This window comes from Gossypium arboreum, chromosome 1 (genome assembly GCF_025698485.1).
Source record: "Gossypium arboreum isolate Shixiya-1 chromosome 1, ASM2569848v2, whole genome shotgun sequence".
Lineage (NCBI taxonomy): Eukaryota > Viridiplantae > Streptophyta > Magnoliopsida > Malvales > Malvaceae > Gossypium > Gossypium arboreum.
The window spans coordinates 109380658-109452746 of NC_069070.1; the positions used below are offsets into that span (position 1 = coordinate 109380658).

The 72089-nt window shown below is 32.9% G+C and overlaps 3 protein-coding genes, 1 long non-coding RNA gene and 1 pseudogene across 4 annotated transcripts; 3 read left to right on the forward strand and 2 right to left on the reverse strand.

Annotated features, from left to right (window-relative positions):
- The first annotated feature begins 1095 nt into the window (after nucleotides 1-1095).
- On the forward strand, nucleotides 1096-3058 carry LOC108481218 (receptor-like protein 41). Its single transcript, XM_017784379.1, has 3 exons — nucleotides 1096-1571; nucleotides 1627-2086; nucleotides 2237-3058. Exons 1-3 carry the CDS (start codon nucleotides 1096-1098, stop codon nucleotides 3056-3058), a joined length of 1758 nt encoding a protein of 585 aa, XP_017639868.1.
- Nucleotides 3059-3064: 6 nt separating this feature from the next.
- LOC108481217 (receptor-like protein 9DC3) lies at nucleotides 3065-3529 on the forward strand. The gene is made up of 2 exons (XM_017784378.1): nucleotides 3065-3456; nucleotides 3526-3529. Exons 1-2 carry the CDS (start codon nucleotides 3065-3067, stop codon nucleotides 3527-3529), a joined length of 396 nt encoding a protein of 131 aa, XP_017639867.1.
- A 16234-nt stretch (nucleotides 3530-19763) lies between these two features.
- On the reverse strand, nucleotides 19764-26898 carry LOC108483250 (protein transport protein Sec24-like At3g07100; annotated as a pseudogene).
- Nucleotides 26899-30288: 3390 nt separating this feature from the next.
- Nucleotides 30289-30952, reverse strand: LOC128285614 (uncharacterized). Its single transcript, XR_008276127.1, has 2 exons — nucleotides 30781-30952; nucleotides 30289-30690 (listed from the first exon to the last, which is right to left on the reverse strand). It is a non-coding gene; the product is annotated as an uncharacterized LOC128285614 (long non-coding RNA).
- Nucleotides 30953-40146: 9194 nt separating this feature from the next.
- LOC108483248 (zinc finger CCCH domain-containing protein 18-like) lies at nucleotides 40147-44088 on the forward strand. Its single transcript, XM_017786537.2, has 8 exons — nucleotides 40147-40567; nucleotides 41238-42156; nucleotides 42237-42404; nucleotides 42496-42675; nucleotides 42759-42835; nucleotides 43016-43186; nucleotides 43266-43380; nucleotides 43468-44088. The coding sequence occupies exons 2-8, from the start codon at nucleotides 41249-41251 to the stop codon at nucleotides 43535-43537; spliced, it is 1689 nt and encodes a 562-aa protein (XP_017642026.2). The 5' UTR covers nucleotides 40147-40567; nucleotides 41238-41248; the 3' UTR covers nucleotides 43538-44088.
- Nucleotides 44089-72089: the final 28001 nt, after the last annotated feature.

The following is a 72089-nucleotide window of genomic DNA, read 5'->3' on the forward strand; positions in this document are numbered from 1 at the left end:
ATGAAAAAGCATGGACTGATCCTCACCTTATACATAGCATGGGTCCAATAGTAGGGCCAAAAGTTTTCGTCCATTTGCTTTTGGAAAAGAAGGCCTGTTAGTATAAAGCACTTGGGTCAAATTTAAGGTCATATGTTTGGGCTCCCCAGCAATAAGAGCTAACCCATTCCTTTGTTTTTTGTTTCCCTTTAGAAATGGTTTTCATACTGTTGATAATGATTTGCAAAGACTCAACTAACCAGGGAAAATATATAATCATATGTCAATTTTCAGAGAAGAAAATGTAATTGTTTACCATTATTTCTAAAGGGAATCAAAATAAAGCCTCCTTAAAGAAGAAAAAGATATACTATTTAGACATGCAATTATATCCTAGTTTTACCAGAAAAATGTTGTTTAGAAGTAAAACATGGTTTCATTTAGATGTAACCTACTTTGGATTGTTGAATTTGCTCTATAAATATATCTATATATATATTGATGTCAATTGATTGCAACTCATTCGCAAAGTAGTGTTTGTGTCGCGCAGGTAACAATGTGCTTGAGAATTTCTTACTTGTGAAAGACGAGAATTTTCCACAGACGAGAAGCTTCGTTGAAAGTGAAATCGAGGACCAGTCAAAATGTCTTTTTCTTCTTCTTTTTCTGTGAAACTGATGGGTATCTTAAGGCAAAGGTAGTTTTAATGGAGTTTCCAAATCAAGCCATTCCAACTCCATATATAGCTCACAACTTGTTTCCAGACATGGAGAAGATGTGAAAGAAAGGAGGTAAATCAAACCCAGTTTTGTTCATGCTCACCTTATCTTTATTACTACCACCTTTTAGCCTGTCTCAAGGTGATCATGAACTTGGCTGCTCTTATCATTCAAATCTTCAGTCAATGATACATTGGGCTTCCTCTCCAACTGGAACGCCTCCGTCCCTTTCTGCACGTGGCAGGGAATCACTTGCAACAGTTTTTCTCACGTAAAAGCAATTGAACTCGCTCACGAAAACATTATTGGGACCATCTCCTCATCAATCTTTCATCTCCCAAGTATTGAGATTATAAATCTTTCCATCAATTGGTTATCTGGTGAAATTCCCAACGATATGGCTTCTTCACCTTCACTTCGATATCTCAATTTTAGCAACAACAATTTCATTGGTCCAATTCCAAACTGTTCAGTTTCACTTGAATCATTGGATCTTTCAAACAATATGATTTCGGAGGAAATTTCAGCGGAAATTGGACTCTGTTGGAGTCTGAAAACACTTGATCTTAGTGGCAATTATTTGGTTGGGAAAATCCCAACCTCTATATCAAATATCAGCAGTTCGCAGTTCTTGACTCTGGCTTCAAACGACTTAAGTGGTCAAATTCCAAGTGAAATAGGCCGATTGAAGAGCTTGAATTGGATTTACATTGACCGTAATCATTTTTCCGGAAAAATCCCAGAAGAAGTAGGCAACTTAGTTTCTCTTAATCACCTTGATCTTGCGTGGAACAATCTCAGTGGTCAAATCCCATCCTCACTTGGGAACCTGCGACCTTCATTACCTCTACCTGTGGGGAAACAAGCTTACAGGTTAGCTTCCTACACCCCTTTTTCGCCTCAAAATGCTGACTGAACTTGATCTTAGCGAAAATCATCTATCTGGGGAGTTCCCACAACTCATAATTGAGTTGCAGAACTTGAAGCTTCTTCAGCTTATGCTCAACAGCTTCACTGATAAAATTCCAAACGCTGTAGCATCTTTGCCTCGTCTTCAAGTCCTTCAACTTTGGTCCAACCAACTATCTGTTGAAATCCCAAATTATCTTGGAACACAAAGTGATCTCATGATTTTAGACCTTTCAATGAACAACGTGAGTGGAAAAATACCCGATGAACTTTGCCATTCAGGCCATCTAGTTACACTGGGTCTTTTCTCAAATTCTCTTCAAGGGCAAATGCCGATGAGTCTAAATACTTGCAAGAGTTTAGAGGATATTCACCTTTGGCAGAACCGTTTAGGAAACGATGAAGGAATTGTAGAATTGGACATGTTTTTAAACCTTCCAAATCTTAGATTCCTTGATCTTTCATATAATGGTGTATCAGTGAGCAGTAGCATCAATTCCAGCTATACTTGGCCTAATCTTCAGTATTTGTCCTTGGCTTATTGTAGCCTGAAGGAATTTCCCAGATTCCTAAAAGGCTCAAAACATTTAATGAGTTAAGACCTTTCTGACAACAAGATCCATGGCCAGATTCCCAAGTGGATGCTGAACAAAGGGCTGGATACTTTGAGCTATTTGAATCTTTCTCACGACTTCCAAACACACATAGAGCGACTTCCGTGGAAAAATATGAAAACACTGGATCTTCATTCAAACTTCATTCAGGGTGCTCTCCCACTTCCACCCTTAACTGTCTCATTCTTTTCCATTTCAAACAACAGTCTGATTGGAGAGCTTTCTTCTTTGATTTGTAATCGAACTTCCGTTGAAATTCTCGACTTGTCTTATAACAACTTGAATGGAACAATTCCACCATGTTTGGGGAACTTCAGCAAACGTTTGTCAGTGTTGGATCTACGAATGAATCGGTTTCAAGGAACCATCCCTGACACATTTGATAAGAAATGCGGGTTGAACAATATTAACTTCAATGGCAATGAATTGGAAGGGTCAATACCATCATCTCTGGTTCATTGTAGAAACATGCAAGTGTTGGATCTTGGTAACAACAAGATTAAAGATACATTCCCTCGCTGGCTAGAAACACTGCCTGAATTGCAAGTTCTTGTTTTGCGGTCCAACAAATTGCACTGTTTCTTACCAAGTCCTACGACAAATCATTCTTTACCCGAGTTAAGAACTTTAGACTTTGCTAACAATGACTTGGCCGGGCCTTTACCAAAAGGGTACGTTGAGAACATGAAGGGCATGTGGAATCTCGATGAACAAGGAACTTCTTCATATATGGGAACAAGAAATTTCTCTTACCATTATTCTGTGAGTTTGACCATCAAAGGATTTGAGATTAAACTTGAGAAAATCTTGACAATATTCGCAAGTATTGATCTCTGAAACAATATGTTTGTCGGAGAAATTTCAAGTTTTGTTGGACAGCGTAATTCACTCAGAGGGCTCAACCTGTCTCATAATAGCTTCAGTGGTCAAATCCCTGAATCCATTGGAAATTTGACCCAACTTGAATGGTTAGAGCTCTCTTCAAACAAGCTCAATGGCCAGATTCCTCACAAACTCGCTGATCTAACATTTCTTGCCTTCTTAAACCTTTCGGATAACCGACTCACAGGACCGATTCCTCAAGGCAGACAGTTCAATACATTTGAAAATGCTTCATACCATGGAAACATTGGTCTATGCGGGTTTCCATTAGCCAGAGGTTGCAACGCAGATGGGGGGACAAGCACAAAGAGGCACATGATAGCTGCAGACTGTAACAAGTTTTGTCCTGAAAGGTACGTTGATCGGGTACGGATGTGGGTTGCTAGTTGGAGCTGTTATTGGATATGTTGCTGTCAAAACAGGTAGAGCAAAATGGCTTCTGAAATTAGCTCAAAGCAAATGTCATTATGTTGCGCGGAAGCGTGTAAAAGAGTAAAATTATTATACTGAAAAATCACACTAAGTTCAATTCCCAGGAAAGAAAGGTGGATCATGAGGATCACTTAAGTACCAAGTCTTTCCTAACCAGAATATCCCTCTATCGTAATTTAATAGCACAATAAATCACTACAATCACACTCACAAAATATGCAAAAATAAATAATAAAGAACACTAGAATTTTAACGAGGTTCAGCAAATTTTGCCTACGTCCTCGGGCACTATCAAATATATTTCACTGTAAAAATACAAGTGAAATTTACAAATAGGGAGAGAGAGAACAATGCCTTAAGTAGAGAATGACAAATATGGGATGGATAAAGTGAGAAATGGTTAGGCGTATTTATAGTTGAGATTCAGGGATCAACTTGTAAAGTCCTTATACAATTAGGGACCAAAATTGAAATTATCCCATGCTAAATTTCAAACCAAATTTCAGTGCCATAAATGGGCAAATTACCAATAAAAGCCCCTTTTTTTTAAATTTACCGAAATGGGCCAAGTCAAAAATTATTTACCGGAATGAGCCAGTTTTTACAAAACGCGTCCACGTCAGCGCGTTGTCAGGGGAAAAAGCAGGAAAACGCTTCCTCAAGGAAGCGCTTTGTTTCGATGATGACGCTTCTCGAGGAAGCTTTGCCTACGTGAAAAACGCTTCTTTGAGGGCGCTTTCATCATCGAGGCAAAGCGCTTCCTTGAGGAAGCGTTTTTCCCGTGTTTGAACAGTAGCAACGGCTACTTTTTTTACCATTGGTAATCCCTCTAACAGTCGAAAAAAAAACTATAAAACCCCTCACCCCTTTCATTTTTTTCACACTTAAATCATTTCAATCTACAATCTTTCAATATTCTCTCAAATTTCTCTCAAATCTCTCAAATTTCTCTTAAATTCCTCTCAAAACTCTCGTTAATTTTTTCAAAAAAGCTCTAATTTTATTTTTTCTAAATTTATTTTTTTAAATAAAAAAATTTTGATCGTGTTAGCAATGGCCGGAGAATTAATTCGCTTCGATAATAAACACATATCCGTCGAACAAATGCAAATGGTAAGTGTTAAATTTAATATTTAAATATTATTTAAGATTTCTGTCATTTATACAAATTTAAATAATTTTTATTTTATTATTTCTTATAAAAGTCTGTAGATCGGATATTGCAATGCTATATCTGTAACATGACTGGTCCTCCATCACCGTTGATAGAGGATTACCTACGGGAAGCGGGTTTTTGGCACGTGGCGATGATAGGCCGGGGGTGTAAGTTGGACCCGAAACTTATTAGTGCGTTGATAGAAAGGTGAAAACCCGAGACGCACACATTTCATCTTCCATGTGGAGAGTGCACTATCACTTTGGAAGACATTGCAATTAGGATTGCCGGTGGACGGGGACGCAGTCACTGGGTCCGTTCATTCTGCTGATTGGGGAGCGGTATGCTACGAGCTTTTGGGTGCTATTCTGGATAATATTAACGGAGGTCGGATCGAGATGGGCTGGTTACGAGACATATTTCTGGAGCTGGATGATGATTCTACCAAACTAGAAAAAATTCGATATGCTCGAGCATATATTCTTCAGATAATTAGAGGTTATCTGATGCCGGACTTGTCACGAAACCTTTTACATCTGAGATGGTTGCTGAAACTCGTTGATTTTAGAGCAGCTGGTAAATTTAGTTGGGGGTCTGCCGTGTTGGCAACACTGTACCTGGAGATGTGCGAGGCTATGCGACCGAATAAAGCAAAAATCGGAGGTTGCCTATCACTACTGCAATCATGGGCACGGTTTCGTTTTCCATTTTGACGTCCTCGAGTGGACCACCCATATACATTCCCACTCATAACGAGGTAAATTTTATATTAGATTTTACAATTATTACGTAGAGTTAAAATATAATCGTAAGCTAAAAATTTATTTAATTAAGTGGAACCATTCGACAAGTTATGCTCGATTACCTACCTGTCTTGAAGATATACAGCTTCTATTAGAGCAACGGTCGGAAGCACAAGTAAGTATTAAAAATATATATATACATACATAATAAAATAGTGGATTCGTATTTAGTATTTAGTATTTAGTATTTAGTATTTTTTATTTAACTAATATTTCCATCATTTTTATATAGTTTCAATGGACACCATACGAGGATCCGGCAATTCGGGCAGTAATTCCGAATGAATACTTGCAAAATCCGAACGCTTGGTACGTGAAAGTCCCATTGGTTAACTTTGCTATTGTGGAGATGCACCAATTAGAGAGGGTATTACGACAATTTGGATTCCGACAACCGATTCCTGTGGCACCTGAGGTGTTGGATGATCATCACAAAATCGACTTACGGCAATTGCATACGGATTGGCCGAGATTCTGGTCACACTATATCCAAATGTGGGAAGATCGGTATGATTATATACCTACTCGGGAACCAATCATCGTTCCAGAGTTGGCGTGCGTGCCGAAATACATGCCATGGTTTAGGATCCATGGCAAGCCATATTTACTGTCAAAAGAGGAGAGGCAGCAGCAATTGCGTGTTCAAAGAGAACGACGTGGCCCTTTAAATCCTAGAAGAACGGACGAGAATGCAGGCCCATCAACAGCGCCCACACAATCACCCGGCCCAGTAACAGGACCTACACAGTCACCGGGCCCAATAGTTCAACCGTCGACACCCACAGCACAGCCTCTTCAGACGATGGGTATATTTACCGTACATAAAGGTACCGTCAATTTGTACCAATGGCTTACAATATGCAAATGCGTCTCGGCATTGCTGAAAGCTCCAGAAGAGACGCTTAAATACTTGGCATCCATGGAGCAATCGGTCGTTGTAGTATGCGGGTTCTGTTTGAAGGTCTGTTATGCAACCTGGGACGTATATCTCTAGCACTTAACACCACTGCCATATTTCATTATATGAAGCGTCCCACCCACTATGCATCTTCTCCAAAGCCTTCTGCTTAGTTATCCAAGCCTTGCGGTAAAAGGGCGTGTACCTCATTTGGTTACGAATATTGGCAATTAAGACTGGCACTGAAGTCCTAGGATCTGCCTTCACCATGGGTAGTATTAAGCTAGCTAACATAGCTGAATCCATCTTGGGATGATCTTGTAAAATACCTGTCAACGAAGTACGATAAATAATGTAACATTACATAATAACAGTATTATTCAAAAACCTTAAATACTGTACCTACAGTGTAACACTCCTTACCCGAGACTGTTTCCAGAATCGAGCACGAGGCATTACTAAACTTATTCTATCCCTTAAATAGGTTTAAATTGTTTATTTAAGCATTTGAATGTGTTGCCATTCTGCGTCAGTAGTCGCCTAAAATTCATATCTTGAGTTCCGAAACTCGAAATTAAGATCCGTAAATTTTTCCTGAAACTAGACTCATATATCTATCTACTAATTTTTTTCATAGATTTTTTTTTACCCTAAATTTGTGGTTTCGCAACCACTATTCCGTTTAGGCCCTATTTCGGAATGTTACATTTCTCCCCCCTTTAGGGATTTTCGTCTCGAAAATCTTACCTGTGAAGAAATATGGGTACTGTTTTCGCATAGCCTCTTCGGGTTCCCATGTAGCCTCGTCTACCCCATGTCTATTCCATAGTACTTTCACAAGTACAATACTTTTGTTCCTTAATTGCTTTACCTCTCGAGCTAGAATCTTTCTGGGTTCTTCACCGTAAGTCATGTCCGGTGAATCTCAACCTCTGTTTGAGAAATCACATGTGACGGATCTGAACGATAATGACGTAGCATAGACACATGAAATACATTATGAATCTTCTCTAACTCAATCGGTAAAGCTAACCGATATGCTAATGGTCCGACTCTCTCAATCACTTCAAACGGTCCAATAAAACGTGGACTTAGTTTGCCTTTCTTGCCAAATTTGAGAACTTTCTTCCACGGGGATACTTTCAAAAAAACTTTGTCACCAACTTGATATTCGATCTCTTTTCTTTTTAAATCTGCATACGACTTCGATCGTCTGAGTCGCTTTTAAACAATTTCGATAACTTTCACTTTTCTTCCGTTTCTTTAACTAGATCAACCCGTAAATCGGCTTTCTTTAAGCTCATCCAATATAAAGGTGTGCGGCATTTACGTCCATACAAAGCTTCATAAGGTGCCATCTTCAAACTTGACTGATAACTATTATTGTAGGCAAACTCTACCAATGGTAAGTATTTTTCCCAACTACCTTGAAATTCTAATACACAACATCTAAGCATATCTTCAAGTACTGAATAACTCTCTCGTGACCGACCATCGATTCGAGGGTGAAAAGCAGTACTAAAACTCAACTGCACCTAAAGCCTCTTGTAACTTCTTCCGAACCGTGAAGTAAATCTTGGATCTCATGTCGAAATGATCGATAATGGCACTCCATGTAGTCTAACTATCTCGAAATGTATAACTCGCCAACTTGTCAAGTGAATAATCCATACGGATTGGGATAAAATGAGCCGACTTAGTTAGCTTATCAATCACAACCCAAATTGCATCTTTCTTTTTCAGTGTTAACGGTAATCCTGTCACAAAATCCATAGTAACTCTGTCCCATTTCCATTCCGGAACTAGCACAGGTTGCAATAATCCTGAGGGTACCTGATGTTCGGCCTTTACCTGTTGATAAATCAAGCATCTAGAAACAAACTCTGAAATATCTCTTTTCATTCCTACCCACCAATACAATTTCTTCAAATCATTATACATTTTTGTACTGCCTGGATGAATAGATAAAGAACTGCTATGTGCTTCCTGTAAAATCTTCCGAATAAGCTCATCATTCTTTGGTACACAAATTCTGTCTCTAAACATCAAACAACCATCAGAACCAATCCAGAAATCTGATTCTATGCCTGACTCACATTGAACTCTTTTAGCTTGTAACTCATTATCATCTTTTTGAGTTTCACAAATCTCTTCAAGAAATACCGGTTTAGCTCTAAATTCAGCTAAAATAGAACCATCATCTGACATGGCTAAATTGGTATTCAAAGCTCGCAATGTAAATAAAAGTTTCCTGCTTAAAGCGTCAGCAACTACATTTGCCTTACCTGGGTGATAATCAATCACTAACTCATAATCTTTAAGCAATTCCAACCATCTTCTTTGCCTCAAATTTAAATCTTTTTGAGTCATCAAGTATTTCAAGCTTTTATGATCGGTAAATATCCGCACCTTTCACCATACAAATAATGTCTCCAAATCTTCAATGCAAATACAATAGCAGCTAGCTCTAAATCATGTGTCGGATAATTCTTCTCATGTGGCTTCAATTGTCTAGAGGCATAAGCAATTACCTTTCCTTCCTGCATGAGTACACAACCGAGCCCATTCAAGGATGCATCATCAGTAAATCACAAATTCTTTACCCGGTTCCTACTGTACTAAGATAGGAGCTTCGTCAACAATGCCTTTAACTTGTCAAAACTTTGTTGGCACTTCTCATCCATTCAAACTTAACATCCTTCCGTAGCAGTCTAAATCAGCGGGTAGCTATCATGGAAAATCCTCCACAAATCGCCTATAATATCCGACAAGACCAAGAAAACTTCTAACTTCGATACATTTCTAGGAGGCTTCCAATCAACAATGGTTGAAATCTTACTCAGATCAACCTTAATACCTTCACCGAGACAATATGTCCAAGAAAACCAACTTCTCGTAACGAACTCACTTTTCTTGAACTTGGCATACAACCGATTATCTCTCGAATTTGTAAAGCTGTTCTCAAATGCTCGCATGCTCGGTCTTATCATGAGAATAAATCAAAATATCATCAATGAACACAACTACAAACTTATCTAAGTATGGTCTAAAATTCGGTTCATTAAGTCCATAAAATGGCAGGAGCATTAGTCAAGCCAAATGGCATCACAAGGAACTCATAATGACCATACCTAGTCCGAGCGATCTTCAGACATCGACTCTTTAACTCGCAATCGATAGCATCCGGATCTCAAATCTATCTTGGAAAACACAGAGCTCCTTCAGTTGATCAAACAAATCATCAATTCTAGGCAATGGATACTTGTTCTTTCTGTTACCTTGTTAAGTTGCCGATAATCTATGCACAATCTCATCGATCCGTCTTTTTTTTTCACAAATAGCACTGGTGCACCCATGGTGAACTCTGGGTCTTACAAAGCCTTTATCTGTTAATTCTCAGAATCGAGCTTTCAATTCTTTCAATTCCAATAGAGCCATTCTATAAGGAGCAATAGAAATGGGCGTGGTACCGGAATCAACTCAATACCAAACTCAACTTCTCTAATAGGAGGCAAACCGGTAGTTTTCCGAAACACATCGGAAACTCACATACCACGAGCACTCGATTCAATTTTAATTCGGATCTTTAGTGTTCAACACAAAAGCAAGATAAGCTTCATACCCTTTTCTCAAGTATTTACGAGCGGACATAATGAAATTATAGGAAATGAACTATCGACTCTTCCGAATTAACCCAAGAATTTCACCATTTTCACACTTCAACTCAATGAATTTCTTTCCACAATTCACTATCACATCATGTGTAGTCAACCAATCCATACCAAGAATCACATCAAACTCATCAAATGGCAATAGCATGAGATCGGTAGGAAAACAAGAGCCTCTAATCATTAAAGGACAATTTCTACATACCTTATCTACTAATACATGCTTGCCTAATGGATTCGATACTTTAATCACAAATTCAGAGATTCTATAGGCACACTTATACTAGGCATCAATTTCATACAAACATAAGAATGAGTTGAACCGGATCAATCGAGCAATGACATTAATATCATGTAGAGAAAATGTACCCGTAATCACATCGGAGAGGATGCCTCTTGGCGTGCACGAATAGCATAAGTCCTTGCAGGGCTCTAACATCCGGTCTCATAGTCGAATCTCTAGAGGTACCTCACATTTGCTCCTACTCCCGGTTGCCTCGGTGATCGCCTCTAGTAGGAGCATTTCCGGATCTAGCACTCTGTGTTACCTCTCGGCTAGCCACACGGACATTCTCGTACAAAATGATCTGAGCACCACATTTATAGCAAACATTTTCACCGCCCGACAAAGACCATAATGAAGTCTACCACACCGTGGACACCACGATCTACCTGTCGACATTACCTACACTCGTAGTCGAGGTGGTCCGAGCCTTCGGATCCTTAAATCTGCTACCTCTATTCTCGACTAGATTGCCTCGCCGAAAAGCTAGATCCGTAGAAAACTCTCTGGGCCTCTTGGATGTAGCTTGAAATGATCCGCTCATCATCTCTTCTTTGTATCTTGTGTCTCTGTCTCAACTTTGCCTTTTCTTTTTAATAGCTACTCGCTTTACGTGCTCTCTCAACTAAAATAACGAACTCTTTTATTTCTAGGACACCCCCGACGATCGGATATCATCATTTAACCCATCCTCAAACCTTTTACAGGATAGCCTCTGTGGATACACATTCTTGAGCATATTTATGAGCACGACAAATTCACGCTCATAATCGGTCACCATCATATTGCCTTGTTTCAATTCCAGAATTCCTTTCTCTTACGGTCAATAAACCTCGATGATGTACTTTTTACGAAATTCTTCCGAAAGAAATCCCAAGTGACCCTCTCTTTCGGTACAACCGATACAAGTGTCTTCCACCAATAGTAGGTGAGTCTCTAAGAAGTGATACTACACATTTCATACATTCCTCGGTGTACAAGATAATTCGTCAAAGACTCGATAGTATTTTCTAACCAAAATTCTACTCTTTCGCATCATCATCTTTTGTTGCTCGGAACTCTTTCGCCCTTGTTTCTGATTCTATCAACTGGTGGTTTTTCTCTTACCACTGCATTCGTACTGTATTTGGGAAGCTTGAGCTACATGGGTAGCTTGAGAATCATGAGGGGTGGAGGTCTAGCTCGCCGGATTCGCACGAACGAACTCGGTAAATAAATCATTCAAAGCTCGGAAGAGAGCTTTCGAGTCACTCCTCCCGATCAACTATTACCGCCTATTCTCGGATGGCGCGCCTTACGTGGAAGCAGTAGCATTACTTTCTACATCATCATCACGGGCTCGCCGGATCCATTACTATAAAACAAAATATTTAAAAAAATCGTCAGAGTCGTCACACTATCAAAATACAAGTATGGCATGTATAGCTAGACTTTTCTCACACTAACTGCTCCGAGAACCGACTAAACTCGCTCGATACCAATAAATGTAACACTCTTTACCCGAGACTGTTTCGAGAATCGAGCACGAGGCATTACTAAACTTATTCTATCCCTTAAATAGGTTTAAATTGTTTATTTAAGCATTTGAATGTGTTGCCATTCTGCGTCAGAAGTCGCCTAAAAATTCATATCTTGAGTTCCGAAACTCGAAATTAAGATCTGTAAATTTTTCCTGAAACTAGACTCATATATCTATCTACTAATTTTTTTCTTAGATTTTTTTTTTTACCCTAAATTTGTGGTTTCGCAACCACTGTTCCGTTTAGGCCCTATTTTGGAATGTTACATGCAGCACATGTATATGGACCTTTATACTTTTTTATCTCCCACAACCCTGTCCTTTTCCTCAACGAGACGTAGATTTTCTATGAACAACTTTCGTCTTGCATTGCACACTTTGCCTCAAACTTATCGGATTTAGATTTAACCACGTGGTAGTTAACACCGTTATTGATGCTATGTTGTTTCAATGCACCAAGAAAACTATCCTTATTGGAAAACTCCTTACCAACTTCAAATTCACTCGAATCCAATAACGAACTTGTATGATCACGCGTTTTGTATGGTAGATCTGGAAACTCCAATGCATCATCTACAGATAGATCAACATTATGCATGTGAGCTGGAGGCGAGTATGCCTGAATCGTGAATCTTCTTCTTCATCTGAACCCCTTTCAACATCTTCAGGTTCAGTTGAAATAGACTTCGGTTCAGAAAATAATCCAATTTATGTACCATTGCGGCAGGGCTCTCAAGGTGGATCCACATCGGACTTATCATCTAACCCACCATAATCTGCGACTTATGAGGTCCCCTCATCGGTGGATGTCATGGGGAGTACATCATCCCTTCTTCTGGGCGTTTCATAACGTCCTTAATTGGATGTAGATTACCAAGCACTATAAGTTGATGTCGTTCCCCAGTACGTATTTCCAGCATCAAATATCGACCCACCTAGATGCATGTCCCATCCATTAACAGAGTGTCGTGCAGGGATTGTGTATTCCATACCGCTACCAAAAATCGGCGGTTCCGTGTTATGTAACCCACTAACAGAGTGTCGGGCAGGGGTCGTGTATTCCACTCGAACAGTAGCCGCAAATGTATCATTTGGCGATACAAATTGTACATATAACCCAATATATGGTGCTCCACTAGCAAGATGAGTCTGCACCATTGCCTCCAAGCTACGAGCACCTTTGATGTCGAACGAGTCATATGTTATTGGATCAATAAAAGCACAAAATCGATACCTAATAAACAACACTTTCATTGGCGTCGTTCCGAATATTTTACGCCTAATCCTTTTACAAAGTTCTGTCAAATCTATGTTCTGGTTAAAACCGTCAGTATTGTATTCTCGAAAAAAACAACACCGTTCTCGGTGTGACGAACCTCACCATCATAGTAAATAACAGCACTAATGCGTTCACTCATCTTTAATTTTTATCCTTCTTAGCTTCTCTATTTTTTTTTTTTTGCTGTAAGTCATGCAACCTGAGAACAAATTTTGGCTCATTTATAGCCCAAGTTATTTCAGAAACCACTGTAGCAAAAGAGCGTCCACGTGGGAGCTTCTTTCAGTACTTTTGCTGAAAATGCATCTTGCTTGAAGCGTTTTTGACACTATTTATGCAGACATGTCTTTTCAAAATTATTTTTTCAGAGACCACTATAGCAAAAGAGCATCCACGTGGGAGCTTCTTCCAGTAATTTTGCTGAAAATGCATCCTGCTTGAAGCGTTTTTACCACTATTTACGCAGACATGTCTTCTCAAAATTATTTTTTCAGAGACTACTGTAGCAAAAGAGCGTCCACGTGGAAGCTTCTTTCAGTACTTTTGCTGACAATGCATCCTGCTTGAAGCGTTTTTTACACTATTTGCACAGTCACGTCTTCTCAAAATTATTTTTCAGATACTATTGTAGCAAAAGAGCGTCCACGTGGGAGCTTCTTTTAGTACTTTTGCTGACAATGCATCCTGCTTGAAGCGTTTTTGACACTATTTGCGCAGACACGTATTCTCAAATTTATTTTTTCAGATACTACTGTAGCAAAAGAGCATCCACGTAGAAGCTTTTTTAGATTAACAAATAATTTAATTAAGTTACCTCAAACCCTAATTTATTTGATTTTTTTCTTAAATACCCTAAAACCCTAAACCCTAAAATCCTAATCTAATTTTTTTTAAAAATTTATAATTAATTTACTCAAGTAACCCTAAACCCTAATTTATTTTATTTTTCCTTAAAACCATAAACACTAAACCATAATCTAATTTTTAAAATTAGTAATTAATTTAATTAACAAACACTAAACCCTAATTTATTTAATTTTTTTTCTTAAAACCCTAAAATTTAAAACCCAAAATTCCCAAAATCCTAACCCTAATTGTAGAAAACCCTAATAAAAACACGGGAAAAATGCTTCCTCAAGAAAGCGCTTTGCCTCTACGTGATGAAAAGCGCCTCAAGGAAGTTTTCATCATCGTAAAAAGCGCTCCTTGAAGCGCTTCCTACTTTTTTCCCGACAACGCTACCGACGTGGACGCTTTTGTAAAACCGCCCATTCCGGTAAATAATTTCTGACCTGGCCCATTTCGGTAAATTTAAAAAAAAAAGGCTTTTATTGGTAATTTGCCCGCCATAAATACTCTTATTTTTTGTTCCAACTTTCTGACACTCATATCTTTGACTTTTCAAAGATATGGGTAGTTGCTAATTCATTAAAAAGCTTAAAGTCATATGAGATCATAGATTTAAGCAACGCAGACATTACTATCAAAGGTATTCGTAACATGTATTTCTTTCTGCTCATGGACATCCTTTTGTCTTTGCTATAAATATTAGTAACATGCAATTCTAATTTTTATGTATTGATATAAGAAAAATATTTGGTACATATCCGATTCAATTTTTAAACTAAACAAGCAAGGTCGGGAATTAACAAGTGTCATGTAATAAATGTTTTTTTTTTTTAAAAGAAACGCATAACAATTTTTAATGTTGCTTGTAAAATAAAAAAGAATATAATGTTATGAATATCTTATTAAGTGGATATCCATCATGATCAAGATAAAGTTTTGATGTACTTTAAATTCTAATAGTTATTAGAATTAGATCTCTACTTCTTTTATACTTTTTATGCCTATAAATAGAGACTCTGATAGAACATTGTAAATGACCCATTTTTGATCAATAAAGTACATTTTATATTGCTTTCATATTTTATTTATTCTTTATTCTCCCCTTCTCTCTTTATTGCTCAAAGTGATAGTTCCTTTTATCAATGATCAAATTTATCCTCCATGATTTTTAATTTCTTTGACGGCAAGATGTAAAGTTTTTATAGGAAGTTTCTTTTATTTAATATTTCATATCTAATTATTATTTTTCATTCTTCTTTCATTATATGTTATCATTGTTTTGATTAACTTATTTTACTTTTTGTTCTTAAGGATGGTAAAAGATTTGATATCGTTATCCATATGAAATCAAGAATATTTTGAACTATCTCATACCTTCTAGTGATGACAATGATGTTAAAGATCTTCAAGTATATTTTACTATATTTTATTTATTTTTATTATAATTGGAGACTAATCATGACAACATACATAAATAGATTTTGATTTGAAATCTCACGCATGTTTACGATCGTAGTTATGAAATAAAGAATCTATTGGGATGTTTATAAGTCCGTTCTACTAGATTTGTTACATTCCTCGAAATGAATGCAAACATAAAGAAAATAAAAGGTATACTCATGGACCACTAAAAGTGAGAACATATTAATAAATAAGAGAACAATGAGAGTTCTCAAGATAACTTTTCAAAAGGTAAAGATAACTTATTTTATCAATGTAATATGAAAATTATTGGCCACATATGTGGCGTATGCCCAATATTTTGTTTCATTAATATTCTTTAAGGAATGATATAAAATGTAGTAATGAATTCTATCATTACAAATAGAAAATATTTATCTCATTTGGTACTGAAACAAACAAATATTATTTCAATATTTGATAATACAAAATTAGTTAAAAGCTCCGAAGAGCTAATATATCACTATCTAAAAAGCATAAAATTTGTGATGGTTAATGCATTACTTTTAAAAGTTATTTGTAATGGATCTCATATTGAGATTGTGAATGAGGAAGATATTATATTTCATATAAATAAAAAAGGAATTGAATTATTAATTTATAATATTTATGATATTTTTTGTCATCATCCATATTAAATGGTTGAAAGTAAAATATTTGACTGTGAAAGATCTACTCATGAGCGATAGAATATGATAATTCTATCTAAAGCTTATTATGGTTGGATGCACCTAAAGTTGCAAGTTTTTTAAGAAAAACTGTGAGTATAACTCTACAGTATTTAGAATAAGTTCTCAATTAAAATTACATGGTAAAATATTACAGTTGAGAACTTACAAGAGAGAAAACTTATGTATGAAAAGTCATTGGTTATATACCTGTTGTACACTTGGAAAATAAGATTCACTCTCAAAGTTTGCTACTAATAGATTTGTGGGCATTTGAAGATTTTGGAATATTCCTTGAAACGATTATTGCATACAATTATTCGAAAATTATATTTATTGACTTGGAGGCATTATAGACTTCATATTGATTTAGACATTTCCAGTAGTAAACGTCACAATAGTACTTATATGTGGATACAAATTAAAAGGAATGATAATAAAATTATCAATTTGTTATAATTTAGTACAATTGAAACACATATTAAAGTAAACCAGAAGTTTACTAATACAAATATATTTACTACTTGGCATGACCAGTTAGACTATTCTGAATCGTATATGATGCGAAAATTAATTGAAAATTCATATGGACATCCATTAAAGAACCAGAAGATTTTTTAATTTAAAGAATTCTCATTTGTTGCTTGTTCTCAATAAAAATTGGTTATTAGAAACTTACTAGCTAAAGTTGAGATTTAATGTCTTGCATTTCTAAAATGAATATGGGCTCATTCATCCACCATGTGGATGGTTTTGATATTTTATGACTTTGGTAGATGCATCTACAAAATAATCACATGTGGTATCAAGTTGTAACTTGTCGTTTGCGAATTGCTTATTTGAATGATTAATTTCAGATTATGCAATTAAAACAATTTATCTTGCTAATGTTGGTGAGTTTACATCCCAAGTTTTCAATGATTATTGCATGTCAATTGAGATAAAAGTTGAACATCCTGTACCTCATGTTCACACACAAAATGATTTAGCTGAATTGTTTATCAAATGCCTCCAACTAATAGCTAAACCATTACTTATGAGAACAAAACTTTCTATTTCAGCATGAGATTCATGCTTGTATTGATTTACATGTTGTACGCATCAAGCTAATAAATTATAAATACTCATCATTATAATTGATTTTTGGTCAAGAGCCAAATATTTCCCATCTTACAATTTTTGGATGTGCGGTATATGTTTCAACTGTTCCACCACAACGCACAAGTCATAATAAGAGATTGGGAATGTATATTTATATGAGTAGAGGTATGCATGAGCTGGGTCGGGTCGAGTTTGGGCCGAACCCAACTAAAAATTTAAGCCTGTTTGCTAGGCCCAAGCTCGGCCCGGCCCGAAAAATGAGCCTAAAATTTAGCCCAAGTCCGGCCCGAATAAAAATGTTAAAACCCAAGCCTGATCCGGCCCACCCATATTAATTTTATATTATTTTTATATAATTTTAAAATATATATAAACCATCAAAAATACTAAAAACATCAAAATAAATATTTCTCAACAAATTGAAAATAAATTTTAAAAAATATGTATACTTAAATAACACTAAAATAGATGTAATTTAGCAAGCAAATGCATCTAAAATAATAACAAAATTAGCAAATGTCTTTAAAATAATAAAAAATTAACAATAAAATAAGTTTTATATAATATCCAAACAATAACAATAAAATAGTAGCAATATAGTAGTAAAATAGTAGCAAAATAGAGAGAAAATAATAAGAAAATAATATTAAAAAAATAGTTTTTTTTCATTTAGTAAATTCGGGCTGGGCTGGGCTCGGGCCAAAAATGCCTTACCCTAAGCCCGGCCTATTTTTTAAACGGGCCTTATTTTTTTGCCCAAGCCCATTTTTTGGGCCTATATTTTTTCCCAAACCCTCCCACATTTCGGGCGGGTCTTCGGGCCTGGCCGAGTGGCCCGGCCCATGCACACCTCTATATATGAGTCTCCTTATAATATTTTTAAGTAATTAATTCGAGATTTAATTGTGACATGAGTTGTCAGTTTTCTCAACATTAGGGGGAGAGAAACAATAACTTGTAATGAGCTAGGGGGAGAGTAATTGAACCAGAAGTTCAATAAGGATAACTCATTACAAGTTAACTGTTAGATGTATTTACAACATTAATCAAAATAACCAAATGTTATATACCATCTAATATTTTAATTTGAATCAAAGTCCCAGTAAGACAATCAGTTAGAATAAATAATTGATTGATCGGTTCAAAGATGAAAATTATTTTAGATGGTTATATAGTAGACACGGGTGCTCCAGAAGATATCCAAGACATAACTAATAAGTAAAAGTTCAAAAGAGATTTATGTACCTGAAACTGAATTTTAAAATAATGAAAATAAGAGATCTCAATAAGTTATGTCAATTCGAGAAAATATGGAACCGAATAATCAAAGTGGTCGACAATGGTTTTGCATGCAATATTATTATTGAAATAATGAAATAAAATGAGGATCTTGAATAAATCTATTGAGAAATATAGATATGGAATAAATTGATCAAAATAGAAAGATGCAACTCAAGTACAAATGAAGTAGTCTAAATACAAGTTTTTCGCTAAGTATTGGTATTGGTTATGAAAAGATATAATATTCTTTTGTGGTGGATTAATAACTTTTAGATATATTATTAAATTGACAATTCATAAAAGATCTAACTTGCATCTAATGGTTATTGTTATAACCTTTATGAATCACTATATAGTAAAGTTTATATTAAAATTCTCGAAGCATTTAGGATGCTAGAAGCATATTGAAATTCTAGAAATTTTTCATTTATATGAATTGAAATAATTTGAACATATGTGGTAAATTTGTGTAGTTGAAGGAGGATTATAAAATAATCTAAAATACCTATTTGTATATAAGAATTATGATTAAAGTTTGTTATGATTATTGTTGAATCTCCTGAAGAGATCAAAATATATTTCCCTAAATTTCCCCCACTCATGACTTTTAAAAGAATGGTAATATAAATGCTTAGCAAGTACATTCAAATAGCCATTTGAAAAACTAGTATTCAAGATTGAATATGTAGAATATGATAAAATATGTGATGTTTTCATAAGGGGGAGTAAATACACGTTGTACTCTTTGTCCTTTAACCGAGGTTTTGTCCCATTGAGTTTTCCTAGTAAGGTTTTTAATGAGGCAGCATATTATATGTATTATAGATTGTGTACTCTTTTTCCTTCATTAGGTTTTTATCCCACAGGGTTTTTCCTTTAAATTCTAATAGTTATTAGAATCAGATCTCTACTTCTTTTATACTTCTTATGCTTATAAATAGAGACTCTGATGAAACATTGTAAATCACCCCTTTTTGATCAATAAAGTACATTTTATATTGTTTTCATATTTTATTTGTTCTTTATTCTCTTCATCTCTCTTTATTTTATAACATATACAACCAATGTACCAAATACTAACTTATTGTTATACCCTATATCTTTAACCTATTTGTGAAGTCTAAAAAGCTTCGGGATAAATTTCCTTAATAAATATAACATTTAAAATCCCAACGTACATTGAATATGGCCAACGTTTTAACAATTGGTTATATACCATTTTCTAAACAAAACTTAGGGAGAGAAAAAATATAGAACAAAAGTAAAATTTGAATGTCATATGAAAAATTCATTTCATGGAAATTAATAGACCCATGCGATGATCAACTCCTGCGGAATTGAAGTAGACAGAAACAAAAGTAAAACCATGAAGTATTTCGTGTAATGTTTTCTGAGAAAAGAAGCTCCTAACTAAGACTTCCTTAGCTCAGAGATTGAATGGGACACCATGTATGGGACCAAAACTAAAAAGTGTTGTGGATGAAGAAACCTATCGTCTTCTGCTTACTCAAACTGCTAATCTCCAACAAAAAACTATATTGAAAATGCCCCCAAATAAAAGGAGTAATAATTGTAATTAAAGCACAATAAGACTTGAAGAAATCTAGAAAACTCTAGAACAATTCATCATGCATTTTGCTGGACTTGTCTATGTATTTGCATTATCCAATCGATATAACCACCCGTCCTGCCCATCTGATCCTCATGAAGATTTACAAGCAGCAACAAACCTTCCTTGGGCTGCTCACCTTGTCTTACAAGATAAGAAAGTTGATAATATGAATGATCACTTTCTTTTAGTTTCTTCAATATCCCCATAAGCCTTCTTGACATTTCATTATCGTGCCTGCTAAGCATAACCTGAAGTTTAAGAGAAAACAATGAAGAATCAGGTGAGTAACGTGAGCAAAGTAACATTATTGTGGAAAAAAGTGAGCATGCAAGTGAAGGTTCCAAGACAAAACAAATAAAGATTTATTGACATTCATATCTAAATATTTAGAAACCATACGATAAGACCAATCCAAATTTTTACCTAATAATCATATCAAACGGTCTACTCAAGTCAGAGTGGATATGACAATACAGACCAGCATTTAAAGCAAATCTTATATATAGCAAATGCAATTACAATATTAGTTTCCTTATGCATAAAATGGTCACAAAAACAGATGAAACATAAATACTCCACAATCTAATCATCATTAGAATACGTTCATCAACAAGAGATCGTAAGCATGTAATATTCAAAAATCTTATCACCATAAGAATATTCATACCCTTGATAATTCTGCTGCAAAGTCTGGCCCAATTAAATTCCTAGCAATATCAGGTGAAAGCATCCTACCAAACCATACGACAAAACGGAAACCATCATCGTATATATAAAGGCCTCTTGAATCTAAGCTTTCTGCAACCAATGGCAGTCTCTTCACAATGTTTTTGAAATCATTAGTTTGAGCAAATGGCAGCAAATATGAAACAGAAGGAATGTTATGTTTGCAAACTCTACATCTTTATCAAAATATATTTAAAGGGCCAAAGCCTTTACCTTTAGAAGAAACTCATCAATTCGAATCAAGCTAGGATATAAAAGCTTCAACAACTTTTTAACAGGTAATGCCATCATGGTGAAACCTGCTGCGCAGCGTTCATCAAGTTGAGCATCTGCATATCCACCTTTCAGAGGTACAGATTTAGAGAGTGCTAATCCATACAAACACAAGAACTTTAGAGACTCGGGATAAATCATCCTAGCTCCCAACTGATGCTGCACAGCATAGAGATTGCGGTATTCTCTGAGTGCTTTTACAATCCTTAGTTGCAAATAATTTCTGGCATCTTCAAGTTTATTGGTCAAAGTTTTCTCAATGGCTGCAAAACCTCGGTTGATTAGAAAAAGTAAGGACCCTCTGAAACTAAGATCCAGCAAAACAAATAGCAAATTACCTAGTCTACAAAGCAAAGAAACAATGGCAGACATGTCAGCCACGCAATACATCGCCCCCAGATCTGCAACAACAGGGGCAGCTGCCGTATGTACTCTGATACGCCTCTCTCCACAAGATGCAGTGTATCTTTAAATCGTTAAAGAGACATCAGTGACCCATCTCCTTTTCCACTTATAAAAGTAACCCGGGCAGTTTCAGCAAACAAGGGAATAACCCAAGAAATTAAAATTTATACAGTAAGCCACTTAAAGGATACAGTAAAGCAACTTGGAAATATACTGTCTGATTTGTCAGCAGTGTCTCCTCAAAAGGATAACTGCATTGCATATGCCTTGTCACAATCTAAGGCTGGAAGTGCTAATAAATCTGTGGACCTTAGCATAAAGTTTCCATGATAAGATGTAAACCGAATCCCTGGTGCAAGTACCAAATGGCATGTATCAACGGCTTTGTTATCACAAAATCATAAGGAAACCAAACAACAAACGATAATAGCATTTTCCATAAACATTAGCCCACATCAGCATCCAGATTGAAGGAAAAAAAATTCATGTAGCTAACCCAACTACATTGGGATTATGGCTTCATAACAATAAGTTACAAGAGCAATAATGAATAAAAAGAATTAACAGACCTTTTCCACATCTTATGCGCATAACTGCTTCCCAGGCTGTTTCCCTAGTCAGATCCTTGGCTAATTCATGCCTCAACTTCTCCCCATGAATGCTTGACTGAAAGCTTGGATAATAATATACTTGACCACCAGTATATTTTTCTAGGGTACCTACATTGAAATGCATGACATCAAGTGTCATTAAAAGCTCTTCTTAACTTCGATATCAATTTTAAACTGATAGTAAAAAAGGGCAGTGATTTTTGTACCTAAGGAAGCTATGTCGGTGTATTTGTCACTAAAGGCATAAATATTAACCCCTATCTGAAACTTCGTAAGATCAGCAGCCATTTGCTTGTAGAAGGTATCTTCTGGTAATCTCAATGTATGTTCCTTATCAGTTCCATACACATGAAGATCATGTCCACGCAACTTCAAGCGACCAACTCCATGGAAGGCAATGTATTTTGGAAAATTAGTAACTTTCCCCCAAGTTTACTCTGCAGTAAATAGGTTGTCAAACAACCAATAGACAATATTATCATCAGCAAGAAACTAAAAGGAATTTTATCGTTAGTAATAGCTATGGTAGAGAAAACAACATACCATAACCATGAATGCTGCCTTAAGTGCAGAACCAAAAGCAGATTCCACATTCACATTGTCCTGAAACATAGAGGGCAAGCTATCCAGGAATTTTTCAACCACATTTCTAGATTCAGACAAGTTGACAAGGAGATCATCTGGCAATGGAACAAATATATCATCCAGATCTGAAACAACCATCATTTGAGGCTGCGTAAGAGATGACTGCAAAGACAGAAGCCAAAAAATTATTTCATATGTACTTTAGCAGAATGGAGAAATTTTAAGGCATCCCAAAAAGACTTTTCCCCTGATCTCATACGTCACTTGCCTTCATATTGTAAAAACAAATTGTGCTATCAAAAGTAATGAAACCAATCTGAGTTCTGGGGAAGCCAGGCAGCTCATCCAAACATGAACGTATAGTTTGAGCAACAACCTAACAAATATGTTGCAAGTCAGCATAAACCATCACGTGCTTATACAATATGGAGAAATAAAGGAAAGAGAAACAAGCAGCATGGCCTCCAGAGGTAATTGTTAGTGTTATGACCAAAAGGCCAGAGCAAAAGCATGCAGACCTAACACTTATGTATTAAAACTATAATCAAACAATGCATACAACAACCTGGATAAAAAATCAGCTAAACAAGTTTTCCAGCATCCAAAAAGCCTTTAGTAATAGAAGCAGGGCTAACATGTATTTCTTTCCTACCTATCAATTCCATAGTAAGGCAACAATCTTGCAGGACATACTTTATAGACACGTTTTAGACCAAGGCAAAGCATTTCAACGGAAAATCTGAAGAGCTCTAATATTGAGCTTAGAGAACTAACAGGTGAACAGGAAAAGAGAAACCAGCTCAAGTGTAATTCAGATTTTCTTGATTCACGTTACTATTAGACAACTTTGCCATTATGACCCTTATTAGAATAACACAAGGATTTATTAAACACAATATGAGACTATAGACAATCAAATGCTTTAGAGGAAGTGCTTACCTCAATCATACCACTTCTTACTGCAGATATTGATACATCAATGAGAAAGAAGTACGGTGGCGGCATCGGAGGCTGCACCATGTATTCCATTGGTGGAACAAATTCCACACTGCCTTTTATAAGCTCAGGTCGCTGGTCCAAATCAATTCTTTTGCCAGTGGCATCCAAGTTTGCAAAATACTCACCTGGAACTGAATATGGAATTTGAATCAGATTAATATATATGCTTTCTAATTCCAACTATTAAAGTGACTTACCAGGGAAAAGAAAACCTATCTGCCACAAAATATAACCAATAAGATACGACTGAAAAATAAACAAAAATTATAATGCCAATAAAGAAGAGACTGTGAAATGTCATACCACCACCCACCATTAACTCAATTTTAAAAAATATATATATATATAAAAAATTGCACTTTGCATTTACCAATGACTTGAGATAGCAAAAAGTAAAGGAAAGATTCACTTGACAAGCAAGCTTGCAGAAAGTTGATACATATGTTGATTCAAGTCTCTATTAATGAGCAATTAGCTCATGGCCTTCAAATGGTATTTGACATTCCAAAGACGAAAGATATAGCAGATAGTAGATAAAAGTATGCACAGCATAAAAAAAGCACCCCAAACACATCAGTTACAACAAAAAACACTTGATGAAACTAACTGAACATTTAACCATTGAATTATATCATTGTTTCCTAAGTGAAATGAGTTTACCATCATTTAGTAAAGAACAGATGTTGCAACGCCACTTCCTTCCAGCATCTGTAAATGTGACATAGGGATTCACGTAAGTGCGACATCTTCTACAACGAATAATACCAGTTGAAGCGAAATTAATTACTGGCACTTCCTCCTGAATAGGAAAAATCCGTAATTGACAGGAAAAACATATGTGACTTCAACAAAATACAGTTATTGTTTTGTAGACCTAAACATAAAATATTATTGATTCTCAAGACACTTACTCCTTCAGGAGCCTCGCAAACAACTGCATCTAGAGGCAAATGCCATCTTGAAGCCAAGGACTGCGAATTTGGTATAGCACTTGTAGTAAGCCGTAGGTATCTAGGATTGCAATTCATAGGATACATCTCAAGAAAAGAACTTGGCTCCACATCACCATCCAATAGCCTAGGAAGTGTTCTATAATCAAGCCCTGGCTCAATTGATCCAGGTGTAGATGCAAGAGAGAGTGAACTAAAATCTTCTGCTAAGCTTTGGGCGCTGCCAATAGGAGGTGCAGAGCCTGGATGTTGCATTTGGTCTCTTAATTGGTAGCCTAAGGGAGTTGCTACTGGTGGAGAAGGACCATAACTTCCTTGCTGACTAGGAAAGGGAGAAGATGATACCGGTGGAGGAGGCATATAACTTCCTTGCTGAGATGGAAAAGGTGATGCTTGTGAACCTGCAGGCTGCTTGCTTGGATATCCACCAAAAGGTGGCTGAAAATTGGAGTTTGTAGCAGTATAAGATGAATCTGGACAGGGAAAAGTCTGCTGAAAATTGGGTCTGGGGCCTAAAAATGATGAATCTGATGAGGGTTGATGAACATTCCCGCTAGATGGAGGAAATTTTACAGTTGCGGCAGAGATCTCGTTGGCACTGGCAGTACTTGTGTTTGTGGTCGAAAAGAAACTGGCGGTGTTGATACTTGACTTGTAGGAGGTTGAAAAGGTGGCTGCCCAACAGGTGGTGCATGAGTAGGGGGAGTTTGAGATGTTGAAGGAAATGATGGTGTTGGAAATCGCTGGTGAGGACCCCTGGATGGTGGGACAGATGATATGGAAGGAGATGGAACTGATGGATCACTAAATCGAGGAGGCAGGCTCGGACTGGCTGATGAAGAAGGCATCATAGTTGGTAAAGCAACTGGTGGAGTAGGTCTAAAATTGCTGGCGTCTGATCCCACCACAAGACCTGACGATGAAAAAGGTCTCATAATTAGAGGAGCAGAAGCAAAAGGGGTAGAGGAAGGTCTCATGGGAAAATTTGGACGACCAGGGTTCTCAGTCCCCATGGTTTTCAGCAATACAACTACGTCTGCTACCTAGTATGTGATCTCTAAAAACTACGCCTGCCAAGAGTAGTAATATCGCAGTAGTAAGCATTCATAAAAGAAATGAACACCAGTACATTTTAATCAAATCAAGCCCCACAAAAAGAAAGAATTCTCCAGACATTACCAATGATTCTTATCAGGAATCGAACCCCAGCAAATTCACCAACAAAGAGCAAATTAAATATATCAAATTTTCACTTTGTCTTCATCTTTATAATGCTCATTAGTTCCATGCACCCTTGCAACTCAAAGGCTAAGGCTAAGGGGAGAAAAAAAAGTACAACCTCCTCCATGAATCTACAATTTAATAACAATATTCATTGGCTCAACCTCTACCCCCGATGATTAACTTCCATGCTATCCCTAATTTACAGTAAATAAATAATAAATTGCAACATCATATTTGCATCTAAGGTCTTATATAAAAGCAAAATCGACATTGACGAGAAAACTTCCAAACCTGAAACAGTTAAAAATATGATGATTTATACATAACATTTTACATAACTAAAATCGAAAAGACTCTGATTTCTTTGTTTTATCAAATTTTATACAGTTTAAAGCATTGCATCATAACTATGATAATCAGTTAAACAATCAACAGAAGCTTCAATCAATATTCGATTCAATTCCAACTAATCTCAATAAAATTCAGCTCATTTAATTCAAAACTAACCCAAATTCCAACTGAAATAGTTCACATTCAAATTTCCAATCATCCACTAACTGAATTTCAATCAACTAATCCAAAACTCAATTCACCTGCACTAGCTTATTAGGCTCAACTTTGACTAAAAGTTATTCTTGAAAAAAAAAAAAAAAGGACTAACTGGTGTCGTATACAGCAGCGTAGAGATTCAGTGACAGGCCATGAAAATTATAACGGAGATGATATTTCAAGAAACCGCGAGTCAAATAAAACGACGACGTTGTAGACGAATATTTTCCGAAAGCGAGATCTAAAGCAAGAAGATGATTTTGTTAGAAATTACAGATCGAGAGAATGACGTTTAAAACAATGTAGAACAAAATCCTTACGTCGTTTTCTTTCATTTTTCTCCTTCTAATTAAGTCATTTTGGACAATCCGCGTTTCTTATTTTAATTTTCAAGCCTTTGGCTGCCCCCTCTGCTGCAAAAGACGGTTCATAATATTACTCGAATTTCTCTCCTTTTTTTCTTTTCTCTTTTGCCATTTTTTATAATCTATTTATATTTATATCTATCATAAATATTTTTTAAAATTGAGAATATTCTCTATCATATTATTAAATTAATTTTAAATTATTATAATTTAATTTATAATCATAAAATTTAAAATAGATTTATTACTTAAATAGAACTCTAAATATAAAATATAAAAATATGATTATTATAATTTAATTTATAATTATTAGTTAAAATTTTGATGTAAAAAATTGTGTTAATTTTAATTTTTTAAAACAATTGTACTAATTTTATTAATGTAAAATAAAATAAATTATTTGAATAAAATTCTAATCATCTTAATTATCACTTTATTAATTATTTATAATATAATATTATAATATTAGTTTTAAATTTTTTTATAAATTTATATTGTGTTAAGCCAACACAACACACTTAAAATCTATTCTTTTTTTATTCATTTATTATTTGTTTTGGTGCATGTGAAAAATGTCTTGTGGGTTTGTTTCAAAATATAATTGAAATTTCAAAATTATTTTTAATCATTATTATTAAATATGTTTTTATTTAGTTTAGTTGTCTTTCTTATTTATCATCGATTATAAAAGTTTTAGACTCCATAAATAGTGCAAGAGATATAGAATGAAAAAAATTATACTATTAATGTATCAAATATTAGGTGGCAACTTATAATGAAAATTCTTAAAATAAGAACCATAAGAACTAAATTATTTTTAACTCGGATAAATCTAAAATTTAAGATTTGAGCACAACTCCTAATCTTTTCTTCTTCTTTTTAATGCGTAATACAAGTTTTAGACTAAAAAATTGGATAAGCTTTTAGTCCCACGTTTAATTTTTTTAAGCAAAAATATTGAAAGCAGATTTATAATTGAAAATAAGATATTAAGGTTATTAAGATTAAGTAATTTTGATATTCAGTATTTTTGTTTGTGTCACTGTAAATTCTTTTTCAATTTAAATCTAAAAGTAAGAAATAAAATATTTTCTTTATTTTAATGAGGTATATTAAATTTGAATCTAAGACTTGAAAAATATTTTGATTCTTATAATTTTCATTTTAAAAGTTTTCACTATAGTTACCATCTAAATACAAATCCTAATTATAATAACAATTCATGATAAATAAGAAAAATAATTTATTTTACTTTTCATTCAAATTAACATTATAAAATTTTCTATATTATTTAAAAGTTAAGAGAATTTGTCATTATCAATTATATATAAAAATATTTTAACATAATAATATTTAAAAACAATTTAAAATTTATTTAAAAATTAAACGCGTAAAATTATATTTAGCACATATAATATTAGAAACTAATTTATATAAATGAATTGAATTGATTTGAGCTGGTTGAAGGGTATTTTAGACTTAACCAGAAGAAATAAATTTGGGTCAGATGGTTGGTGGGATTGGGTCAAAATCCTTCTATGATTAGCCCAAATATTAAGGTGCCTTAAAGTTTATGGGATTGATTGGTCTATAAGATTCTCAAAATTGGACATTAACTAAAATGTCGTATGTTGGTATGATAATTAAGGTATTTATTATTTTAAGTGTGGCTTAAGTTCTAGTCACATTGTTATTAAAATTTTATTCTTTTTTGTAATTCACTAAAAAAAAAAAAGAAAAGTTTCCAGTCACGTTGTAATAGTTATACATTACCCAATCCTTTTGAAGATATTTTAGCCATATAATTATAAACAAATTTATTTTATTTTATTTTTATCTTTCACATCTCTTTTATAATTTTTTTCTAAATTTATTGTCTCCAAAATTAAAATCTATGTTATTTCTTTAGATATGTGATACCAACATTTAATAAAAACAAATCCATGTTCATTAAATTATGATTTTGCTTGTTAAACATAATATATCTGTCATTATTTTCATGCCTTATTAAACATAATATATTTCTATCATATTTTAGTACACGGGGAAGGGGTCAACTATATTTGCTTCTTAAATGCCTGCAAATTGAAAAGAAAAGAAAAATGAAACCTAATTAAAGAAAGAAATTGTTTCAATCAATCATAAGTTGGACTGAAGGATAACAGCCACTAAAAGTAGAGGACCAGAAGTTGTCAACATCAAAATGAACATTATGTATATGTATGTGTATGTGTATTATATATATCGCCATCAGACAGACAAAAGCAATAGATGAAAGATCTGCCGACCATTTATAATGGACCCCCCAATTTGTGTTGAACAATAAGAATAGATTATCAGATAATATAGGGGAAAACAAGCCTTTGATAAAGACCTCACATATTCATCTATGTTTGAATATTATTGGCTATATTTCATATGACTACAAACCCCACCAATAGCTTGTAAGATATTATCCTCTCAACTCAATCCATGGACATAAACTTGAAATAATCGGATAAGGTTAACTCCGGTTAAGACAATTTTTTGGATAATTTACAATATTAGTCCCTTCCTCTTGTGAATATTCACATTTCACTTTTCAGTTCGAAGTGAAATTTATTAGATGAGAGATATGGATTGCAGAATTTACCCAATTTTAGTATACGGTTTCTTTTTTAAGTGATCAAGATATTGATGTAACTTGATGATATGGACTTGCTTGTCCATCATAATTACAACATGTCGTATTAGAGATTCAAAGTCACACCTAAAAATATCTTTATATTTAGAAATTAGTCGTTTTGTGTTCATGAGACATTGGAATATTTTAAAATAAATTTGGGGATTGGTCCAATATTGTAGAGACTAGATAGATTGATTCTTGTATTAGAATTTTGTTGGTTTTGTAGAAAAATGTTATGCTTTGAATAAATTGGACCGATTAGTTCGGACTTTTTGTGGATGAATATTTACGGTATTGAATCAAATGTTGGGTTGTAACATTTATTTTATTTACACTAACAATGAAAATGTTCATTAAGAATTTACTATATAACCCCTTGTCTCAATTTTTTTTTTCTTGTCTCAATTATTGATTTCATTAGATTTCAAATTTAAATTTTAATCCATTAAACATGTAAGCTTTCGACTTTAAAGTAGACGAATTTAAACATTCTGTGCTAGATTGTATTATAAATTTTTGTGGGGTGAATTGTAATTTGGAGTTTGATGTATTTGATTTATGCAATTAGCTTTAAAATATAATATCAATGTAAAGAAAGTATTGTTTCACAGACAAAGTTGAGAACTTTAAGATCTCGTATTTAAGTTCAAATTTATCTTAGTTATAATTTTTTAATTAATTAGTTGTTGAATTTTTTATTTAACTCAATGCATATAACGAAATTCATTATATAAATTGTAGCTTCAATATTAGTAAATTTATTTACCGAGAGAGACTTACTAACCAAGTAGAGGGGCATTCTGATCTATTGAATTTACCCACATTTAAACCAGTAGGAAAGGAAATAAATACCATGAAACAAATGAGTTGATAAAAAGTAAGAGGTAGAGGCAACAAATTGATTGCATAAGCTTTTACAATTGGGGCCAAACCAAGCAAGATGAAGAAAAAGAAAGACAAAGCTTGTATTAAATGTGGCCCCCCTTGTTGTCTACCTACCCTAGTGTGGTGTGGGAAGTAATTTAAGTAACATGGGCAATGGACTCACCTTCCTTGAGGTCAACAAACCCTGACTTTGGGGGGTATCAAATTGCTCTAATTAAGCAAAACAGAAGAAACAGAGACTTGATGCATTTGGTGGGAAAAATGAATGGGTTCCCCTCCTTTCCTTTCCTTTCCTTTCCAAATTGGCCTTGTTTTTCAAACATATGAAACCATATATTGCCTGGAAAAGGCTAGCAATGATTAGGTGAAAACATGTGAAGCAACTCAGCAAAAAAGAAATAATAATAAAAAGGAAAGAGACCTTACTTACTTAGTAGCATGCAAAAGGGGGTATTGGCCATGTTATGGTCTTGACTAGCTAAGCTACAATTGGGTTTTAAATGATTCTCTCCCCACTTTGAAATATATCTCACATCCCGCCTTACAACTTTACAGTTGCTCATTACCTTTCTTCCTTTATATATAAAGATTCTGCTAGATTTTGGCTTACATGACAAAGCTTGAATTCTTAGTAGTTTAAGTTCCTAGCTTTGAATTTTTCTACCAAATTTATTTTGGATTTTATTTAATATTATGTTTTATTTGCACTTTGTCATAATTAATTCCATTTATTTTGGACTTTTAAATTTTTAAAACTTTAAATTAATAAAAATAAAAATACACTTTAACCTCTTTGAAAATGATAATATTTTGATTTAATCCTTTAAAATTATAATTTAATTGTGGCCCTCCTTAAAAGAATTTTTAGCTTTACCCTGTTTAAATATTTATTAATCTTTAACAAACATTTATATGTACTTTACTAAATTTTTGGGACACAATGCCTAAAATTATTTATAGCCCCTTCCCAACCCGTAAAAAGGAAGATAATGTGCTTCATCGCATTTGAACACACGTTTTTCGCATTAACAACAATACACATACTAATTACACTAAGACTCAATCAACATACCTTCCTCAATTTTCATTCTTAATTAAATTTAAAAAATTAACTAATGTTTAAAGTGTAAAATTTATCACACTCAAACGCCTAGACGAAACCTATACATTGCACCAATCGGGGGTTTAAAATTAATATTAGAGAACACATTGTATACGTACTTTAATTTAAATATTATATAAAAATCTTATATCATGTCAAATGGTTTACCAAAAATAACCAAATCTTTAAATCACAATATCACCTATACATTGCACCAATCACGGGTTTAAAATTAATTAAATTATAGTATACTTATGAAAATTAAATATTACTTATAAAATTAGAAGAGTGTACGTTTAGTATTTCATATTTTTTTTATTTTATATGAAAAATAAAATATTCTTAAATTAATATTTATTGTTTTGTTAAAGTAAATATTTTTTATTATAATTTAATAACTAAGTTGAGACTCGATTATAAGTGACATCAATTCGGATAAAGTCTTTATACTATATATATAATGTGGTTGACCGAGTTGGTGTCATAAGTTAATTCGACGTCAACTCAGTCATAAAATTATTAAAATACCCTTACTTTAAATGGTAATTAATATTATTATAAAAGTATTTTATTTTTTATACTTTTATATAATCTTCAAATAAAATCGATTGAGCCTTAATTCAATTGGCATATGTATTATTGCTAATACAAAAGGATGTGTGAGCTTGAGTCCGTTAAAGCGCATTAATCTCTTATTTATGAGTTAGGAAGGAGTTATACGTAATTCTAGACATTGTATCAAAAAGAGCACCATTAAATTCATATAAAAAAAACCCTTAGAACCTCACTAATAATCATTTGTTATATATTTTTATAAATATAATTTTTAATATAAAATATTTTCGTTCACCAATTAAAATCTGGTAAATATTTAAAACACACTACATACATATTTAGAAAACACAATAAGGGTCCGTTTGTTTATATGTAAAAGGTTTTACGGAAAATATTTTCTGCATTTTTCTGTGTTTGTTTCACAAAAAATAATTTGGTCAACGAAAAATGACTTACATGTCAAGGAAAAATAAGTCATTTTTCCTGTAAAATAACTTACCATTTTGAAAAACGTAAGTCATTTTCTAGAAAAGAGCTCATCTATAGATAATTTTATTTTTATATAAAATTAAATTAAATCAAGCTTAATATTATTATATTGATAATAAATTTTATTTTTATTTTAAAAATATTTAAAATATTATATTTTTAATTTTATTAAACATACATATTTAATTATTTATATTTAGTCATATAATAAATTATTAATATAATAAATATAATTTATTCAATTTTATTTTAATAATAAATTTTAAAATAATAATTTTAAATAATATTATTCACATATTATTGAAAATATTCAATATTAATATTTTAATAATAAATATTTATTACAATAATAAATATTGTGTAGTATGAAGGTTAAAAATGTCATAAGTCCATGTAAACTTCACAGATTTGTAATTTAGCCTTTGTACTTTTATTTTCAATAATTTAATCCATTTACTTTTCAAATTTTAAAATCAAGTCCAATTGTTGACATCATTAATTTTTATTAATTTTTTGATGTCACATTTTAAATAAAAATACTCACTTAGTAGTCATGTAATTAAAGAATGATGTTGTAATGAATCTGAATTTAACATAATATTTTTAATATATGCAAAAAAATGTAAAATATAAAATTATAGATAAAAATAAATTCAATTAAACAATGAAAAATAAGAAAATATCAAATGTATGTTTGTTTAATTGAAAACAACTTTTATGAAATATTTTAAAGAAATCTACCAAACAACACAAAATATTTTACATGATTCATCCAAATACCAAAAATATTAACTTTTCTAGAAAAGTAAATTATTTTCCGAAATCATTTTCTAGAAGTCATTTAAAAATAAAGTACCAATTACGTTAAAAGAGAGTAAATATTTCAATTGAATTAATTGAATATCAGTTGAGTTTGTAAGATAAAATTAAGATAGGCTGAATCTTTTAGTGTCGGTTTGTTTTACTAAAATGTTTTTAGAAAATGATTTAACTTTCTAGAAAAATTAATATTTTCGATGTTTAAATGAATTTGTGTAAAATATTTTTTATTGTTTGATGATTTTTAAAAATAGTTTATAAAAGCTATTTTCAATTAAACAAACATACATTTGAGATTTTCTTATATTTTCATTGTTTAATTAAGTTTATTTTATATCTATAAATTTATATTTTACATTGTTTTGCATATATTAAAAATATTTTGTTAAATTCGAGTTCATTACAACATCATTTTTTTAGTTACATCACTATCAAGTAAGTAATTTTTTTATTTAAAATGTGACATCAACAAAATTGACCAAAAATTTAACAATATCAACAATTGGACTTGATTTTCAAATATGAAAATAGAGGACTAAATTATTGAAAATAAAAGTACAAATACTAAATTAAAAATTTGTGAAGAGTACATAGACTTATCACATATTTTAACTTTTATACTACAAAATATTTATTATTAATACATTTATAATTATAATAAATATTTGTTACTAAAATATTAAATATTGAATATTTTCAATAATATATGAAAAATATTATTTAAAATTTGTTATTAAAATAAAATAAAATATTAAATAATTATATTAATAATTTATTATATGACTAAATATAAGTAATTAAATATGTATGTTTAATAATATTAAAAATATAATATTTTATATTAATATTTTAAATATTTTAAAAATAAAAAATAATTTTAATATAATAATATTAAGCTTTTAAGTTAATTTTATATAAAATAAAATTACTTATAGATGATTTATTTTCGAAAAATGACTTATGCTTTTTAAAATGATAAGTGATTGTTTTACGTTGAGTCATTTATTGTTGATCAAACTATTTCTTGTAAAATAAATATAAAAAATATAAAATCATTTTTCATAAAAATTTTTACATATAAACAAATTCTACCCTTAATTAACTTTAAATGATAGAGATAATGACGCCACAACTAAGTAGACAACCAAACATTTTATATCTACAATTTCTTTTTAATCTGCTCCGTCACATCAAACCTTCGTTTAAGAAATAATTAAACATTTTAAAGTAATATTAATACGATATAGTTTTATTTGACTTACAAGATTTTATTTTTGTAAATATTTTTCATAACATTTAATTCTGTAAGGTAATTTATACAAATATTCACTTAATTATGTTTGCATTTTTATTTGAATTGTTCATGTTTAGTTCACACGTTAAATTGTTAATGAAAAGTTTTTGTCTAACTGATATAATAACATATTTAATCTTCAATACTTATATATTTTATAAAAGTAGAACGTCAATAATGACAATAAATCACAAAGAAATAGATAAAATTAGAATACATAGAATTTTATGTGGAAACCATTTAGGAAAAAAATCACGAGCAGAGGAGAAGAAAATTCACTATGTCGAATTCGAATGATAGAAGAGAAAAAACCATTACGTCTATTTATAGATTTAAAACCTTATTCTAATTAAAATCAAATAGAAGTAATGCAATAAGGTTAAAACACCTTACTCTAATCAACATCAAATAGCGGAAGTAAACTTCTATACGGATTTCATTTGTACAACTTGTACCGTACCTCATAAAAAATCCTCTATCTTGCCACTTGTATTTATTTTAATAAGAATTTAGATCACATGACTTCCAACATATTTTATCAATTTAATCATCAAACTTCCTAATCAAAGCTTTCAACTTTTAAAACAAATGTAATACCCATTTATAAATTTATAAACCTCCCCTCAAAAAAATTTTCTCTCAACTAACGAGTTGTTTTTCGAGTCAATTATTGATACCATTGAGTTTATCTTGAAATTTTATTTCCTTTTTATTCTTTCATTACTTTTCTTCTAAATATAATACTCAGTAACCCTTTGATTGATAAATTTTTGGCTAAAGAAAATAGAAAAACCTTAAAAGAAACACTTTAAGTTTACTATTATTGTTAACAGTATGATATTCCCTTCAAGATACATAAAAATAGCCCTTGATTTGTGAACCACCGACACCAATAACTTTTACTTCGAATTCATTGATTTCCACATTCTTTGTCATCATGCCATCAAAATATGAATTGGTTGTGGAGCTATCGACATGGGATTTCACCTATTGGTCTCCAAGACCTCATCATCTTCTAATATCCTCAATCATGCCTGCCTTTAAACACAACCTCAAACACAATGAACTCGTTCTGGGTAACAACCTAAAGATATCAATTCTAATCCATTTTGACGTCATGCTATAATTTTTGACCCAACTTAAACATAGTGGTTGTTAATGTTTAAAAAAAGGAATGGCTAAATCTGCTTTAAGTCTTCTTCATGCTTTTTTTTCCCTTTAATTTTTTATAAAATTATTATTTTAATAAATAAATATAGTGTTAGAAAATGAGAAAAATAGATATTCATTTATATAAAGATATTTTTATATTTTGTATGTATTTTATCGAAAAATAAACTTTTAAATAATTTTTTAAATATTTTAATTTTAAAATTTGAGAGCTACATTTGTTGAATTAAGGCCAAATTAATATAATCTATAAACATTGAAGGCTAAATTTGTTATTATATTAATAAAAAAAGACCACGCCAACATCCATTAGTGATTTAATGAAGAAGTTACCAAAATATTAAATCTCGATAATGGTAATAACTAAAATAAAAAAAATTAAACTTAGGTGATCAAAGCAGAAACACATCAAAAGTTAAGTGACTATTTATATAATTTACAGTAAATGAAAAACACAATAGGTTTTGTCTTGATTTTTTTTTTTTTTTGTGTATGTGTGTTCAATATGGTGAATCTCTTGAAGTCATCAGCTTGAAGAAGCGAGGCTTAGCCTTGGGGGTCGTTTGAAGGTGGAGCCACCCAAGGCTTGATATTGAAAGGAATTTAAAATATTGTTTTTTAGTTTTTAAGGGCCTAAATTTTTTTTAAACTTTTAAAGGTAAAAAAAAATTACCAATTTTTAAAGGGCCCTAAAAATATTTTTTTTACTTTTAAGGGCTCAAAATTTTTTTTTTACCAGTTTTTAAGTGACCTAAAAAAATTTTTCTCCAAACTTTAAAGAATCATAAAACCTCTTTTTATTCAATTACTTAGGGCCCAAAAATGTTAACAACTAACGTCACAGAATTTTTGGGGGTATTATATCCCAGGGGAATCTAATTTAAAGTCTCTGCAATTTTTGTTATTTGATAAGCAAGGTTTAACATATATTACTACATGCTTTGTTAAGGATGATGTTTGACTACTAAATTCCTTAATCATGACAAATATTTTTCTATTTGAATAATAAAAATTATTTGCTATTAAAGTTTTTAATATTAATAAAAAGGGTTAAATGAACCAAACATATATAAAATTATCGAAGTTATATCAATTAAGTAATTTCATTATTAAAACCATTGATTTAATTGTTAAATGACATGTCAAATATTATGTGATATGATTTAAAATAAAAAATTCAAAGAAAAGTAAAAGGTTACTGCTCAACTTTTAAAACTAAAAATAAGGTAAAACCGAAAAAAGAGTGTAAACAATAAAACTTTTGTAAAAATTTGAAAATCTCAATATTAAATTTTTTACAACATCCTCTTTTACAATCTTCATTTAAAAAATCATTTTAAGCTATGCCATATAAGATTTAACATCTCATTTAACAATTAAATTAAATATTTTAGTAATGGAATAACCTTATTGATTTTCCTTCGTGAAATGAAATTCGAATTTGGAGAGACAAATAAAACGAATTTTATCTTCCTCTATTGCGTATGTATATATAACTTAAATAGAGAAAAAATAGAATAGAAATATAGAGTTTTGCATCTTTCTATATCTCCCGAAAATTCTATTTTTACTAATAATCCCTATTCTTGGATCTGATTTTAACGAATCGAATCTTTCGACAATTTGTAATAAACTCTTTCTTTATTAAATTCAAAATTCAAATAAGAAGACAAGAACAATAGAATAATAAGAAAAGTAAGAATAAAGTAAGATAATAAAGAAAGTGGATTACATTGATAGTTTGAAAATATAATTAGAATGTTTTAAAGTTTAGAATTAGGAGCCAGGGAGATTGGCAGGGCCCCGGTCCACTCTTAAATAGAAAACTTTCAATTTAGGTTCTTTTATAATTTATAAAATTTTAATTTAGTAATGATAAAATTGCACTTGCCCCCAAAATGATAAATTTTTATTTCATTCTTTAAAATTTATAAAGATATAGACTATTAAATTAGTGAAATTATATTTTACTATCGTAAAAATATACAATTTAATTCTGCCCATAAAAAGTTTCGACTTTACTCCTGTTAAGGATCAGTTTAAAATCAAAACTATAATTTAAAGATGGATAGTACAATTAACTATAATAAATAATAAAAATGTTTTTATAATAACAATGTATTTTACTAATAATATCCAATGATAATAACAATGTATTTTATAATATCCTATAATAATATCCAATGATGTAGTCAAAACCACAATCAAATATGGGCAGAGAATAATGCTAATCACAACAGAAAAGCCCACTTCTCACTAATCATATTTTAGTTTTTTTATTTGGATTAAAAAGTTTCTTATTTAAATAATCATAACACTAATTATTAACCAATTATTTAATTATTTATCAAAATACAAAATCCCACTAGCCCAGGGTAAATTAAAGAAATATGATGTTTTTTTAAATTTAAGAACTCAAATTTTTTTTTTTTAAATATCAATATAGAAAGAGAGAAAGTGAAAATGTATCTTGTAAGGTGCGCTTTTAACCATGTCTGTTGAAAACGCGCCTTATAAGACGTATTTTAACTAAAAATTAATAACTTAGCTTCTTTAGTTAGATTATTAAATTTTAATGATTTTATCTTTACGTCTCGGTTCAATTCTTTTTATACTCACATTTGTATTTTTTATTTCAAACTTTTTAATTAATATTTTAATATAGTAACTCTTTTATAAATAAAAAGTTATTAATTAAAAGATGAATTCAAAAATAAAAATTTGAAAATAATATATTTATTAATTATAAATCTTAATTAAAATAAAAAAATTGAAACAATATGAAATAAAAAATAGAAATGTGAGTAAAATAGGAATCAAACACGGAACTTAAGGACAAACGCACTATTTAACTATTTAACTAAAAGAATTAAGTAAATTTTCAATTGACATAGCTGAAAGCGCGTTCTATAAAATGTGTTTTCACTTTTTCTTTCTAAAAATAACTTATACTGATGAATTTAAAAGAAAATGACATAATTTCTTAAATTTTATATAATAAAAAAGGCATTTATTTAATTTACCCACTTTTCCAGTCTTGGTCACCACCTTCATGAATAAACCCACCATTTTTTAATTACTAATCAATTCTCAGTTCTTACTATCAATAATTTTATCTAATAATTTTTAAATTTTATATAGAAAAACAGTAAATCACTATTAACATTTTTTTTCTAGGCGCACAAATTTGGGTATTATATTTTACTTATAGAATAGATTTATGTGAAAAAGAACTTATACTATTTGATAAAATGATGAAAAGTTAAAGTATAGATAATTTAAGTAATGAATTTATATTATAAAATATATTTATTATATTTATTAAAATAATAATGAAATATGATTAATTTATTTGATAAATATAAATTTTAAAACTTTAAAGATAAAGTAGGTAAAATATAAGGTTAAAAGAAATAAAATAAAGCAAAATAAAAAGAAGGAAAAATTTACATTAATTGATAAGTAGTTCATTATCTATTTATTATTTTCCACATTTTTGATTGAAAAATTTTATCATTTGCTTTTTATATAGATTATCAAAGCTGATGCTTAGAAAATTAAATCACTAAAATATTTATTTTTATTTTTAAATATATAATTATATATCTAGAAAATAAATACAACTAATAAAGTGTATGGTAATAAAAAATTATATTAACATGTAAAGTGGGTTTAACAGGTAAATTACACCCAATAGATATATAGATTGTAGAGTTACTTTTAATATTAGTGAAATTTAATTATGAATAATATAAATTTTAAAATTAATGAGAAATTTAAAATTCAAAATAAAAATCTTTTTATCAAATTAATTCATATATAAAATAAATAATTAACTTCTTCATTATTTATTTATTTTTGAATAATTTCATTATAAGTTTTGATAATATGTGCTCTTTTTAACACAATACCTAAAACTACTTATAACCCTTCCCCAACCCATAAATAATAGTATAATGTGTTTTAACACATTCGAACTTACGTATTCCTACATTAACAATAATACTTATTCCTACATTGACAATAATACTCATGCTAATAGAATTAAGACTTAATCGACTACACTCTTAATTATTGTAATAACAATCCACTAACTAAAATAAAATGCAATTCATAAAATTTATGATATAATAAAAAATTTAATTTGTATGTATAAAATTTCAGGTGATTTTAGTTCCCCCAATTGTGACACTAAAATTTACAAGGCCAAATGGCAAATACATTAATTACAAACTATAGTAGAGTGCAAGTGTTCCTGAAAAATCTAGACCATTGATTTACTAGAAAATTGACGATCCAACGGTAACTAATTAAGGAGAATTATGTTATTAAAAGACAAAATAAAATCCAAGTTTGAGGCAACATATGTGTTGGAAAATCTAAATTTAGCACATTGGAATTTTCAAAAAACAAAAAAATATTTAATAAAATAAAAAAAATCAGGAGTTTTGATATTTGTTAATGATTATGTAAATTTAAATAGTCAAAACTGTTAGAATGAAAGTCGAAAATCAAGCAAATTATATTGCCTTAATTCTCTGTATATCATTTATGAAATCTATCTGTAAAGATTTAACATTCTTTTTTAAGTTTTACTAAAAATTATTTAAAAAAAAAATCATTTAAAGGGACTTTTCCTTTATATAAACTTATCAAGTTGTGTTAGTTAGAAATGAAGTTGAAAGACAAGTTTTCACCAGGAAAAGTTTAAGCATGTTTGGTTTTCATCTACCACTAAGCAGCTTCATAATTTAAACACTCCAACCCTCAATTTTATAGTTTTGGTTGGTAAGTTTAATCATTTCTTCACCCCTTTCATTTGTGTTTTGTTTGGTAAGTTTTTTCAATTTTTGTTCTTTTTTTCAGATTATTTAAAACCCTGAGAAAGTTCTGGGTTTTGAGTTCTGAAAACTTTGGACTCTGGAAAATGTGTTTTTTTAGGCTTACAATTAACTTCAACTTCTTGGTGTTTATGTTTTTTCTTCTATAATGTAAAATATATTCTCTTTATGGAAGAATATATTTTGTGTTTAATGATTTGATTTCTTTCCCATGTTTGTTTGTTTGCAAATTAAAATATATTTCAGTGTGAATTCTTTTGATTTATTTTTTTTTATTTCCATGTTTACTGAAGATTTGAATTTCTTGTTCTTATAATGTTACTCAGATTTCATTTCTTTTAATATATTTCCTCTACAATTTACAGAGATTTTTTTAAAAGAAAAAGACTGAACTGCAGAGTAATTTTGCAAAGCTTTTTTTTTTTAAAGACTATTTGTGTGTTTTTTTTTTCCTGCCATTTAACTGGATCTGCAATTTTTTTTTTTTGAAGACATAGATTCTCTGCCTTTAACCTAACAGTTTAGTTAGATACCATAGCTGAAATTTGTATCTACTTTTTTTTAATCATTTTTATTTTTATTTATAATTAATATGTTTTTTTTTTTAATTTTCGCAGTGATTAAACAGATGGAATTTTCCGACTACACACAGATCTTATTCAATAGAATCAAGAAAATTGATCCTGAAAATGTTTCAAAGATCATAGGGTATCTACTGTTGCAAGACTATGGTGATCAAGAGATTGTTCAGTTAGCTACTTGTCCTGATATAGTTATGCAGGAAGTTATTTATAAATCAAAGCTTGAACTGCAACAACTACCATTTAAATCCGCTTCGCCCCCCATATCGCCTTCGATGAACTCGGTCCCTACTCTTGAATTGCCTTCACAGTTCTCTTCCTTTTCACCACCTGTTTCCCCATCTGTTTGCTCTAAGCTTTTTTTGTCTCCTAGAAGTGTCCAGGTTACATCCCCTTACTGGGACCAACAGCTTGTAGCTAAACATAGCCCGGATTTTACGACGTCCGGTTACTTGGATTCCATGTCTGATTTGCAGGCTCATACTCAGTTATTGAGTTTGGAAGATCCAATAGAGTTTGTTGAAAATGGAGGATTTTCAATGGCTAATCATGACGTTAAAGTAGGACGTCGGTATCAAAATCTGCCTAGCTTTCCTGTTAAGACTTGTCATTATTTTAACAAAGGGTACTGTAAGCATGGAAGTAACTGTAGGTACTTTCATGGTCAAGTTTCGGATAACTTCCCTCAAATGTTTGTCCATAATTCGATGGATGCTGTTAGTGAAGATCATGTTATGTCACTCGAGAAGTTGGAGGTTGAGTTAGTCGAGCTTCTGAAAACAAAGAGAGGGGATCCGGTTTCCATCGCATCGCTGCCTTTGTTGTATTACGAGAAGTATGGCAAAGTTCTGCAGGCAGATGGTTATCTCACCGAGAGCCAGAGACATGGCAAAGCAGGTTACAGTTTGACAAAGCTTCTTGCGAGGTTGAAAAACACGATCCGAGTAATTGACAGGTAATTATGATCTACATTTGCTGTGGAATAAGTTAGTTTTGAGGATTTATTTGAATCGTTCTTTCATGATTGTGTCGCAGGCCTCACGGACAGCATTCCGTCATTTTGGCTGAAGATGCTCCCAAGTACATGGAAAACCGAAACGATAGAAACGATCCAGGTCCGATTGTAAGTGGATCAAGACAGATATATCTTACATTTCCTGCTGAGAGCACTTTTAGTGAAGATGATGTCTCTAACTATTTCAGGTAACATGATAACCAAGTCCTTTGCAGGCTTATTTTGCTATCATATATGGTTTTCCAAAGTTTACTTACTTTTCCTGGTTTCTAATTGCAGCAACTATGGACAAGTTGAAGATGTACGGATTCCCTGCCAACAGAAACGGATGTTCGGGTTTGTAACCTTTGTCAGTGCGGATACTGTGAAGATGATCTTGGCAAAAGGAAATCCACATTATGTCTGTGGGGCTCGTGTTCTTGTGAAGCCTTACAGGGAAAAATCAAAGCTGGTTGACAGGTAAATATAATTGTTCCTCTTCTTCATTTCTATATACGAAGTTCACACAATATATCTAATGGTAAGATTCAATTTTCATGCAGGAAGTACCCGGAAAGAATTGAGTCTCCAATGTTTTATCCTCCACATTATATTGACATGGAATCCGAGCTTCAGTCGAGTAAGTTTACAAACTTATTGCAAGCATTGTAAATCAATTCGTGTCAGTTGATCATGATGATTCATTCTGAATGATAGGCATATTAATGTCCTTTCATATTTCAACAATGATTTAGTTTCATCGTTGAGTGCCAGCTTCTGCTTAAAATAACTTGTGCTCAACTGATATATGATTTCTCAGTTCCAAGAGGATACGCAACATCTAGGTTGTTCAAGAAGCAGTTTATGGAAGATCCGGAGCAAATCTTTCAACCTCCGAGGAGGCGCCTTTCAGATATTCATTTGGCACAAAAGCCGCTGGCCAATCAGTCCTTCTTTGCCCACTCCATGAATGAGTTGAAAGTCGTAGACGGTATCGAACTTTTCATACTCAACAATTTGACCTCCTCACTAATTCTATCCCATAAAATGCTTTCTTTTCCATCGAGCAGATCAACTCAATTTCCCGTCGGCCGAATTCAATTATCTCTTGGAAGCTCTCAACACCAGCACTGCATCAGATGAAAAAATCAAGCATGTAGAAGCTGACAACAACGACCAGGAGAGGTATTCTCGAACCCCAAAACTACACGAATTTTTCATCTTATCCATCGTTGGTTATAACAATTGTTTCCAACGTTGGTTCATCTGCAGTGACGGACTCAATCTGCCAGATAGTCCCTTCACTTCTGCCATAGCTAGTGGCATTTCCGCTGTCATTTAGGCCCCTTCTCCCCCAAGCAACACACATAATAGAGAGAGAGAGTTAGTACCAGTTCCAATGGTGACAATCTGCTAATTTATACATAAACAAGCCCTTTTACATTCCCCTCCCCCCCCCCTCTTTAACATTTGCTTTTCAAAGTCATCTGCAAGTACATATCATCCGGAACAAAAGCCCGAAGGAAGGATCTCCCCCTCTGTGAAGCAGCCGAAAATAAAGACGAATATGATACATACAAGTATATATAAAGAAGGATCTACAGTTTTTTATGTTAAAAATCACAGGGACAAGGCAAGAGAGGTATGGATCTTTAGAAGAGGATGTAATATAGGTCCTTTTTCTTTTTTTAGGTGAATCAACAAAAAAAGAAATAGAGAAGAGTGTGCAGAGAGTTTCAATTATGTTTGGAATCACTGTAACACTAGCAACAGATTTCAAATAACTTCAACAGACAAAGATAGCAACTTGTCAGCACTTTACACTCCCTACTTCCATTCTTTTTTACTGTTTTTGGTATGTTAATGCAAAGTCCAAATTTAAGCATCGAAAAAGATGGATTACATTGTATCATTCTTAAGGTTTCATCTTTGGAAGTTGACACTACAACCACGCGGTGGGTCCATAATATTTTCGACTCTAAATTGGACCTACCTGTATCTTATATGATAGTCTCAGGTGGAGTAGAATATAACTCCGCCATTCACGCAAAAGTGGAAACTAAAGCTGGAAAGTTATGTTACTTTTGGTGGTTTAATTGTTTGAAAATATTAGGAGTATGTGAAGCAATCATTTGAATAGAGTCACATTATTTATACCTCTCCTAACATCATCTATACCTCAAAATTCTCTCCCAAATTAATCATTCTTTACTTTTTACTTTAATTAACAGTTAAACAAAACCTTTGAAATTGATCTAAACCCGCTTGTTATAGGCCAATTTTAGTCCAGTTACATTTACAACATAAGCCTACCTACCCACCACCTACCCAATACACATAACTCATTCTCAAACCCAAACTAAATCAAAAACTACCTAAACCTACCCAACAGACCCATTTTACACTAAAACCCAATACTGGCCCAAACCTAATTGAAACCCTAAACCCAATTCAGCAAGGACAAAGCCATCACAAACCCTAGCCACCAACCCTCTGACATTGCCGCACCTAAGGTCTCCTCCACCCCCTAAGCGCCGCCAACGTCCCATCGCCTATACCAGCCTCTGCTCCACCGTTCAACCACTACCTGCACAGCAAACAGAACACGCAACAGCAGCAAAAAATAAGAAATAGACAGTGTAACAAAACTGGCTATAAAAGCCGAATGGAAACCATTGTAAAAGGGGATGGGTTCTTTTGAATATTCAAGGACAAACAAATCAATACAAAATTAGATTCCAATACATATGTAGCGGCGATTTCAAAAAAAAAAATACAAGAATAACACCAATCGAAGAACCAAATACCGATATCAAAGGTATAAGGTGATCTAGTCTTTCTATTTTTTATTTATTTTCGAATCTATACTTCTATACATCTCACATATTAAAAGTATAAAAGAAAAAAGAGAAAATAAATACCTTCAAGGTTACCAAGAAAAAGGGAAAATCGACTTAATCACAGCAGACACATGATCGCCGATATGAAACGTATGACGGTGATCAGTATTGGCGATCGGAGATCTGGGCTAGAGATCGGGGAAGAGAGAAAGTGGGGAGCAAAAGGTTTTTTTTTGGAAGAAGGCTGAAATGGAAAATAAAAAAATTTTTGGGGTTTAAATAGGGGTCACTAAACGGCGTCGTTTAGCTAAGCCCACTTAACCCCCAAAACGGCATCGTTTTGGGGAAACCGACCCGATCCGACCCGCCCCCAGCCAAGGATCCGCGTGTTTTTATACGAAAGGGCTAATTGCACCTTTTGCCCTTCCGCTTTTTCATTACTTTGCAATTTAGTTTTTTAAAGTCTTAAATTTGCCCCGAATTTGCGTTTGGATTTCAATTGAGTCCTGCTTGGTGCTGCGTGTTTTAGAAAAAGGGTTTATTATCCGATTTGGTTCCTCCCCGTTGCTTAGGCGTTTAACCTTTTCTTATCTATTAGATTTCAAATTTGCCCCAGATTTTCTGTTTCAAATTCAACTTAATCCTTTTTCGTTATTTAGCTATTTTTATTGATAAATTCGTTAGTTTTGCTATCTTTATTATTATTTATATTATTGTTATCATTAATATTTATGATTACTATTATTAATATTATTATTACCTATCCTTTTATTATTGTCATTAACTTATATCATCGTTATTAAAGTACCAATATTTTCTATTATTATTATTATTATTACTATTATTTCTTTATCTTTATATTATATTATATTATATTATTAGTTTTTACTATTATTAGTATTTGTTCTAGCTACAACTAATATTTCTAATATGCATATATATAGTTTTACGTAACATTATTAATAATTATTCTTTTAATATTATTTTTAATACATGTGTATATTCTTTTAATAGATATTATGTATACATTTTTATATTACTTATATGTATCTTTTTAGTATTATGTATATATTATGTACATATTTTTAATGTTATTAGTTACATATATTTCTTATACTTTTCCATGTATGTATTTTTTATATCATCTTACGACGTATACAAATACTATGTTATATATATAATATAAATTTTAATACCATATTATGTATATATTATTATTATATCTATTTTATCCTATTAAATTTGTTGTTAATACTAGTACATACATTTTATTATAGGAGTATATATATACCTTTATATATAGTATTATTTTCATACATCATTATATTTATTATTATACTATTATTTTCACTATTATCACTTATTATTTTATTTTAAATATTATTATGTATATATTTTTCATATATGTTATGTACATACATTTTCAATATTTATTATATATATATTATGTATATATTTTAACATTACTAGTTATATATTTTTACTATCTTATGTATATACTTCAAATACTATATAGTGTATTTCTAACACTATTACTATTTATATATATATATATATATATATATATATATATATATATATTACGAACATACTCTTAATATCATTATTATATATATATATATTCATTGTTTTTATTTCGTGTTTGATGCTATTATTACGTTTAATATATCGCAAGCATTGTTATTGTGTTTAATATTATTGTCGTATTTGTTATGTGCTTCGATGTATTTCTAACTCTTTTATTTTTTGTTTCCCGCCTATTTTATATCATTTTGTTATTCACTACTTTAAAGATTTTTTATTCATTTCAATAAATAAGGCAATGAACCGATTTAACATTAAGTCATCGATTTCATCGCTATGTTGGGTGAAATTCGTCGGCTCGCGTTAAAAATGGGACATCCTTCTAAAAACTCGAAAACTGAAAATTCTCGTTTTTTTGATCGGATCACGATTAAATGTCAAATTGAATTCGTATTTTTGAAAATCAAGACAACACATGTTTAATGAGATACCAATTTTGGGCGTCACGAGGGTGCTAATACCTTCCTCGTGCATAACCGACTCCCGAACCCTATTTTTCTCTGGATTTTCGCGTAGACTCAAATTTGGCCTTCATTTTTGTTCAAAAATAAATTTTCTTTTCTAAAAAGATGATCTATCAGGTGTCCGATCACACTTAAAAAAAAGATCGGTGGCGACTCCCCTTTTTTTAATAAAATCAAAAGTCGGTTTTCAAATTTTCAATAAATCTCCTCAATTAGCGACCGAAAGAAAAAAAATTTACGTCACTACAGCTGGCGACTCCACTGGGGACCCTCTTTTGAGAGTCGAGTCTGGAATTAAACGCGTGTTGTCAAAATTTTCAAAATTCATTGTTCAAATTAATATTTAGTCATGATCCCAAAATTGTGTTTTTAAAAAGTCATGCATTTGCATCGTGTTGTATACATTCTTCTAACTTGTTCTATCTGGTTGTTTTTCAGCTTTAAATTTTTGTGGTTTTAGTTTTGGTTTAGTTTTTAAATAAAACGTAAAGGTTTGTGAGTTTCTCCCCACACACCGTGCACTTGCATTTTTGCATAACATGAGCTCTCTACCCGTGCTCCGTCCGTTTAAGTGAAAGTAAACGCTATGCCTTCGTGAGTTAACTCGTCCCTTCAAGACAAAGCTAGTGAATACTTTCGGGTTACATATGACTTATGCTTTCGTGAGTTAACTTGTCCCTCTGCATAGGCATAAGTAAATGTAATCCCTCGAATTGAACTCGTAAGCCTGTGATGGGCAATGACCGAGGTTTCGTACTAGTCTTAATAGACGATAGTACGAACAATTCGAGTACCTGTCTAGAACTGAAACCGCATATAGTAAACCATACGAGCCACCTAACTAGAGCCATATCGAACCTCCATCCGTTAGTAGTCACCAAAATAAGTATACGGGAGAAACGACTCTTACCTTTCATTTTTACTTTGCAAAGGAATCTAGTCTATTGGACCGGGTAACTTAATTTTTTAGATTTTTCATAGTTTTTCTTCAATTCATATTTGTTATGATTACTAACCAAGGTTGTTTGTCTTTATCTTTATTTTTCATCATGCATTATAGGCATAATATCAGGAGGGTGTTGATTAAATATCAGTTGCCAAAAACGGGTTTCTAATGGAAGAGTCGATTATACAAACAACTGAAAAAAACGCTGTGGTCCGAGATTAGTCTCTAAGAACCCAGAAAGAAAAAATGGACAGTCTAATGGAAGGATGTATTCCCAACCTACCCGAGTACGTAACTGTGAACGTTCGTCAGAATAACCTTGATGACTTGACTCGGATTTGGAGACAGTGGGATTCGGACACTAGAGGTATCTTCACTGAAAGGTACGGGGATATAGCCAGCCTGATCGCCGTCAACATAGATGAAAGATTGATTGAGCCATGATCGATTTCGGGATCCGCTTACCGGTGTTTCATTTTCAATCAAGAAGATATGATCCCAATCGTGGAAGAGTACGCTGCTTTACTTCGTATTGATAATGTGCAATTCTACAAGATTTATGTGAAGGAGCCCAAGCCGATGACTTTCAAGAAAAAGCTGGTAAAGTTGACTGGCTTGACCGACACATGGGCCGAAAAACAAATAAAGAAAAAGAATGAAATCAGCTGTATTCCGTGGTTTTCCCTATGGGATTTAGTCCTAAATCATCCCGATATTTTGAAGAGAGTGAATCTGTTCGCTTTGGCCATTTACGGATTGGTCGTCTTCCCAAAAGTTCTGGGATATATAGAGGTTGCAGTAGTGGACTTCTTTGAAAAGTTAAAATAAGGAATGAACCCTATCCCAATTATTTTGGCCGAGACCTTCAGATCCCTAAGCAGTTGTAGGAGAAAAGGGGAATGACGCTTTATCGGATGTGCGCAATTGCTTAATGTTTGGATTTTGAGCCATTTCTGAAAAGTAAAGCGCACACCGTACCACATGTTTTCAAAAACCTTTACCCCGTTGGAAGCCTATCTTGAGTGAGAATGGCCAAAGGATGTCACCGAAGAGCATTAGGTTTCAGTTTTCAGAACCTTCGAGCTGAATATGTAACCTGGAGAGTACAGTGGATTCGCCCTTCGGTTCTATTATACAAGGTTGGAAACCAAGATTGGGTGCCACTGCTCGGATTATGGGGAGGAGTAGGTTATGCTCCGTTATTGGCCCAGAGGCAGTTTTCTTCGCGACAATTCATACCCGCCACTGAAGGATTAGTACAGTCCGAATTTGCTTTCGCAAGCGAGGGTTATATGAAAAGGGTCCGAGATATGGCGAAGTCTTGGAAGAAAATTCATCTGATGGAATTGGCTCTATACGCTGATACTTTCACCCAGGATTATGATGTATGGAGAAAACAACGAATGAATAGTCAACAAGTCTCGTCAACGAATTATACCTTCTAGAATAATTTCTTGGAAGAAACGCCATCCGAGCTAAAAATGGCAAGACTGGAATTTGAACGAGAAAAAGACAAGATTTCATGAGACCTTAATGCTCTTCAAGAGGAAAATTACCAGCTGAAGATTGATGTTCAAATTGAAAGATCCAGAGCCGAGAAAGTTCAAAAAGAAGCTGAGATCATAAGAAATGACTTAAGATATCTTCATCTGGAAAATAAGAAATTAAGAGGCACTATAAAGAATAGTGGGCTGGGCAAGTTATCAGCGGAATGGAAAGAAGAATTAAGCAACATCAAAGGCGGGATGGAATTCTGAAAAGGGAAAGCGAAGAAAGAAGAGGGAAAAGCTGCGCGGGCTATGTTAGAGCTAAGAAAGAAGAATGCAGAATACGAAACTGTATCTACCAAATTAATAGCTAGTCGATCTGAACGTCGAGAGCTGAGAGAGAAAATGCGAAAATTAGAAAAGACGCTGCAAGCTCGTCAACAACAACTAGATACTCTCCTAGAAGCCTTGCAAGAAAAGAATAGTCAGTATGACAGAGATACTCGTGCCTATGGAAGAACCCTCTATGAAAAGGATGAGAAATTGAGCTATTTGATCAATGAAATTCGTAAAACAACTATCAGATTAAGCCAAAGTTCTCAGTTACCAGTTCCCCCCGAGCTGAAGATCAAACATATCGGAATTCTTGGAGCGAGTGAAGAAATATAGCGATATAGCCAGAAAGTTTGTATGATGACGACAAAATGTTTTGTAAAAAAACTCTTTTGATAAATGAAATGCCTAAATAGGGGCTATCTTGAAATCAACACCAAATTCTTGCATATACATTCATGACTAACATTCACTTGACATTTATTCATTCATTGCATGTACATATCACCCTAATCATTCATTGAGGCTAAAACTGTATAATCCGTAGCTACGACACTACAAGCCTGGAATCACGTCACTCATATAGGACACGTCAACAAGTTAGAGTGATGGAGGTTGAATTTAACGAAAGGATTGAGAGGATGGAAAGAATACAAAGAGAATTACAGGAATAGTTGGCAAAGTCACAATAAGAAACCAGAGATCTGATGGTGAGATCTCGAGAAGAATCGCTCGAACAAAGGGACCAAATGGCCAGGATGATGGAAATGATGCCGGCTCTGGTAAAAGGAAAGGGACCTATGAACCCTGACGTTGTGGAACCACAGTTAAGGGTTAACCTCGATCAGGATCTGCCCCATCCTCCAGGATTTACTCCACCGCACGCCCACGCAATACAAAGAGGGTACGCTCAATGGGAACCTACAGGCCTAGAGCAACGACCTGCGCCACTTGCTAATCTAGGGCAAGGAATGTTCGTATCAAACCCGGAGGCTAGTCCTGCTGGTCCATCCGTTCTAGATTTGGATGATCCAGAAGAGATAGCCAGGTTGAAATTGGATGATCACGATACAAAGGAGAAATATAAGAGCCTAAAGGAAATGCTCAGGGCGATGAAGGTACTGAAGTCTTCTCTACACTGAGCACTAAAGAGCTCAGTTTGGTACTCGATTTAGTTTTGCCTCTAAAGTTTAAGGTACCAGATTTTGAAAAGTACGATGGGACAACTCATCATGTTTTGCCAGAAGATGATCGGCTATATGAATGAAGACAAGCTGCTCATACACTATTTTCAGGATAGCTTAGTCAGATCAGCTCTTCGATGGTATAATCAGCTTAATAGAGAAAGGATCCTATTATGGAAGGATTTAGCGTCAGCGTTCTGTGAATAGTACAAAAACGTATCCGATATGGTGCTTGACTGAATGACTCTACAAATGATAGAGAAGAACCAACGGAGACCTTCAGGCAATATGCTCAAAGGTGGAGAGATATCTCGACCTAAGTGGAGCCTCCACTGACTAAGACTGAGATAACAGTCCTTTTCATCAACACGTTGAAAGCGCCATTCTATGACAAGTTGGTAGGAAATGCCACAAAGGACTTTGTGGATATTATGATATCCGGGGAACTTATTGAGAATGCCATCAAGAGTGGAAGGATGGAAGGTTCTGATAATTCAAGAAGGGTAGCACCCGTAAAGAAAAGAGAGCCAGAAACCCATATGGTAGGAGCTGGAAGCCGCTATACTCCAAACCCATACTCAAACCAACCATGACCGCGATATCACTCATCCCCAAATGTCTATTTTCCTCCCCAAAACCCTTACTACCAAGCACCACCTCCTTCTTACCCCGTATACGCTACGAACAACCAAAGACCCGTCGCCACATTCCCACAAAACACTGTACCCGCTTAAAGCCAACCCAAAAAACGAACCAAAACCAACAAGGCCCAATCCCAAGAGACCGCACTTTACTCCTATCCCTATGTCGTATGGGGAATTGTACCAAAAAATTTTGGAGAAACAATTGATATCTCCCCATTATATGGCGCCCCTGAAACCCCCATACCCGAAATGGTACGATCCTAACGCTAGTTGTGTATACCATGCTGGAAACCAAGGGCATTCTACAGAGAATTGCCTTGCCTTTAAGAGGAGAGTGCAAAAACTTATTGATGCGGGCATCCTACGATTCGATAGTGCTAGTAATGCAATTGAAAACCCGTTTCCTGACCATGCTAAAGGAAATGTGAACGCGATAACGGAGGAGGGTAAGTGGCAAACAAAAAGCTATGTTTTTAAAGTAAGGACGCCTCTGCAGAAAATCTGGGAGGTATTGGTTGAAAAGGGATTACTCTATCGCACCGACAAAATTCTCGGAGAGGGAGGTCAAGGTTTTTGTAATTTCCATGGTCTTGAAGGGCATAACATTCAATCCTGTGAAGATTTTAGAAAATTATTACAAGACATGATGGATAATAAGGAGATTGGGATCTTTAATAAAAGGGAAGAGGCCGATGAAGGAGAAGTATGCGCCTCTGACAATCAATCGTTAGGTCTCCCGTATAGCGCCGATCGACCATTCGTAATTTATTACGATGCAAGGAAGGAACTGATGAAACCAAAGATAATCATTGAAGTACCATCTCCTTTCCCTTACAAGGACAAGAATGCGATACCTTGGAAATATGACATCAACATCGTCACACCTGAAGGTGAAAAATCTGAAGCCACAACTGGAGATGTTGGGGAGGTAGGCCATTTTACCTGCAGTGGACGGTGTTATTCTAAAGAGATTGAGCCGATAAAGAAGAGCAGTGACTGGAAGCAAAAAGGAATGACAGTGATGTACGAGGCCGAAGTCGAGCAGGAAACTTCACCCGTGCAAGAAACTAAAAAGCCTGTGGATGAGGAGGAAGCACAGGAATTCTTAAAATTTATCAAGCACAGTGAATACAATGTGGTGGAACAATTGAATAAGCAACCAGCACGAATCTCAATTTTATCTCTACTGTTAAATTCAGAGCCACACTGGAACGCTTTGCTGAAGGTGTTAAATCAAGTTTACGTAGCAAATAACATATCTGTTGAGAAGCTTGATAGGTGGGTGAATAATCTGAATGCTGACAATTTCATCTCTTTTAGTGATGATGAGATACCGCCAAACGGTAGAGGCTTAGTGAAAGCACTGCATATTATGACTCGCTGCAAGGGCTACATAATACCGAACGTGCTCATCGATAATGGGTCAGCACTTAACGTCATGCCTTTGGCCACACTTTCCAGAATTCTGATGGATCTGTCCTATTTAAGGCCCTATCATTCCACAGTAAGGGCATTCGATGGGACAAGGCGTGAAATCATGGGAAAGATTGAGATCCCTCTAGAAGTGGGTCCTTATATTTATAATACCGAGTTCCAAGTCATGGACATCACACCCTCATATAACTGCCTTTTAGGAAGGCCCTGGATCCATTCTGCTGGAGCAGTTCCGTCCTCTCTTCATCAAAAGGTGAAGTTTATCATGAATGGTTGTTTGGTCACTATCGAGGGAGAAGAAGATATTGTCGCATCTATCTCTGCCGATGCACCGTACCTGGAAGTGAGCAAAGATGCAACAGAATGTTCCTTCCGATCCTTTGAATTTGTCAATGCCACTTTTGTCGCTGAGGGAAATAGAATTCCGGTGCCAAAATTGTCAAGGAATACCCGATTGGGTGTTAAGATGATTGTGGGAAAAGGAGCCCGAGCAAGGAAGGGTTTGGGAAGGTATCTGCAAGGAATAGTCAGGGCTCTAAAGCCAGTGCGCCACAAGGCCCGATACGGTTTGGGGTTCCAGCCAGACATACGACAAAGAAGGAAACAGTTGCAGAAAGATCGAGAAAGGCAGATTGCAAGAGTCTTAGGCCAAGAATTAGAATAGGAGCCCATAACGTACCCTCATTTGTCAAAAACATTTACATCTGTAGGAATGATATACCCCAGGCAAGATAATCCACTAAGCACGCTGGTATTGATTGAAAGGGGTCTTCAGAATGTCAGTATAAATGTCATTGACAAAGGAAATGACGCAATTAAAGATGTTTCAATAATATGCCCTTGTCCTCCTAGATTTGTTTTGAATAATTAGACTGCTGTGGATCTCCTTGTAGTTTCTAAGTCTTCTCCAGAGTAATGCTCAATGTTAACACTCTTCTTTTTGTGTGCCCCTAAGTAATAGTAGGGATTCTTTTGTAAGAGCTTATGATTTGCTTTTTATCATTTAAATGAACATTAATGAAGATGTATTTTGTCATGGTCTTTTCATTCTCATTAACTTCATACTTTTTCCCTCTTCTCACAGCCTGTCATTGCATATATCTCACATCATACCATTATGCTTGTTGGTCCCAATACTTTGATGCTCCTCTATAGTTTTCTTTTCCATTCAACTTTTAGGTGCTCAGATATCAACGATATGAACAAACCCGTTACAAATCTTGAAATCGATTTCGAGAAAGCTATTTGTTTAGGAGAGTTCAAAGCTGAGGAAAATGTTGAAGACTATGTCTTGTCTCCTTACTTACTAAGAATGGTAGAACAAGAAGATAAACAGATTCTACCTCATCAAGAATCTGTTGAGATAGTAAACCTGGAAAATAAAGAAAAGAGGCAAGAAGTGAAGATTGGGACCTCCATTTCAGATAACACCAAACATGATTTGATCGCTTTGCTTCATAAGTACAAAGATGTATTTGCATGGTCGTACCAAGACATGCCAGGATTGGATGAGGACGTAGTGGTCCATAGACTTCTACTGAAACCAGAATGCAAACCCATTCAACAGAAGCTAAGACGAATGAGACCTGAAATGCTGTTAAAGATAAAAGAAGAAGTCAAGAAACAATTCGATGCTGGCTTCCAACAAGTCTCCAAGTATCCACAATGGGTAGCTAATATAGTCCCAGTACCGAAGAAAGATGGCAAGGTATGAATGTGTGTGGATTACCGCGATCTGAATTGAACAAGTCCTAAAGATAATTTTCCTTTGCCACACATCGATACCTTGGTGGATAACACAACCAAACATTCATTGTTTTCGTTCATGGATGGATTCTTGGGTTATAATCAGATAAAAATAGCTCTTGAGGATATGGAGAAAACTACTTTCGTAATGATGTGGGGAACATTCTGCTATAAGGTGATGCCGTTCGGATTAAAGAATGCTGAGGCAACATATTAGAGGGCCATGGTGATGTTGTTTCATGACATGATGCACAAAGAAATAGAAGTCTACGTTGATGATATGATCGCCAAATCCAAGGGGGAAAGAGAGCATGTTGGGAACCTCAAGAAGTTGTTCGAAAGACTGAGAAAGTTCCAGCTAAAGCTTAATCCAGCCAAGCGTACATTTGGGGTTACCTCAGAAAAATTGCTAGGCTTCATCGTCAGCGAGAGAGGCATCGAAGTTGATCCAGATAAGATAAATGCCATACAAGAACTACCATCTCAGCGCACGCAAAAAAAAGTCAGAGGATTTTTAGGGAGGTTGAACTACATCGCTCGGTTCATTACCCAACTTACCAACTAGTGTGACCCAATTTTTCGACTCCTTCGAAAGCATAATCCAAGAGAATGGAACGAAGAGTGCCAAGTGCCTTTTGACAAGATAAAAGAGTTTTTTTCTAGTTCCCCGGTACTAGTATTGCCAACTCCGGGAAGACCGTTAATATTGTATCTGACTGTGTTCGAAAATTCAATTGGTTGCGTACTGGGGCAACATGATGAGTCGGGGAAAAGAAAAAAAGCGATTTACTATCTCAGCAAAAAGTTCACAGAGTATGAGGCAAAGTACTCATCCATTGAAAAATTCTATTGCGCTTTAGTTTGGGTAGTTCGGAGGCTCAGGCAATATATGTTGTATCATACGACATGGTTAATTTCAAAGTTGAACCCCATAAAGTACATGATGGAATCACCTGCACTCTCAGGAAGAATGGCACGATGGCAGATCCTATTATCAGAATACGACATCGTCTATGTAAGCCAAAAGTTGATAAAAGGGAGTGCAATAGCTGATTTCCTAGCAACTTGAACAATGAAGGAATACGAGCCATTGAGATTTGATTTTCCGGATGAAGACTTGATGTGCATTACAGAAAAAGAGTACGAGTCATCAAAAGAGAAGTCATGGAAGATGAGTTCTGATGGTGCATCGAACGCATTGGGGCATGTGATTGGAGCAGTCTTGGTATCACCAGAAGGGAACCATTATTCGTTCACTGCCAGGCTGAATTTCTTCTGTACCAATAACATAGTGGAATATGAGGCCTGTATCATAGGACTTCGTGCAGCTATTGAACGAAACGTTGAAATCTTAGAGGTGTACAAGGACTCAGCGTTGGTGATATACCAAATCCGTGGAGATTGGGAAGTGAGAGATTCGAAATTAGTCAAATACAACAATCTAGTGACAGGACTGATTAAAGAATTCAAAGAAATAACTTTTAATTACTTCCCACGAGAAGAAAACCAATTGGCTGATACCGTGGCCACTTTGGCTTCAATGTTCAAAGCAAACAGAGAAACAGAAATAATGCCTCTTCAAATGAGCATATATGAAGTCCCTGCACATTGTTTCAGTATTGAAAAAGAGCCAAATGGACGACCATGGTTCCATGATGTCTTAGAATATATCAAGAATCAAAGGTATCCCGGACAAGCAAATGAGAACGACAAAAGAACAATCAGAAGAATGGCAGTAGGATTTGTTTTTTATGGGGACATTCTGTATAAGAGAGGAAAAGATCAAGTGCTCTTGAGATGCGTGGATGCTATTGAAGCTAGAAAAATACTTGAAGATGTCCATAAAGGAATTTGTGGGACACATGCCAATGGTTTCACTATGGCCAGGAAGATTATGAGAATCGGTTATTTCTGGCTGACGATGGAAAGCGACTACATTAGTTTTGCAAGAAAATGTCACAAATGCCAAATTTACAGTGATAAAATTCATGCAGCCCCTTCGTCCCTTCATGTCATGACTTTTCCGTGGCCTTTTTCTATGTGTGGCATGGATGTTATAGGGCCAATTTCCCCAAAAGTTTCTAATAGACACCGGTTCATTTTTGTGGCTATTGATTACTTCACAAAATTGATAGAAGCCACTTCGTTTTCCAATGTGACGAAGACTGCAGTTTGCAGATTTTTGAAAAAGGAAATCATTTGTCGATATGGTTTGCCTGAAAGAATCATTTCAGATAACGCATTGAATCTGAATAACAAGATGATGAAAGAAGTGTGTGAGCAATTTCAAATAAAGCATCATAACTCATCACCCTATCGCCCGAAAATGAACGGAGCTGTTGAAGCGGGCAACAAAAATATTAAGAAGATTATTGGGAAAATGACCGAGACATATAAAGACTGGCACGAGAAGCTACCATTTGCTTTGTATGCATATCGCACATCTGTACGGACATCTACGGGAGCAACTCATTTCTCTCTGGTTTATGGAATGGAAGCTGTGCTACCTATCAAAGTTGAGATCCCTTCTCTACGAGTCTTAATGGAGTCAAAATTAGAGGAAGCAGAATGGGTTCGAGCTGATATGACCAGTTAAACCTCATTGAAGAAAAACGTTTAAAGGCAATTTGTCACAAACAAATGTACCAGAAGATAATGATCGCGGCCTATGACAAGAAAGTACGGCCAAAAGAATTCCACGAAGGAGAACTCGTACTGAGAAAGATTCTCCCAATACAAAAAGACTTCCGAGGAAAATGGGTACCAAATTAGGAAGGACCATACGTCGTAAAGAAGACATTCTCGGGTGGAGCTTTGATTCTCACTGAGATGGATGGGAAGGAGTTACCTAATCCAATGAATTCAGATGCTGTGAAGAAATATTATGCCTAAAAGAAAAAAAAAAAGGGAATCAAGGTGAAAACCCGAAAAGGGCATCTTGATTAACACAAAAGATTAGGATGAAAACCCGAAAGGGAATTCTAATGAAGCAAACTCGAGCTTAAAGAGCAGGGCATTTCAAACGGTGGGTCAAACAGCGAGACTACAGTATTTGAAGCATTTCTGAAAGCTCGAAATGTAATGGCCTAAATTCAAGGTTATCGGAACAATGGTTTCGTAACCATAGATCCGATTTAAAGAGAAATTTATTTCAATATTTTTGCTTGAAAATTGATATGATAGGAAAATCGTATGAAAATATTGATAGGAAAATTTTATCGATTTAGTGATTAGTTAGAAAAAGAAATTATTGAAGAAATTGGGTAAAATAAGGTATCGGGACCTCTATCTCGTAAAACCGAGTCGAAAATAATTTTATAAATATTTATGATATGTTATTAATGTGGTATTAAAATTTCGTTAGGAAATTTTAATGTTTGGGTAGTCAATTAAATGAAAAGGACTAAATTGTAATAGGTGTAAAAGTTGCTAAAGTGATTAAATAGCTTAAGAGTCTAATGAGAAAGGATTTAAAAGGCAATTATACCCAAAATTTATTTGGGCTGGACGGCAAGGGTATGAAATCAGCAGAAAAATTGATAAATTAAGGGTAAAATTGGAATATTGCAAAATTAACTAAATAAAACTAGGACTAAATAGAAAATATCTGGATTTATCTTCATTTCTCTTCAATTCCAGCAGCTAAAAATGCCATAGGAGGGTTATCTAAGCTGGTATTTCATAATTTTTTCACCAAGTGAGTTAATCCTTGCATTTTTCTTGTAATTTTTGTGTTTCTAAGACTTTTACAACTAGGTCCTACAATTAAATTCATTAGTTTTTGATTTCATGGATGAAATTGAAAGTCACCATGGTTTAGTGCTGTAATTTTATGATGAAATAGAATGAAATTAAAGCTTTCATTTGTTTATGAGATGATTTTATTAGGCAATTTCAATGGAAATTGATTTTTAGGACCTAATTGTGAAAATGTTTGGAATTAAAGTCTATTGCTGAAATTCTGATTCCTAAAGGTTGTAAACTAGTTTAAGGTGATAGAATAAAATGTTAATTGAGAAAAATCAGCTCAATTGGGAGGCTAATTGAGTAGGGACGAAATTATCATTTATTCAAAGCTTAGGGGAAAAATGGTAATAAACAACTTGCACTAAAACAGTTTGGACAGCAGCAGTAGACTAACTTTTAAAAATCACCAAAAATTGTAGGAATCGAATTAGAAGATGAAAAAAATATGGAATTAAAGATTATTGAGTCTAGTTTCTCATAGAAGAAATATTGTAAGCAATGGATTTGTAAATTTTGAGATATAATGAATTTTGTGAGACAAGGTCAGAATGAATTCAGGTTCCCTGTTCTAACTTTGAAAAATTATAAAAATTGAATAAAAATAATTAGGGACTTAAATTTATATGTATAGAATTATGAATGAGTATATTTTTAATATAAACAAACGAGAACATCATTTGAATTCCGTATAAAGAGATAATTTATTTTTAGTGAAGAAGGGTCAGAACTGTTAGATAACAGAACAGGGGTGACTTTGAAGAATAAACTGTACTGATTGGCTAAACCAAAAATTCTGAAAATTTTATGGTAAAAATATATATGAGTCCAGTTTCAGGGAAAATTAATGGATCTTAATTTGTAGTTCCGTAGCTCAAGTTATAAATAATTTAGTGACTATGACTCAAGTAGACAGCTTTGAATGAACTATAAATAATAGTTGAATTATAGAGAATGTTGCATATGAACATGAAATGTATTAAATTGATAATTAAATTTATTTATTGAGATCCAGAAGATTCAAATACGAAGCTAGATCGAGGAAAGGAAAAAGTTCAGGATTAGTAGGTTTTTACTGTTTACAAACAAGTATCAAGGTAAGTTCGTGTAACTTGAATTATATTCTTAAATGCTTGAGATTGTATGTTATTAATGTGAATATGATTTGAGTGTTCATTGTATGAAAATTTATGAAACATTGATATATTTGATAAAATGGGAAGAAATCCCGTTTGAATGAAAGGAAAATTCGATGGATCTCTGAAAAGGAATTGACGGTAAAAAGGATCTAGCCCGGACGGGTGATCCTATCTTGATATAGCCCTCCCAAAGAATATGTGTAAAATGGATTTAGCCCGGATGGGTAATCCGAATTAGGGTTTGAATTTAGCCTGGACTGGTAATTCAGATCCAAGCTCATTAGAGTAATTGTCGTTGCAGGGGATTTAGCCTGGATTGGTAATCCCGACAATACTCTATGAGTTTATATTACAGGGGATTTAGCCTGGACTGGTAATCCCGTTGCAAGGTTGAGGTTCGCGGGAGTGTGCTCTCTGAAATAGAAATGTACGCACATGAATATGATTTGACGGACCCGGAATTGTACACTAAAAGTGCACCTCTGAAAAATCCATCGAAAATTCCAAGAAATTCAACGGGATAAATATGGAAAAATAACAAGGAAATGGAAATCATTGTATTGACGAGCTCATCAATCATAGTATATATTATTGGTACATGGAAATTATTGTACTAACTTGAATGTTGAGTTTGTGCATATTAGGGTAATAATGCATTGAATGGATATATGGATGTTTATTGTATTGTATTGAAAATATTAGGTAAGTATAATTCTTGTTACATGAGCTTACTAAGCACAAAGTGCTTACCCCGTTTCCTTTTTCCCTATTTTGTAGTGTTAAGAGCTCGGAGGTCGGATTTGGTCGGAGACACATCACATCGTCAACCTCGGGATTTCGTATATAAAGAAACTTTATTTTGGAAATCAATGGCATGTATAAGCTAACAAAGTAAATGTTAACGTGAAATGAATGTAAAGTTAGCCATTAGTATGGTTAACAAACCTGGTTATAGATATCTGATGACGTTATCTTATATAAATGCATGAATCTATCATGAAAATATGTTGAATTGATTTGGTTGATGTGGATTGGTCTCGATTTAATATTACAGGGAAGGTTAGATATTTATAAAAGGGCTATATTGAATATAAAAAAAAAATTTAATTCGTAAACTCCGGTAATGCCTCGTACCCTATTCCGGTAATGAATACGGGTAGGGATATTACATGAAATCTTCTACGCAAGAAGCCATGCGCGAAAAGATTCTTGATTGAGGAATGTGGAAGAGTTCATGCGTTGAATATCTAAAGCATTTGTATTCGTTGAATGCGATCCCTTTTCTATTTATGATACTTTTTTACTATCATTGGTTAACTTTCTTTGTTTGCTACATTTGAAATAAATAAACGTGAGGTATCCCTTTTGTTCCTACTTGACCATTTTCATGCATCTAATTATGTGGTTTATTTACATGATAAATAGTGAAATAACATACTCTAAACAAAAGAAATGTTAAGCATTACCCGGATAAGAATTTGATAAGTACAAGAGCCTCAAAGCAAGGACAAAGTTCAACCAGGGGAAAAAGAGTGATATCTGAGAAACACAGATGGTTCGTGAAGCTTGAGGACGGGTACAGGGCCTAAAGAGAAGGTTAAGAGCTGAAGTAATGAATGCAGATCATCACAAAAAAAAAATCGTGACAAGAAAGACATACGACAAACACACCTAAGGCGCATAGCATAATCATGTAGGCATAAAGGCATTTAAGACAAACATGTGTATATCATGATAACATCATGCATGACATATACAGGTACTCCAGTAGAGCAAGAGGATGTGATGATAGCTGTACTGAATCAAGGGAAAAGACACCTTAGTTCCACCAGATGACATCTTTTAGTATTTTGATATTTTATTTCTATTTTCAAAAATCAACTCATATTGCGAGAGGTGAGTTGAGCCTCAAGACACGCTGAGGTAATTTCAATTTCAGTTTGTCAAAAATCAACTCATATTGCGAGAGGTGAGTTGAGCCTCAGGGCACGCTGAGGTATTTTCAATGTCCGCTTTTCACAAAAATCAACTCATATTGCGAGAGGTGAGTTGAGCCTCAGGGCACGCTGAGGTATTTTCAATGTCTGCTTTTCAATTTCTGCTTTTCAAAAAAATCAACTCATATTGCGTGAGGTGAGTTGAGCCTCAGGGCACGCTGAGGTATTTTCAATGTCTGTTTTTCAATTTATGTTTTTCAAAAATCAATTCATATTGTTAGAGGTGAGCTGAGCCTCGGGTCATACGTTGAGGTATTTTAGTTGATGTTTTTTAAAAAATCAACTCATATTGCGAGAGGTGAGTTGAGCCTCGGGTCACACGCTGAGGTATTTTTAGTTTCTGTTTTTCAAAAAAATCAACTCATATTGCAAGAGGTGAGTTGAGCCTTGGTTACATGTCGAGGTATTTTCAAAATCTGTTTTTCAATTTCTATTTTTAATGTCTGTTTTTTTTAAAGAATCAACTCATATTGTGAGAAATGAGTTGAGCTCAGGATTACATGCCGAGTAAAGAATAAAGATTGGAGTTAATTGAAGACACCAGATTTTGTCTCCCTGAAGTTGCAGTGGATCTGACCGAGAATATCAGATCTTATATTCTCTGAAGTCGCGGAAGAAAAGACCACAAACCTTATCTCACTGAAGCGGTAGAAGAGCGGATTGAAGTCGTAGATCTTATATTCTCTGAAGTTGTAGAAGAGCAGGAGTAGATTGAAAATACAAGTCTCTATCTCTTTGAAGTTACAGTGGATTGAACCAAAGTTATAAGATGCGGTGGACTGTAAAGAGACTACCTGAACAAGAAGAGCATCAAAGAAATCAATACTTGGCAAGACCGGGCAAAGTCTTTGCTCTATTCCCGTTACAAGACAATGAGCAAAGAGGGGCAGCTGTTATAGGCCAATTTTGGCCCAGTTACATACAACATAAGCCCACATACCCACCACCTACTCAATACACATAACTCATCCTCAAACCCAAACTAAATCAAAAACTACCCAAACCTACCCAACAGACCCATTTTACACTAAAACCCAACACTAGCCCAAACCTAATTGAAACCCTAAACCCAATTCAGCAAGGACAAAGCCATCACAAACCCTAGCCACCAACCCTCTGACATTGCTGCACCTAGGGTCTCCTCCACCCCCTAAGCGCCGCCAACGTCCCATCGCCTATACCAGCCTCTGCTCCACCGTTCAACCACTACCTGCACAGCAAATAGAACACGCAACAGCAGCAAAAAATAAGAAATAGACAGTGTAACAAAATCGGCTATAAAAGCCGAATGGAAACCATTGTAAAAGGGGATGGGTTCTTTTCGAATATTCAAGGACAAACAAATCAATACAAAAATTAGATTCCAATACATATGTAAGCAGCGATTTCAAAAAAAAATACAAGAATAACACCAATCGAAGAACCAAATACCGATATCAAAGGTATAAGGTGATCTAGTCTTTCTATTTTTTATTTATTTTCGAATTTATACTTCTATACATCTCACATATAAAAAGTATAAAAGAAAAAAGAGAAAATAAATACCTTCAAGCTACCAAGAAAAAGGGAAAATCGACTTCGACCGCCAGACACCATGATCGCCGCCATGGCCGAGACGTATGACGGTGATCAGTATTGGCGATCAGAGATCTAGGCTGGAGATCGGGGAAGAGAGAAAGTGGGGAGCAAAAGGTTTTTTTTTGGAAGAAGGCTGAAATAGAAAATAAAATTTTTTTGGGGTTTAAATAGGGGTCACTGAACGGCGTCGTTTAGCTAAGCCTACTTAATCCCCAAAACGGCGTCGTTTTGGGGAAACTGACCCGATCCGACCCGCCCCCGGCCAAGGATCCGCGTATTTTTATACGAAAGGGCTAATTGCACCTTTTGCCCTTCCGCTTTTTCATTACTTTGCAATTTAGTTTTTTAAAGTCTTAAATTTGCCCCGAATTTGCGTTTGGATTTCAATTGAGTCCTGCTTGGTGCTGCGTGTTTTAGAAAAAGGGTTTATTATCCGATTTGGTTCCTCCCCGTTGCTTAGGCGTTTAATTTAGTCCTTTTCTTATCTATTGAATTTCAAATTTGCCCCAGATTTTCTGTTTCAAATTCAACTTAATCCTTTTTCGTTATTTAGCTATTTTTATTGATAAATTCGTTAGTTTTGCTATCTTTATTATTATTTATATTATTGTTATCATTAATATTTATGATTACTATTATTAATATTATTATTACCTATCCTTTTATTATTGTCATTAACTTATATCATCGTTATTAAAGTACCAATATTTTCTATTATTATTATTATTATTACTATTATTTCTTTATCTTTATTTTATATTATATTATATTATTAGTTTTACTATTATTAGTATTTGTTCTAGCTACAACTAATATTTCTAATATGCATATATATAGTTTTACGTAACATTATTAATAATTATTCTTTTAATATTATTTTTAATACATGTGTATATTCTTTTAATAGATATTATGTATACATTTTTATATTACTTATATGTATCTTTTTAGTATTATGTATATATTATGTACATATTTTTAATGTTATTAGTTACATATATTTCTTATACTTTTCCATGTATGTATTTTTTATATCATCTTACGTGACGTATACAAATACTATGTTATATATATAATATAAATTTTAATACCATATTATGTATATATTATTATTATATCTATTTTTATCCCTATTAAATTTGTTGTTAATACTAGTACATACATTTTATTATAGGAGTATATATATACCTTTATATATAGTATTATTTTCATACATCATTATATTTATTATTATACCTATTATTTTCACTATTATCACTTATTATTTTATTTTAAATATTATTATGTATATATTTTCATATATGTTATGTACATACATTTTCAATATTTATTATATATATATTATGTATATATTTTAACATTACTAGTTATATATTTTACTATCTTATGTATATACTTCAAATACTATATAGTGTATTTCTAACACTATTACTATTTATATATATATATATATATATATATATATACTTAACATACTCTTAATATCATTATTATATATATATATATATATATATATATATTCATTGTTTTTATTTCGTGTTTGATGCTATTATTACGTTTAATATATCGCAAGCATTGTTATTGTTTTAATATTATTGTCGTATTTGTTATGTGCTTCGATGTATTTCTAACTCTTTTATTTTTTGTTTCCCGCCTATTTCTAACTCAGTAATGGAAGTCTAAACCTATAAATTTCTGATTCTTGGTTTTAAAATGCCATTTCTAAGTACCTTCATCCAGATAACCTAGTGTTTTGTGTTGTTAACCATGTTTCATCTTTACATCAGGTTGCACTCCTTTCCATTGGGCAATGTTGAGGCTTAACAAGGTGGGAAGATGGAGGACTTGACGGTCACTGATAATACTGGCCTTACGCCTAACCACCTTGCTTCTCATAAAAACTCACAGACAAGTTGCTTGTAGGTTCCATGACATTTTAACTTGGTTAAGAAATATGATGAATAGTTTGGATATTTATATGTTTGTGTTTTCAATCGTGCACTGTTCAAGCGATGACTGATTAATACATTTCTGGCTTCTTCTGCCCTAACACATATACAAATAAAAGACATTAGGTAAATATACAAAATTTGTAATTTTTTCTTCCCAACATCTTCAAATGGTTGATGCCTTATGCAGTTGCAAACTCAAAAGTGTTTTCCCTACCTTTATGCTGCATTAAGGTTTATGAAGCTGAATTAACCAGTTGGACATATACTCAAACCTTTTACGTTTCCTTGTATCATGGTTTTGGCATTTGAAAATTCTAGCCCTAATTAACAAATTTTGTAAATATTTTCAATTCTTTAGAATTAAAATTAAAATGATAAATTTTATAAATATTGAGGTTAAATTTATTTATTTTTTAAATTTTAAAATTAATTTAGATTACACATTAAAAGGCGAAATTTATTCTTAAATCAATAAAAAAATTCACCTTAAATTTCTGTTACAAAATTAACAAATAAATGATAAAATACATAATTAAATAACATATGTGTCAGGTTTTGTAGCAGCATGAATATAAAAGGGATAACAACAAGCAAATAAGGTAATGACATGCTAATATGGTATGTTAAGTTGATTGCCATATACATTACATGTATTTATCTACTTTTCTAGAAAATAACATATTTTACCGTATTTTCCTTTAATATTTATTTTTCTTCATTTTTACTCTAATTTAATTTTATTTTATACCTTATTATTTATGTAATTATTTGATATATCGTTAGTGAAATTTTTAATTTTCACAAGTGGGTTGAAACTGTAACAAGTGTTATATATATTTACATAAATAATTTTAATGACACCGATATAATAACCAACATTATAATGTACAAGTCTACAAGTGGGTAAACAAATATATATATATATATATATATATATATATATTGTATCACTCTTTTATTTATCCTATTAATTAATCAAATTGTGCATAATAATTTATAAATAATTTTTAGTTCCTTAAATTTAAAACTAAATTGTTAAAAATTAATTGGATAAAATTAAATTTCTATATATACATATAAGTCCCCAATGTCATTATATTCAATATTTTCTCTTACCTATGTTAATATATAATTATTAATTTATAGAAATTATGAAAAGATTTGATAACATTCTCTAGATAAAAAAATACTATATTAAATATTTTATTAATTTTAATTTATTGAATTATATCTATTTTATTTTTTGTTAAATACATTACTTTTTATTTTATTAATAGGATAAATCTTAAAAACTATATATGAATTTTTGTTCAATGTGTAATGTTATATATGAATTTTGATTTTGTGCAATTTTATATATAACGTTTTGATTTGATTCAATTTTCACAAATAACCAGCATCATGATCAATATGACACAATTTTACATTTACATATTGCACACACAAAATAGTATACTTATTCAATATAAAAAATGTATTTATTTCTTTAAATGTATACAATTGAATCAAAATCAAAGTTTTATGTATACTTTTAAACCACGATTAAAGTTTCATGTGTATAATTACACAAAGTAAAGTTTATGTATCAAATAACACATCGACTAAAAGTTAATGTATAATTTTGATATTTGTCTTTTATTAATAATATAATAATGAAATAGTTCTCAAACGCTTAAAATTAATATTATTTTTTAGGGATATATACGAAACTATACATTAATTTTGATATTATTTGCAATGTTAAACATCAATTTCAATTTGATGCATTTATGTACATCAAACTTTAATTTTGGTTCAATTTTCACATTTTACTAACCCTATTATATCTATGGTGCGTTTTCGTTAAGTCTTATGTAAATTGCTTATATGACATTTTATAGGTTAAAAATAAATAAATAAATTTAATTTATTTCTACCTAGACTAAAGAAATAGGGAAATAAGAAACCCATTTCCCAAACTTGTTTATTTTTTAATCTAGGTGGAAACAATTTTGATTTAATTGTTTGTTTTAATTTAATAAAATGTCATAATTATTAAGTTTAATATATATATATATTAATTAACAAGTATTTATAAATAATTTACACATAATTTGATGAAAAATTGTGCCACGTAGATAACAGCGTTAGGTAAAATGTGAAAATTAAATCAAAATTAAAGTTTAATATATACAAATGCACTAAATTAAAATTAATGTATATCAGTATACATTGTATCAAAATTCATATATAATTTTAATATTTATCTCGATTTTTTATATTAAAAATTTTAAAGAGTTTGATCTGAAACAAAGAATAAAGAACAATAAAATAAGGAGCAAAAAAATGTATTTTATTGATTAATGAGAATATTTATAATGTTTTTCCAAAGTTTATATTTATAGATATAAGAAGTATAAGTGAAATAAAACTCTACTTCTGACGAATATTAGAATCTTAATGTACATAAAACTTATCTTTATCTTGATAGACATCCACTCAATGATAAGATATTCATAACCCCCATTGGATGATAATTTGTAGACAATGTGCCTCATTAAAACCTTACTGAGATAAAAATCCCATGGAAAAAAATTCCTAGTGAAGGAAAAATAGTACACTTATGTATAAAATGCATAATATACTGCCTTATTAAAAATCTTATCAGGAAAACCCAATGGAACAAAACCTCGATTAAGAGAAAAAAAGTATAACACGTATTTACTCCCCCTCAAGACAACATCACATGATATCTCAAATTATACGTATTCAATCTTGAATACTAGATTTTCAAATGATTACTTGAACGTATTTGTCAAGCATTTATATCATCATTCTTTTGAAAGTAATGAATGATGAAAATTTTTGGGAAAATATAACTATTTAGAAGTCTTTGATCATGATCTTTAAGTTGGAAAAATCCAATTTAGAAAACAATTTTCAATCACAATGGAAAATTAAAAGTTTTGAAAACCGAGTCGATTTGTGATATTTATAATAATAATTTTTTTCCTAAAAAGATATCTGTGTTTTATGCGAGATGGATCTATATCATTCCCAATTTCCTACTGGCCGACCTTCTCCACTGTTCTCCTATCCTGAATTGCATTGAGTGTGGGTTGGAACGACAAGAACTAAACATAGAACCAAAAACAATTTATTACTTTCAGTAAGAAAGTAATTCCTTAATAGAAACCGTTCGAAATTATTATTCCCAGAAAATAGAATTCATTCTAAGCAAATAAATTTCTACTACTTTCTAACAGAATAACAATATATGAAACTTTTGTATAAAATTTATTTATAGTGAGAGATAAAAGGATCTTAGTTGAATAAATATAACACAAATAATATTTATTTAATAGAAAACACTTTCCCAGACTAACTGAAAGAGGAGTGAGTGGCACACCTAGTAAATATTACTAAGGTTGTCGTCCTTTCATATTCGGGATTGTAACAGCCCGATTTTAGCTAAATTAGAACAGTAGTTTCAAAACCATAAATCTGATGTCAGAAAATTATTTTAATATTATTTTCGGTATTTACAACATGTTATTTGATATGTGTAAAAATTGCGTTAGCTAATTTTATCGATTGGTTAGTTAATTTGATAAAAAAGAATAAATCGCGTAAAATGCAAAAGTTGCATTCTATTTGTTAAAGGTGTTTAATTGCTATGATTTAATAAATCAAAGGTCCTTATAATGTTATTCGTCCATGATTAGTGTAAGTGGACATTAATGGATGTGAAATGGATGAATACGGTTAATTTGGTAAATTGTCTAATAAGGTTAATTAAATAAAACAAAATGAATTTTGTGTTCATCTTCCTCCCTTTTAGTCGAATTTTCCAAGAAGAAATCCAAGGAATTAGGTTTTCCATTCGGTTACTTGAAAGCTAGATTAAGGTATGGTTTTAGCTCGGTTTTTAATGATTTTTATGTTTTTGAGATCGTTATTTCGTATTCTAGCTAGCTCGTACTTTAGATTTTGAAATTTGTTAAAGATTTGACAAGTTGCCATTGTTGAATACTTGAGTAATTTAATGGTTGATGATAGATTTTGAATAGTTGTTGATAGTTAAACTAGTTTTGTAAAGTGATTTTTGACAAAAATGTCAAAAAGGGATTAATTTATGAAATGTGCAAATTGTGTGGTTGAAATGTGAAATAAATGAAAGTTTTGGGCTGCTAAGGACCTATATATAATTCGGCCAAGCAGGTTTTGTTGAATTGTGTGAATTTTGTGTATTTGTGAAATATGGACCAAAATGATCAAATGCGAAAGTTTAGGGGCTAATGTGTAAAAATGCCCAAATGTGTATTTTGGATTAATTGAATGGGTAGATGAATAAATAAGTTAATTTTGAATTCATATAGATCAAGAAAGAAAGAATTCGAATTTAGATTGGAGGAAAAGCAAGGTTATCGAGTAGTCGACCCGATCCGTCAATTTCGAATACGAGGTAAGTTCGTATGTGATGATTACATTATGAATGTATGTTAAAATGCTTTAATATTGTATAAATTAAACGGGATTATGGATAATGTATGAATTGTGAAAATGACTCTACGAATGCATTCGATGATAGAAACGAAAAAGTGTGAAAGCCAGTTGAACCTTAAGAATAGTTTTGGATATTTTTGACATGTCAGCAAGTGTTATGTTGAGTTGGCTTTGGGCCATGATAATAGAACTTCGGGTGCGTATTTTACCGATTTGGCTTCGGGCCATGCATATCGGATGATTTGGCTTTGGGCCATGATAATAGTTCTTCAGATAAGGTACATTAATTTGTCTACGGGCCATGGTATAGGTACTTATTGTACGAGACTCCTGAATATTTGATTTCTATTCTGAATGGTTCAACGGGTAAAAGGATGATGTGGTTGAGAAAGAGGTTAGTACGAGACGATACAGATATGTGCAGAACCTATTCTAGTATTAAATAGTGAAAGTTCGATGAGTTTGTATTTGATCATGTTTTGAGACATGAGAAAGGTTTGTAGTTAATGTGTATATGGTTTTGTCGTGTGTAATTGGTTGATTTGCACTTATTCAATGAATTAAGTTATTCACATACGAGCTTACTAAGCTATGAAGCTTACTTCGAGTTATTTTTCTATGTTTTATAGTGAATCAAGGCTAGCTCGGATCCAGGAGTCGTCTGGAAGATCATCGCACTATCAAACATCTAAGTTGGTACTTTTGAATTATACATTTATGGTATATGGCATGTATAGGCTAGATATGATATTTTGGTTGTGATTATAGCCACGAGATTTGGCTTGTAAATGATGTTAATATTGATGTGTGTTTGGCTATTAGAAATGGCTTATAAAAGTATATGTTTAGGTTTGTATAAATATAGCCATGAGTGATGGCTTATTTTGGTTTGTTTTGGCATGGTTGTAACCAAGACATTATGGAAGTTAAAATGGTTATGTGAATTATGATAAATGAACCATATTATTTGATATTTTTTTGGCATGTATTTGGCTAAGTAAATGGTAGTGATTTGAGAATTGGAATAGATGAAATTATAATGGTATGAATTGTGCATTTGGTTGATAATTTTGGCTGCCTAATTGTATAATGAAATGGTACCATTTTGCCTTGTGTAGGTACATTGAAGTTGGGGTGGCAAATTGGCCTTGCAAATGGCCTATTTTTGTCCACATGGGCAGAGACACAAGTGTGTGTCAGCCGTATGTGACACACGGTCATGTTACACGGTCGTGTGTCCCCTGGTGTTGAAATTGAATTGAAGTCAATATGCTCCACACAATCTCACACACGGGCGTGTGACTGACTGTGTGGTACAAGTCAATATACTCACTAATTGGCATACGGCCTAGCACACAGGTGTGTGACTTGGCCGTGTTGCATAAGTCAGTATACCTTACAAGTTTGGCACGGCCTAGCACACGGGCGTGTGTGGCCACTTCGAAGGGCACACGAGCTAGACACATAGGCGTGTGGTTGGCCATGTGACCCAAGTCAGTATACATGCCCTGTTTCCATACGGCTGGAGACACGGGCGTGTCTGGAGCCGTGTGAGGCACACGGCCTGTTCACACGGGAGTCTGACCCATATATGGTTGAAATTTTTCTAAGTTTCCAAAAATTTTCATATGTTGTCGATTTAGTCCCGAACCACTTCCAAAGCATGTTTAAGGCCTCGTAGGCCCTTATAAGGGACGATGTGATTGTGTTGAATGATTTATGAGAATGAATGCTTTATGTTTGATAAATGTATACATTATGTTGTGAGTTGTTCGGTAATACCTTGTAACCCTACTCTGGCAACAGATACGGGTTAGGGGTGTAACAGGGATAGTATTGAGTCAATTATATGTGCTTTTGACCCAACACTTTATGATTTAATCTAACTCAATATTTGTTTTCTATTTCTAAAATAAATATTATTTACTTAATTAATTTAATTAATTAAATTAATTTCTCAATTAAATAAATTTTCAACCCAATTTTAATTCCGTTAAAATTATGAGACTTTATCATAAAATAATCTATGAGGAAATATATTTAATTTTCATATTCAACGAATTCTTAACAACTAATTAATTTAATTCTATTTTGAACTTCAATTATTTAATTAAATAAAAATTTAAAACCTTAAATTAATTAGCAAGCCATTTTATATTTATTGAGAAAACGCGTTCATTTGTGAATGCGACCCATTTCTCTAACTTCATCATTTCCATACATTTCTATTTATTTGGTTCTACATACAACCATTTCTGGTTTCAGCGAGCTAGTGGAGGGGCCAATTGCATATTTGTAATTAGGATTCTAATAATTTATAATTAAGTTCTATCTTTT

Bases quoted from the DNA above. Each gene is read 5' to 3' on its own strand.
- LOC108483248 (XM_017786537.2), top strand. From the start codon at position 41,249: ATGGAATTTTCCGACTACACACAGATCTTATTCAATAGAATCAAGAAA. The intron at 42,676-42,758 runs GTAAATATAATT...ATTTTCATGCAG, and splicing joins AAATCAAAGCTGGTTGACAG to GAAGTACCCGGAAAGAATTG. The intron at 43,381-43,467 runs GTATTCTCGAAC...GTTCATCTGCAG, and splicing joins GACAACAACGACCAGGAGAG to TGACGGACTCAATCTGCCAG.
- LOC108481218 (XM_017784379.1), top strand. From the start codon at position 1,096: ATGGCTTCTTCACCTTCACTTCGATATCTCAATTTTAGCAACAACAAT. The intron at 1,572-1,626 runs GTTAGCTTCCTA...ACTTGATCTTAG, and splicing joins GTGGGGAAACAAGCTTACAG to CGAAAATCATCTATCTGGGG. The intron at 2,087-2,236 runs GTGAGCAGTAGC...ATCCATGGCCAG, and splicing joins TTTCATATAATGGTGTATCA to ATTCCCAAGTGGATGCTGAA.
- LOC108481217 (XM_017784378.1), top strand. From the start codon at position 3,065: ATGTTTGTCGGAGAAATTTCAAGTTTTGTTGGACAGCGTAATTCACTC.